At 40.0% G+C, this 60,973-nt stretch overlaps 2 protein-coding genes across 4 annotated transcripts; one reads left to right on the forward strand and one right to left on the reverse strand.

The window, feature by feature from the left end:
- Window positions 49,397–52,761, forward strand: LOC109235465. Of its 2 annotated transcripts, none has more exons than XM_019401582.1 (7): window positions 49,397–49,700; window positions 49,833–49,913; window positions 50,042–50,218; window positions 50,747–50,917; window positions 51,151–51,363; window positions 51,445–51,533; window positions 51,852–52,761. In XM_019401582.1, exons 1-7 carry the CDS (start codon window positions 49,613–49,615, stop codon window positions 52,506–52,508), a joined length of 1,476 nt encoding a protein of 491 aa, XP_019257127.1. In that variant the 5' UTR covers window positions 49,397–49,612; the 3' UTR covers window positions 52,509–52,761. The 2 variants fall into 2 exon arrangements, with proteins under 2 accessions (XP_019257127.1, XP_019257128.1); XM_019401583.1 differs by having other exon boundaries at window positions 51,858–52,761.
- Window positions 55,664–57,998, reverse strand: LOC109236195. Of its 2 annotated transcripts, none has more exons than XM_019402399.1 (4): window positions 57,100–57,998; window positions 56,808–57,005; window positions 56,448–56,545; window positions 55,664–56,368 (listed from the first exon to the last, which is right to left on the reverse strand). In XM_019402399.1, the coding sequence occupies exons 1-4, from the start codon at window positions 57,116–57,118 to the stop codon at window positions 55,868–55,870; spliced, it is 816 nt and encodes a 271-aa protein (XP_019257944.1). In that variant the 5' UTR covers window positions 57,119–57,998; the 3' UTR covers window positions 55,664–55,867. The 2 variants fall into 2 exon arrangements, with proteins under 2 accessions (XP_019257944.1, XP_019257945.1); XM_019402400.1 differs by having other exon boundaries at window positions 55,664–56,372.

Consider the following 60,973-nt stretch of genomic DNA (forward strand, 5'->3'; position numbering starts at 1 on the left):
AGCAACGAAACAACCAATTCAACTGGGCACGAGATTAATATAATCAAACAATAACCAATTGACAAACAAAGCTACGGATAAACATCAAATAGCATGACCAAGAAATAGCTTAAGGGAATATAATCTCTATCTTCTTAAAAAAAAATAAAAAATCTAAAGCCTAAGACAAGAGAGAAAGGGTTTTCACACAGCACAACAAATCAAGAATAATAACATTTTTCAACAAAGATATGATAATGTGAAGACATTGAAAAATAAGTCCTTGAACTATAGATCTCAAACTGCTACTAAGAACCAAAAGAGTGAATCGAAGGATTCATGTTCACAGATCATTTAATTTACAGTTCAATATATAAGGTAGAAAATATCAGGGGAGAAGGGGAGGGCCAGTATTCCCGAGGTTAGAATTTTACTTCAGTTATAATGATGTAATACATACCCCAAGAAGTGTATCCAATATACGATTGAAGCAACAGATGAGATAAAATAATGGACCTTCAAAATGCTTTCTTCATTAAACTGATCCTTCAGCAAACTTTTACAGCATCAGTTATTTGACGCGAACAAAGATCGAAATCAACGCCGGAAACCTCACGCACAAACTCGACGGCACTGTTCACTCAATTTTTAGACTGAAATTCGCCGCGTCCCTTCTACTCGCGTTCTCTTCACTGTTGTTACCCTCCATTTGTGCCTATGTGCGTGTGTTTGCTGTGAGGCTAGTTTTTGAAAACCAACTGTGACATACAAGAAACGTAAAGAGAAAATGAAACCAAGAAACATTCCCTTTCACAAATCCATTTGGTTTCATGATGCGGCTGCTTCAATTTTTGGAATTGCTCCAAAATCTGATCTATTTTAGTGCCTTAGCTCCCCTTTTATGTGAGTGATTAGGGCAAAGGGTAATGGGTATTTGGGTAGGGAGATTGGGCTTTGAGTGAGTTATTGGATTTGGGCAAATTTGGGTATAGGCTTTGGGCTCAGCATTAATTTTGGCCCAATTTCACAAGACAAACCTTTCTTTTCCAATTCTTTCTTTTATTTTCTAATTTTTCTTTTTCTTTTAATTAATAACCTACAAATTAAAATCCAGAAATTATCCAAAATGTGAAATTAAACTAATTAGCTAATTACTAAAAGAGAAAAAATCAATAAAAGGAAAAAATGTAAAAAATGAGGCATTTTGTGATTTTTGATTTTTATAAAACAAATAATTACTGGTTAATCCTAAAAATATAAAACTAGATCCTAAATGCAATGCGCGACATTTTTGGTATTTATTTTTTCATGATTTAAATAAAATTAAACATGCAAGAAAAAATGCAACCTGTTAATAAAATCTATAAAAATTCCTAAAATGACAAATAATTAACAAAAATCTATTTTTCTTGGATTTTATAGGAGTATTTCGTATAGGGCAAAAATCACGTGCTTACAGCCGGTGCATTGCATAACCCAAATGACATCCTTGAATATGAGAAAGTACCATAAGGACATGTGAAAGTGGTCTTCTCTTGGTCCTTGGGAGCAATTAGAAATTGATTGTAGCTGGAGTATCCATCAAGGAAGCAATAAAAAGGACGTCCAACAAACCTATCCAGCATTTGATCAAGAAATGGAAGCGGGAAATGATCTTTCCGAGTGACTTTGTTGAGCTTCCAATAGTCCAGGCACACTCTCCACCCGGTGATGGTTCTTGTGGGGGATCAATTCATTCTTGTCATTTGTTACCACAGTCATGCCCCTTTCTTTGGGACATACTGCACTGGAGAGGTCCACGAGCTATCGGAAATGGGGTAGATAACCCCGGCATCCAACCACTTGATTACCTCCTTCTTCACCACCTCTTACATTGCTTCATTTAGCCTCCTTTGATGTTCAATGGAGGGTTTGGCACCCTCCTCCAAAATAGTCTTGTGCATGCAAAAGGACCGATTGCTCTTTTACTCCTTTGTAGCACCTCCAATGTGGACTCTACCGGCATGTTAGTCAAAGAAGAGGAAAGAATAACCAGTAAAGCTGAAGAAGGGCCAAGGAATTCACACCTGAGATGTGGAGGCAATGGCTTTAACTCTAATGTGGGAGGCTCCTCGATTGAGGTCTTTGTTGGAGTAGCCTTCCGGTTCTTAAGATCCAAGGATAGCTTGCGAGGTTCATAAGTGTACGACCACATTCCTTGCAATGCATTCACACATTCCACATAGCTATCATTCTCCTCATCATCATCAAGATTGAGCAACACGACTTCCAATTTGTCCTCAACATTCATTGTGGCATGCATTCATTGTGGCACTAACATCATCAACAATCACATCTGTCACCAAATCCACGAACAAACAAACTTTATTACTATTCGGTTGCCTCATAGATTTGCACACATGGAAGACCACCTTTTCGTCACCCACCCGGAAAGTGAGTTCACCGGCTTCCACATCAACAAGAGGCTTCCCCATAGCAAGGAAAGGTCTACCAAAATGATAGGCACCTCATAGTCTACTTCACAATCATGAATCACAAAGTCAGTCGGGAGGTGAACTTGTCAACACAAACCAACACACCATCAATAATACCCAATGGCCTCTTCATTGTACGATCTGCCATTTGTAACCTCATGGATATGGGTCTCGGTTGCCCAATTCCCAAAGTTTTGAACATCGGGTAGGGCAACAAGTTGATACTTGCTCCGAGATCACATAAAGCTTTGGCAAAATCGACGCTCCCAATAGTGAAAGGGATTGTGAAAGCACCCGGATCTTCCAACTTAGGAGTCATTGAGTGCACAATTGCACTCACTTGATGTGTCATCTTAATTGTCTCACAGTTCATCGATCTCTTCTTGGTTACCAAGTCCTTCATGAATTTTTCATATCCCGGCAGTTGTTCCAACGCTTCAACCAACTGCACATTTATGGACAAACTCTTCATCATATCAATAAACTTTTTGAATTGGTTCTCACTGTTTTTCTTTGCAAACCTTTGAGGGTATGGAGGAGGAGGCCTTGGCATTGGTGCCTTAGCCTTTGGCACTACTGATTCCGGCATATCGATCACGTGTTCCCTAGACGGGTTCACTTCTTCTTGTGTCTCCTCCACATTTTCATCAATATCAATTCTGACTTCGTCATTAGCTTGAACCACATTACTTGGGGTCTCATCTTCTTGCACCAACACATCATCATCCATAATTCTTCCTTGATTTGAGGTGGTTGCCTCCCCACCTTTTCCACTTCTTGTAGTCACGACCATAGCATATCCCGAGTTATTCCCACCCTTCGGTTTTACCACCATATCACTAGGTAGTGCCCCCTTAGGACGGGTGTTCAACGCTTGCGAAATTTGGCCCAATTGAACTTCCAAATTGCGAATAGACGTGCTGTGAGAGGCTAATTGATCATCGGAGTCAGCGTTCTTCTCCATCATTTGTTTAAACATGTTCTTTATTCGGCTCATTTCATTGTTAGAAGAGCTCGGGTCTTGAGAAGGATAGGGAGGTGGATTGCTTGGTTGTTGGAACAACGGGGGCCTTTGAAAACCCGACCCCCGGTTGTTGTTGTTATTCCACCCTCCTTGGTTATTGCCTCCCCAATTGCTTTGATTGTTGCCACCCCAATTACCTTGGTTACCTTGATTATTCCAATTTCCTTGATTATTGTTGCCACCACTCCAATTGCCTTGGTGGCCTTGGTTGTTCCAATTTCCTTGATTTTCTTGTGACCGCCATTGTTGTTGATTTTGTCCTTGAGCATTATTTCTTTGGCCTTGATAATTATAGACATATTAAACTTCTTCTCCTTGCTCATTGAATGAATTACCTTGATCATAACCACTATCATCTTACATGAATTGTTCCGGACGGCTTTGCATTTGTTGACCTTGTTGTCGTCTCTTGTTTATCATCATATTCACACCTTCCATCGCATTCACTTGTTTCGGCCCTTGAACTTGTTGAAGCTGAGCTTTGGCCAATTGGTACATTGTAGTTGTCAACTCGGCAATAGCTTGCCCATAATCATGTAGTTCCTTGTGTAGGTGAATGACATTTGGGTCACCTTGCGGATTGGCTCTACTTTGCCATGCCGATGAGGTATCCGTCATCTTATCAAGAATTTCACAAGCTTCAGCATAAGGCGTTTTTATGAAGTTCACACCGGTGAGTTGATTTACCACACATTGATTCGTTGTGTTAATCCCCCTGTAGAAGGTTTGTTGGATCATGGCCTCAGTCATATCATTGTTCGGGCACTCTTTAACCATGGTACGATATCTTTCCCAAATCTCGTGCAATGGCTCATTGGGTTCTTGGTTGAAAGCAAGAATCTCATCCCGAAGTGTCGCCATATGTCCCGGAGAGAAGAATTTGGAAATCAATTTCTCTTCCAACTCATCCCATGTATGGATGGAATGATTGGGCAATCTCTCTAACCAGTCCAATGCCTTTCCCCATAGAGAAAAGGGAAATAGCCTCAACCTCAGCACATCCTCGGAGACATTTGTTTGCTTGCTCCCCTAACAAGTAGCAAAGAACCTTTTGAGATGCTTGTAAGCATTTTGACTCGGAGCCCGGTGAAGAATCCCCGTTGCTCAAGTAGTGTAAGCATTACATTGATGATTTTGAAGTTGCCCTCCCCAATACGGGGCGGGATTATAGCACTTGCATAACCCTTGTTCGGTAACTGTAAGTGAGCTGCTGCTCTTGGTAGAGGTGGGGGAGGGACGGGAATATTATCTTGAGGCAGGCCGCCTCGTCTATTTGCTTGAGGTTCAAGAGGAACCTTATCCACTTGGTCATCATCCACGTCCCCTCCCCCTCCCCCAATTGGCAAATTCCCAATTGGCTCGTTGTTGAGAGCCATTTTCGTACCTAAAAGCAATTCAAAAAAAAAGTTAGTGACTTGGAAGGAAAAGAAGACAAATCACACAAAATCTATATATAACTAAATCCGTTTAACTCCCCGGCAACGGCGCCAAAAATTAATGTCTCCCAAACTCACACCACAATTATAGGTAGTGAGGCGGTCGAAACAATAATAAAAACCCAGCGCAAGTCGGGGTCGAATCCACAGGGAGTTAGAATTGGGATTAGGTATATATTTAGTGTAACTGTATGATGTGCCTCAAATTACACTTTCACATTTTTGATAGTTGTTTCTATTTCTACTTTAAGCTATTGATTGCAATTATAAAACTAGAAGACAATATTTTTGGTTTTGGTTGTTTTTCAAATGATAAATTATCTAGGGTCGTGACTTCCACCTTGGTGGTTACCTAATGGGTTGTAAACTATAGGTCAAGTTTGTTTAGTCGGGTTTGTAATATAGCAATCACACGCAATTACCCACTCTATACCTCTCGATAGTTTGAGTGATTTTGCCCAATTGGGCTTTCTCAAGTCCAAATGGGTATTGCACAAAACAAGTGATATATGCTCAAGTCGGATCTTACTGTCTCTAGATTTGACCCTTTAATTGGGGCTATCAATTCCTTGGGTTCACCCCAATTTCTGGTTAGCCGAGTTTTCCTAGACTTAGTCTCTCTTTCTCAAGTAGAGACTAAGTCAATAAGGCATAAATCAATGTTTGCAACCATTAGTTCTTGAATTCAAGCAAGAACTAGGCTAAATATCACTAACCCAATCACAAACAAGCCCTAAGTCAAACACCCATTAAGTACCCACACTAGGGTTGGGCCACAACGCTGGCTAAAAATTTAGCTACTCATGGAAAATGCAGAAATTAAAGAAGAAATTAAGATAGAATGCATAATTTCTATCTTAATTATGAATTAAAAATGATCAAGGAACTAGACCAGCCATCGTGATTGCGCCTATCATGGAACTAAGCCACCCGTCACATTCCCAAAATAGTTCAACATTCCATTAAAATTTAAATAACAACCTTTTTCATACTGACATCTTCATAAAAAGTATAAAGTCAAAAGACCAAAAATGCAGAAATAAAAGCCCGACCACGGGTGTCACTAAGTCATGAGCAAATACTACAACGGGTTCGAAATGTAACAAGACTAAAATAGTCTGGAAATCAACTACTAATAACTATAGGGAGATAGGAGGGAGAAGAACAATGCTGCGATCGCCATGCAGCTACCTTGCCAACTCCGTAATATCCGCGACGGATGAAGATCAACGCTCGCTAGCACGTCCAGCAACCCCTGGATCTGCACACAAGGTGCAGGGAGTAATGTGAGTACGCCAACTCAGTAAGTAATAAAGGTAAATAGACACTGAGCAGTAAGAAACACATAGAAACCACGTCATAAAAACTCAGTAAGCACAACATGCTTTCAAATCAGTATATGAGTCAAATCATCTCATTAAAATCCAGTTTTTAGTAAAAATCATTTGAAAATGCTTTTCAACAGTTTCAACAGAAGTTAAATGCAATTTAGAGTAAAAGTGATGAAAATCGTAACAGCCCCTCGAGCGAAACATAGTTCGTAAACATCCCCTCAGGCAACATGAATCATAAACCGCCCCTCGGGCATAACATCACTCAGAATCAGCCGCTTGGGCAAACCTCACAATCACTCATAAACAGCCCCTCGGGCACAACATGAATCAAGAACAGCCCCTCGTGCATAACACCATATCACTCACTCAGGGTACCGGCGCCCACTAGGGGTGTACAGACTTCGGAAGGGCTCCTACATCCCAAGCGCTATAACAAGCCACCTCGTGGCATAATAAATCAGGCCCTCGGCCTCTCATAATCACAATCAGTAACAACATGCTGGCACGCGCAGCCCGGTCCCATAATATCCTCACAACACAGGCCCTCAGCCTCACGTAGTCAGAAACCTCTCAAGCCACTCGGGCTATCAGTAAAACAGGGTGCTCAGCCCAAAATATCATTTTATGCATCCAAACGTAGTGATAAAGACTGAGTTATGAAATGAGTAAAACATAGCATGACTGAGCACAGACCTTAAGTCAAAACAGTGAGGAAATAAAAATAAAAGGCCCCTAAGGGTCAAAATAGCTCTGCATGAGGCCCAAATATGGCATTCAGCCCAAATCATAGAAATCCTTTCTAAAACACATAAGTATCACATAGTTTTCAGTCAAATACGCAACTTAATAGTCGCTACGAGACAGACCGAGTCACAATCCCCAACGGTGCACGCCCACACGCTCGTCATCTAGCATGTGCGTCACCTCAAAATGGTGAAAAGATGTGAAATCCGGGGCTTCATACCCTCATGACAAGATTTACAATCATTACTTACCTTGAACCGGTCAAATACCTACTTCGCAACGCTCTTGCCTCTGGAATCGGCCTCCAAACTTCCCGAGTCTGACCAAAAGCAATATATGCAATCAATATAGGTCAATGAACCAATTCCATACGAAAAATTATCAAATTATGCCAAAATCCCGAAATTCACCCAAACCCGGGACCCCCGGGCCCACGTCTCGGAATCCGACAAAAATCACAAAACTAGAAACTCCTTTCACTCACGAGTCTATACATACCAAAATCATCAAAAACCAACCTCAAATGGTCCCTCAAATCTTCAAATTAAACTCTCCAATTCCAAGCCCTAATTCCTTCAATTTCATCCCAAATTCCCACTAATTTCATGATTAAACAATGGGAAAATCATCATAAACACAAGTAATAAAGCCCAAGTAACTTACCCCACTGATAAACCTCGATTCCTCTTGAAAATCACTGCCCAAAGCTCAAAACTTGGCCAACAATGGTGAAGAATGGGCAAATATTCGCGAAGGAACCTTTATATACATTTTGCCTAGCAATTTCCGCATCTGCTGTCCTTCTATCGCACCTGCGCAACCGTTTATGCGGTCACATCAACCGCACCTGCGGTTTTCACTTAAACGCCCAGGACCGCATCTGCGCCCCAGGCACCGCACCTGCGGTCCCACAGATGCGTCTAACACACCGCATCTGCGGTTTCTCCTCTTGGCCCTCTAGATCCGCATCTGTGGCTTCCCCACCGCATCTGCGGCCTCGCACCTGCGGTCCCCAATCTGAAGGTGCGGAAATAACAGAAGCAGCAGCTTCAGCTGCACAAACTAATTCCCAACCTTCCGTTAACCATCCGAATTCATCCCGAGGCCCTCGGGACCTCTACCAAAAATACCAACAAGCCATATACCACCATTCAAACTTATTCAAACCTTCGAAACACTCCAAACAACATCAAAACACCAAATCACCCTCGGATTCATGCCTAAGAACATCTAAACTTCCGAATTCCGCAAACGACGCCGGAACCTATTAAATCACCTCCGAATGACCTAAAATTTTGCACACACGTCACAAATGACACTACGGACCTACTCCAATTTCCGGAATTTCATTCCGACCCCGATATCAAAATTTCCACTGCCGACCGAGAAACGCTAAATTTCCAGTTTTGCCAATTCAAGGCTAAATCTACTACGGACCTCCAAATCACATTCTGGACGCGCTCCCAAGTCCAAAATCCCCTAACGGAGCTAACCGAACCATCAGAATTCACATCCGAGATCATCTACACATAAGTCAACATCCGATTGACTTTTCCAACTAAAGCCTACTCAAGAGAGACTAAGTGTCTCAATTCACTCCAAAACCACTCCGAACCTGAACACCAACACGATATGATGAAATACACCTTAAGAACACACAATGAAGCAGAAATGAGGGAAACGAGGTTGCAACTCACGAAACAACCGGCCGGGTCATTACATCCTCCCCCTCTTAAACAAACGTTCGTCCTCGAACGAGTCTAGAAACATACCTGAAGCCTCAAACAGGTGCGGATATCTGCTCCGCATCTCCCGCTCAGTCTCCCAAGTAGCCACCTCCACGGGCTGACCTCTCCACTGCACTTTTACAAAAGCTATATCCTTTGATCTCAACTTTCAGACCTGCCGCTCCAAAATAGCCACTGGCTCCACGTCATAAGTCAAATCACCGTCTAACTGAACTGTGCTGAAATCCAACACATGAGACAGATCGCCAATATACTTCCGGAGCATAGAAACATGAAATACCGGATGCATTCTCGACAAGCTAGGTGGCAAAGCAAGCTCATAAGCCACCTCCCCAATCCTCCGAAGCACCTCAAAAGGCCCAATGAACCGAGGACTCAATTTGCCCTTCTTCCCAAATCTCATAACACCCTTCATGGGTGAAACCTTCAGTAGAACCTTCTCCCCAACCATGTAAGACACATCACGAACCTTTCTATCAGCATAACTCTTTTATCTCGACTGGGTTGTACGAAGCCGCTCCTGAATTACTTTCACCTTGTCCAAAGCATCATGAACCAAGTCTATACCCAAAAGCCTAGCCTCGCCCGGGTCGAACCAACCTACTGGAGATTTACACCGTCTCCCATATAAAGCCTCATATGGAGCCATATGAATACTCGAGTGATAACTGTTGTTATATGTAAACTCCGCGAGCGGTAGAAACTAGTCCCATGAACCCCCAAAATCAATGACACAAGCGCGCAACATGTCTTCCAATATCTGAATAGTGCACTCGGACTGCCCGTCCGTCTGAGGGTGAAAAGCTGTGCTCAACTCAACGTGAGTACCCAACTCTCGCTGCACGGCCCTCCAAAACTGCAATGTAAACTGAGCCTCTATCTAAAATGATGGAAACCGGGACACCAAGCAGGCGAACAATCTCTCGGATATGAATCTCAGCTAATCACTCTGAAGAATAGGTAGTACACATAGGAATGAAGTGCGCGGACTTGGTCAGCCGATCCACAATCACCCAAATAGCGTCGAACATCCTCAAAGTCCGTGGGAGTCCAACTACAAAATCCATGGTGATCCGCTCCCACTTCCTCTCTGGAATATCCATCAGCTGAAGAAAGCCACCCGGTCTCTGATACTCATATTTCACCTACTGGCAATTGAGACACCAAGCTATAAACACCCACTATATCATTCTTCATTCTCCTCCACCAATAGTGATGTCTCAAATCCTGGTACATCTTTGCGGCACCCGGATGGATGGAATACCGCGAGCTATGGGCCTCCTCCAGAATCAACTCCCGAAGCCCATCTACATTGGGCACACATATCCGGCCATGCATTCTCAATACCCCCTCATCACCAACGGTCACATCTCTGGCATCGCTGTGCTAAACGCTGTCCTTGAGGACAAGCAAATGAGGATCATCATACTGGCGCTCTCTGATACGATCAAACAAGGAAGACTGAGAAACCACACAAGCTAAGATCCGGCTGGGCTCCGAAATATCCAACCTCACAAACCGATTGGCCAAGGCCTGAACATCAACTGCAAGAGGTCTCTCCCCAACAGGAATATATGCCAAACTGTCCATACTCACCGCCTTCCTACTCAAGGCATCGACCACTACATTGGCCTTTCCCGGATGGTACAAGATAGTAATATCATAGTCCTTTAGCAGCTCTAACCATCTCCGCTGCCTCAAGTTGAGATCCTTCTGCTTGAACATTGTTGGACGCTATGATGATCGGTAAACACCTCACAAGACACACCATAGAGATAATGCCTCCAAATCTTCAACGGGTGGACAATGGCAGCCAACTTCAAATCATGAACAGGTTAGTTCTTCTCATGGGGCTTCAATTGACGAGAAGCATAAACAATCACTCTACCCTCCTTGATCAACACACACCCGGTGCCGACCTGAGAAGCATCACAATATACTGTATAAGAACCTAAAGCTGATTGCAAAACTAACACTGGAGATGTGGTCAAGGCAGTCTTGAGCTTCTGAAAGCTCGCCTCACACTCATCCGACCACCTGAAAGGAGCACCCTTTTGAGTCAATTTGGTCAAGGGTGATCCAATAGATGAAAATCCCTGAACGAACCGATGGTAATAACCCGCCAAACCAAGAAAGCTACAAATTTCTATGGCTGAGGACGGTCTAGGCCAACTCTGAACCACCTCTATCTTCTTCGGATCAACCTGAATACCCTCACTGGACACCACGTGCCCCAAGAATGCAACTGAACCGAGCCAAAACTCACACTTGGAGAACTTTGCATAAAGCTTCTCCTCCCTCAACCGCTGCAACACAACTCTCAAATGCTCAGCGTGCTCCTCCTAACTATGCGAGTACACCAGAACATCATCAATGAATACAATAACAAACGAGTCAAGATAAGGCCGAAACACGCTGTTCATCAAATGCATGAACGCTGCTGGGGCATTGGTCGGCCCAAAAGACATCACAAGGAACTCATAATGACCATATCGGGTCCTGAAAGCTGTCTTAAGAATGTCCGAGTCCCTGATCTTCAACTGGTGATACCTTGACCTGAGATCAATCTTGGAGAACACTCTCGCTCCCTAAAGCTGGTCAAATAAATCATCAATACGAGGCAAAGGATACTTGTTCTTAATTGTGACTTTGTTCAACTGCTTGTAAGCAATGCACATCCTCATCGTGCCATCCTTCTTTTTCACAAATAGAACAGGCGATACACTAGGCCGAATAAACCCCTTATCAAGGAGTTCCTGGTGCTGCTCTTTCAACTCTGTCGGTGCCATACGATACGGTGGAATAGAAACGGGCTGAGTGCCCGACACCAAATCAATACCGAAGTTAATATTCTTGTCCGGCGGCATGCCCGGCAGGTCTACAGGAAACACATCCGGAAAATACCTCACTATCGGAACTGAATCAATGGAAGGAGTCTCTGAACTAACGTCCCTCACAAAAGCCAAATAAGAAAGACAACCCTTCCCAACCATCCATTGGGCTTTCAAGAATGAAATCACCCTACTGGGAACATAATCCGTCGAACCTCGCCACTCAATCCGTGGCACCCCCGGCATAGCCAACATCACTGTCTTAGCATGACAGTCCAAAATAGCACGACACTGAGATAACCAAATCCATGCCCAATATCACATCGAAATCAACCATACTAAGCAACAAAAGGTCAACTCGGGTCTCCAAGCCCCCAATATCACCACACACGACCGATATACGCGGTATACAATAACAGTATCGCCTAGTGGAGTAGATATACAAATGGATGAAACAAGAGACTCGCGGGGCGTATCCAAATAATGAGCAAAATATGATGATAATATGAATAAGTGGAACCAAGATCAAAATAATACAGAGGCATCTCTGTGGCAAACTGAGACAATACCTGTGATCACAGCATCTGAAGCAATATCATCTGGTTAGGCTGGAAGTGCATAGAAACGGGCCTAACCATCACTTGATCGACCTCCCCCTCTGGGCCACCCTTAGCTGGCTGTCCTCTACCCCTAACTGATTGGGTGGGTGGTGAAGTAACTGGTGCTGAAGCCGATGGATAACTCCTCTGTTGTGGCAGACCCCCATGACGACGAGGACACTGCCTCCACATGTGCCCCAACTCTCCACACTCATAACAACCCCCTGGTGTTGGTGACGGGGACTGAAAGGAACCCCTAGCACCGGGATGACTAGTAGAAGAACCTGGCATGAAAGAGCTTTGAACTGATCGAGCACGGGACAAACTCAGGGCTGGGAGGGCACTAAGTGATGAATGGCCCGGATGAGAACTGTGAGAACCATGGCCCGATGAAGCCCCTCGGTGAACTGGGCGAGCTGACTAAGCATGTCTGAATGGACGGCCACTGTCGTGCTAAAAAGTAGTAAATGAGACCCCACTGGCCTCCAGAATACCCGTTGTACGTAGAATCCTCTGACACTTGTCCAAGAAACCCTGGGCATCCTCGCCCTCTGTACCACTGAAAGTCGGAGGCTGAAGTCTACCAAACCTTTCCAATCTGCGCTGATCATCATCAGGCATGACTGGTACCACATAATCCTGAGCAGGTGCAACCGGCTGGGCTGGTGGTGCCTCCGGTGTCTGCAGTCCCTGAACAACCTGCTCAGGTGTACGAGCGGCGGGAGTCTGAGTGCCTCCCCCGGCTTGAGAAGTAGCTGTTGTAGTATAAACAGCGACCGCCTGAGCAAGACTGGTGCACACGGTCAAGATCTGAGCCAAGGTCTCCTGAAGACCTGGAATAACAATAGGCACGGCCGGTGCCTGAGCTGGTCTTGCTGGAGCGTCCACAACTGGGACCTGATCATGAACTGGGGCGGCTGGTGGATCTGCAGGTGCTGCCTTAGCTGTTGTGCGGGCTACACCCTTGCCTCTACCACGGCCTCGACCGCGACCTCGCCCTCTAGTGGCCCCCAACTGGTGGTACTGGTGGTCGTCCATCCTGACCGCTAGCAAGTGTCCTCACCATCTGTGAGAGAATAGAATAACAGAAGTTTAGTTACCAGAATCAACAGATTCGCACGACAAGAATTCAAGAATTGTGAAGTTTTCCTAAAGGTTCTGCAACCTCTCAAAGATAAGTACACACGTCTCCGCACCAATCCGCAAGACTCTACTAAACCTGCTTATGACCCGTGAGACCTATGTAACCTAGGCTCTGATACCAACTTGTCACGACCCCAAAACCAACCCGGTCGTGATGGCGTCTATCATGGAACTAGGTCAGCCGTCACATTCCCAAAACAGTTCAACATTTCATTAAAATTTAAATAACAACCTTTTTCATGCTGAAATCTTCATAAAAAGTAAAAAGTCAAAAGACCAAAAATACGAAAATAAAAGCCCGACCTCGGGCTTCACTAAGTCATGAGCAAATACTACAATGGGTTCGAAATGTAACAACACTAAAATAGTCTAGAAATCAACTACTAATAACTATAGGGAGATAGGAGGGAGAAGAACAAGGCTGCGATCTCCATGCAGCTACCTTGCCAACTCTGAAATATTCGCGGCGGATTAAGATCAACGCTCGCTAGCATGTCCAGCAACCCCTGGATCTGCACACAAGGTGTAGGGAGTAATGTGAGTATGCCAACTCAGTAAGTAATAAAGCTAAATAGAGACTGAGCAGTAAGAAACACATCGAAACCATGTCATAAAAACTTAGTAAGCACAACATGCTGTCAAATCAGTATATGAGTCAAATCATCTCGTTAAAATCCAGTTTTTAGTAAAAATTGTTTGAAAATGCTTTTCAATAGAAGTTAAAGGCAATTTAGAGTAAAAGTGATGAAAATCATAACAGCCCCTCGGGCGAAACATAGTTCGTAAACAGCCCCTCGGGCAACATGAATCATAAACCGCCCCTCGTGAATAATATCACTCAGAATCAGCCCCTCAGGCAAACCTCACAGTCACTCGTATACAGCCCCTCGGGCACAACAAGAATCAAGAACAGCCCCTCGGGCATAACATCATATCACTCACTCAAGGGTACCCGTGCTCACTGATGGCGTGCAGACTCCGGAGGGGCTCCTACAGCCCAAGCGCTATAACAAGCCACCTTGTGGCATAATAAATCAGGCCCTCGGCCTCTAATAATCACAATAAGTAACAACATGTTGCGACACGCAGCCCGATCCCATAATATCCTCACAATACAAGCCCTCAGCCTCACTCAGTCAGAAACCTCTCAAGCCACTCAGGCTATCAGTAAAACAGGGTGCTTAGCTCAAAATATCATTTTATGCATCAAAACGTAGTGATAAAGACTGAGTTATAAAATCAGTAAAACATAGCATGACTGGGTACAGATCTTAAGTCAAAATACTAAGGAAATAATAATAAAAGGCCCCTAAGGGTCCAACAGCTTGGCACGAGGCCCAAATATGGCATTCAGCCCAAATCAGAAAAATTCTTTCTAAAACACATAAGTATCACATAGTTTTCAGTCAAATACGGAACTTAATAGTCGCTACGGGACGGACCGAATCAAAATCCCCAATGGTGCACGTCTACACGCTCGTCATCTAGCATGTGCGTCACCTCAAAATGGTGAAAAGATGTGAAATCCGGGGCTTCATACCCTCAGGACAAGATTTACAATCATTACTTACCTCAAACCGGTCAAATCCCTACTCCACAACGCCCTTGCCTCTGGAATCGGCCTCCAAACGTCCCGAGTCTGACCCAAAGCAATACAATGCAATCAATATAGGCCAATGAACCAATTCCATACGAAAAATTATCAAATTATACCAAAATCCCGAAATTCACCCAAACACGACCCCCCGGGTCCACGTCTCGGAATCCGACAAAAACCACAAAACTAGAAACTCCTTTCACTCATGAGTCTATATATACCAAAATCATCATAAACCGACCTCAAATAGTTCCTCAAATCCCCAAATTAAACTCTCCAATTCCAAGTCCTAATCCCTTCAATTTCATCCCTAATTCCCACTAATTTCATGATTAAACAATGGAAAAATCATCATAAGCAGAAGTAATAAAGCTCAAGTAACTTAACCCACTGATAAACCTCAATTCCTCTTGAAAATCAATGCCCAAAGCTCAAAACCCGGCCAACAATGGTGAAGAATGGGCAAATATTCGCGAAGGAACCTTTATATACATTCTGCCCAGCAATTTCCGCATATGCGGTCCTTCTATCGCACCTGCGCAACCGTTTCTGCGGTCCCATCAACCCCACCTGCGGTTTTCACTTAAACGCCCAGGACCGCATCTGCGCCCCAGGCACCGCACCTGCGGTCCCGCAGATGCGTCCAACACACCGCATCTGTGATTTCTCCTCTTGGCTCTCAAGATCTACATCTGCGGCTTCCCCACCGCATCTCCAGCCTCGCACCTGCGGTCCCCAATCCGCAGGTGCAGAAATAATAGAAGCAGCAGCTTCAGCTGCACAAACTAATTTCCAACTCTTCCGTTAACCATCCGAATTCATTTCGAGGCCCCCGGGACCTCAACAAAAAATACCAACAAGCCATATACCACCATTCGAACTTATTCAAACCTTCGAAACACTCCAAACAATATCAAATCACCCTCGGATTCATACCTAAGAACATCTAAACTTCGAAATTCCTCAAACGATACCGGAACCTATCAAATCACCTCTGAATGACCTGAAATTTTGCACACACGTCACAAATAACACTACGGACCTACTCCAATTTCCAGAATTTCATTCTGACCCCGATATCAAAATTTTCAATACCGACCGAGAAATGCCAAATTTCCAATTTCGGCAATTCAAGCCTAAATCTACTACGGACCTCCAAATCACATTCCGAACGTGTTCCCAAGTCCAAAATCTCCTAACGGAGCTAACCGAACTATCAGAATTCACATCCGAGATCATCTACACATAAGTCAACATCCGGTTGACTTTTCCAACGTAAGCCTACTCATGAGAGACTAAGTGTCTCAATCCACTCCAAAACCACTCCGAACCCGAACCAACCAACACGATACGATGAAATACAGCTGAAGAACACATACAGAAGCAGAAATGGGGGAAACGGGACTGCAACTCATGAAACGACCTGCCGGGTCGTTACAACGCTAGAGCTCAAAACTACCGGTCGGGTCGTTACATATATGATATGATCCCATTATGAAAACGCAAATACCATCATCTAGAAGATTTTTTGAGGCTATAAATCGACCTACTAAGTCGACATACTTTATGCTCTTCGCCTTTTTTCACGAAACCTAGAGGTTGTTTCATGTATATTTCCTCTTTTACTTCTCCATTAAGAAATGCGGGTTTCACGTTCATTTGATTCAATTCAAGATCCAAATTAGCTATTGACAAAATTAGCTTTATTGAAGTAAACCTCATAACATGTGAAAAAGTTTCCTCATAATGGATTCATTCCTGTTGTGTATACCCCTTAGCTGCTAAGCGGGCTTTATATCTTTCGATACTACAAATCAGCCTTACATTTGATTTTAAGAACCCACTTGTTCCAAATTGCTTTACCGTATATACGTAGATCAACCAATTCCCGCACTTGATTTGATTTCATTGAATTCATGTCATACTCCATTCTTTTTACATTTATCTTTAGCGGGGCATGTAAGAGCCTCATTTATATTTCGTTGCTCTTCTTCGTCTTGTGGAGTAACCATAAATACTTTTCCTTTGATCGCAAATCGACGACGGGGAATATGTTGATGACTTGTTCGTCGAGGTTGAGATTGATAAATTGATTTATCAATTGGTAAGTTACTCCCAGTTGGACCAGGAATATCAAATTCACTCAATTCAGATGTATTAGTAGTAATGGGAACAGATCCATTATCACTAGAGTGACTCTCATCCAAAATCATTTGAGTGTTTACAGCGGAAGCAATCTGGTCTCCTTAGGAAGATCATTCTCTAAAAATATAACATCACGTGATTCAATTTCAGTCACCTTTCCACTATCTTGTTCACCTATGAACACATAATCCTTAGATTGTTCAGAGTATCGTATAAAGATACACTTTCTTCCCCTTGGACCTAATTTTCCATAGTAAGAAAAAGGATTATGAATAAAGGCAGCACAACCCCAAGGCTTTAAAATGCTCAAATCAGGTTTTTGATCAGTCCATAACTCATATAGCGTAGATGTTACTGACTTAGAAGGGACACGATTAAGTACAAATGCAGTGGTGAGCAATGCATCACCCCAATAGGCGACATGCAATTTTGCTTGTGCCATCATTGACCTAACCATTTCTAATAAGGTTCTATTTCGTCGTTCCGCAACACTATTTTGTTGTGGAGTATAGGGAATGGTCAATTGCCTTTGAATTCTCTTTTCATCACAATAATTTGCAGGATCAAACACATAGTTTGCAGGATCATCATATTTGTTTCACTAGTCAAACAGTTCAATCACATGTTAATATATGAACTAAACTATAATCACAGTCTATGATCGACCTTGATATACAGGTTTGTTCCAAATGTTTCATAGAAGAAATCTTTACAAGATCTTTACAGGAACTCTTTATAATTTGAGAGAGAAGAAGGAGAAATAACTTTCTGATGATTAAGAAGGGAGAAAAAACTATTGAGGAGTTCTATGAAAGGAACTATTTTTATGGAACAAAACCGACGCAACGGATAGGAAGAGTCCTATCGATGTGTCTCTTCTCATATTACTTAATATCAAATATATAACTAATTATATATATATATATATATATATATATATATATATATATATATATATATATATATAAAACTAACGCAATGGTGGGTCAACTCTCATTCATCTTCTGTAACTTCCATACATAATGATTAAATTGTGTGACCAGTACACTCTATGGGAGCTTCACTGCTATACATCAGTTAGAAATATATAGCTTCTCGATTTAATGGAACTTGGAGTAGATAATAGTATGCAGTACCCTAGTATCATTTATGACATTTATATCTCACAATCTCTTTTGTCTTAATTTGAGTTCATCATTATGTTATTGTCCAAAGAACAAACATAACATATCGATCCATGAATACAATTGATGTGATAAAACCGATGCAACGGATAGGAAGAGTAATACCGTTGTGCCTCTTCTCGTATTGCTTTATATCAAATATATAACTAATTATATATTTTCTTATATTCATGTTATATATTCTGACATGGATACGGGTTGACCCACATGAGTGACCCGAACCTAATTTCCTTCGGTAATAAATCTAAATATAGAGAGTACATAAAGTACTCTCCTTATTTATGTAGTAGTATTTAATTTTTTGTGTGTAGAAGTTAAGTTTGGTTGTATATCATACTAATAGTACTAAAAAACGCTAGAATAGCTGTTAAAATAGTACTAGTTTGTCAAAAACACCATGGTATCAAAATTAAAAGTTAAATTACATTGAATAGAATAGTTTTGTTATAAATAGAATTTTATTTATGGTGAATGTCTATATTTAGAGATATTCTAGGGTTTATTACTTGGTGGCTAAGTTACCCTCCCCCTATAAATAGAGGGGTCATATTCCATTGTAAATCATCCCAAATCAATAAGAATTCTCTCTCCCTACTTTTCTTTGCAATACTCTTCTTCTTCTTTCATTATTTCATAATACGTTATCAGCACGAGACTCTAACCAATTGAGTAGAAGCTTTGGGATTGAGCATAATCATTGTCAATTGTTCCATGAACTTCCTTCATGATTAAATTCTGGATTTAAGGTAAGTATTTTACCGTATTTTTCTCTTATATTCTATACTTTGATTTTAAATACAAGCAAAGAAAATAAATTTTGATTATAACTCTAATGGAGTTTGTAAGAAACTACAACCACTCGAAGTGGTAAAATTTCTATGCCATGATTAAAGTCATGTATGATCGTGAGCACAAGAAGTGAAAACCCGTCCCATTGAATTTGCTCCATTCTCATTCCCTTAAGAGAATGTGATAGCAGTATGTGATAAGTCTGAAAGAAGACAAAATTATTGCTATGAATGTATCAATGGATGTGGACGTGGCAATAGACGAAATTATAATCGTCATCATTGTGGTAATGAGAACAATAAGGATTCTCTAAATAATTCTTCACTTTATGAAAGTATTATTTGTCATCGATTTGACATGAGATTTTATAAAACACATATAGATGATTATGGTTCATTCATGATGTGAATTTGACAACATCTGGTTTACAAATACATATTCATTCTTGGAAGAATATGAACGTGCTAGTGGTAATGAATATACCACACTCACCTCTAGAAGGAGGTTTGAGATGATATAAGAAAATAATATCATTATTATGGCATGAGTGGTCATTGGTCACGTACCTATTGTACGCCAAAATATTTTGGTAATGTGATTATTAAAGAATAACATTAATGCAAGAAACATATCTTGCATATAATTTTGACCATAACCATAATGGTATAATTTTCTCTTTAAAAGAGATATTCACCATATGGATGTTGATGAATATGTGGTAGTACAAAATTAATTGAGAACTCTGCAAGAGCCAATTATACTATTTTGGAGAAACACAATTGATTACCAACAAGGTATTGTGTTGTAGTAAGTCTCAAAGAAACTTATTCAGTTTCTAAAGTATTCGCGAAAGCGGTTGGTCATACTAAGACTATAAATAAAGGAAAGATTTAATATCTTCTATTACCACTACTTATAGCGGGGTAATATGTATGTGAAAAGTTACCCGCTTTATTCTCCAGTTTGTACTACACAAATAAAACAATACCATACTAAAGTGGATGTTTATTGATATAAAAACCCATATCATAATAAACTTGAAGTTTATTGATAATTGCACACGTCATGGTGTAAATCTGAAGTTTATCGATATTGATAAATTATTCAGTTGGCATAATGGTTTAGCCATGTTAATTCAAGTATGATGTGCAAAATAAAAGAGAATTCACATGGGTAAATTTAAAGAACTAGAAAGTTCTTTACGAATTCTCTTACATTGCTTGTTCTCATTAATTAATAGACCAATTAAAATTGGGATTGAATCCCATGAATGCTGGAAATATCAAAGGTGAATATGGGCCCATTCACCTGCCATGTATACCACATAAGATGCATCTATGAGATGGTTACATGTGTGATTATTAATAACCCACAACATGGTGATTGCGAGGTAACTTGCTCAATAATTTAATTTCGAGCATAATTTCCAGATTTTCTATTCAAGATAGTTCATCTTGATAAGTTGGTTTACATCACAGTTGGTTTAGCAAAATAATTTATTGAGTGCCTCCACTTAATAGCTAAACTATTGCTTATGAGAACAAAGTTATCTATATCAGTTTGATATAGGTTATATACGAAAGTATATTACATTCTCCCCTCACAAGTGGTTCAGGGTCAGGAACCAAATAATTACATCTTATTATTATTGATGTGCGGTGTATATTTTGATTAACACCATAACGCACAAAGATGAGTTCTCAAAGTTGAGGAAACAAGTTAGTTTTTCTAACATGAGGGGGAGACATGATAAACAGTTGAGAAAAAGTTACGTGGAATGAATTATCATTTGTACATCTAGATCCTCGAATAAGATAATATGAACTTGAAGTTCATAAAAGGATAATTCATGTGCAATATATTGCAAAGCATGCCAGACGCATTTGCTGACCCAAAGAAAGTAACTATATTCTCATTGAATGCTCCTATTAAGTCCTAGAAGGACAAAGTCTATAGTACGCTTAAAGCATATAGACAAATCGGTTTCAAATAAACTTCTTGATAAAGAAGATGAGCAAATGATCAAAATGATCATAATAAAGGAGGCAAGTGATCTAGAAGATCACATGACATAACACTTCATAAAATCTCAAGAGAGATTCAGGTACCTGAATATATGAATGAAGAGATCTCTATGTTATGTCTTTATGAAAAAGGAGGTTGGAACCAATATAAAATGTTCGTCGACGACATCTATGATACCGCTAAATATATATGAGGATCTTAAGTCTGGAGAAACAATTTCGAATAGAATTGGTTTCATATGAAAGGCATGTAGTTTTGAACATGCATGTATCAAACACTTGAAAGTATAAAGTCAATAGTATGTGCAATCAGTTTTCGATATCTTATATGTCTAGCATGACATGAAAACTTGATATGCATCTAAAGTCTATTATATGGCTTATATGACTTAACTAAAACAATCCTGAAGGATTTAAATTGCTTAAAGCATATAGAATTCATGGTCATGAAGTACTACATCCTCAATGCAATTTGTGCACAACTGTATCTTGCTATAACTATATGCATGATAATATGATAGCAAGAGTTTTCACCTCTATGTGAAGATATTGAACTGACGATTCCAACAAGATCATATGAAGACAATTCATCTCTATCAAGAATGATGATTTCAAGGTGCAATATATTCATTCAAGTTAATATGGCTGATTTGTTTATCAAATATCTACCAACGATCTTTTGAAGATGGTGCACAAGATTGGAATGCAAATGCTTAAGGATGTGGATTGATGCTCTCATGAGGGGAGTTAATGCGCGTTGCACTCTTTTTCCCTTACAAGGTTTTGTCCCACTGGGTTTTCCTTGCAAGGTTTTTAACGAGGCAACCAAAAGGCGTATTATTAGATATGTGTACTCTTTTTCCTTCTCTATAATTTTTTTCCCACTGAGTTTTATTTTAGTTAAGGTTTTAACGAGACACATTATCTGTTGAATAGACATTCAAGGGGGAGTGTTATAAATAGAATTTTATTTATGGTGAATGTCTATATTTAGAGAGATTCTAGGGTTTATTACTTGGTGGCTAAGTCACCCCCCCCCCCTATAAATAGAGGGATCCTATTCCATTGTAAATCATCCCAAATCAATAAGAATTCTCTCTCCCTACTTTTCTTTGCAATACTCTTCATTCTTTCATTATTTCATAATAAGTTTCAACTATTCTTAAATCTTAAACGTTCTAAAGTAAAAGAGTTGCAATTTAATTAGGAGCGAGTGAGTGAAATAAACTAAATAGGCTTCATGCTGAAGTAGCACTGTTTCCTTTATTTTCCTTGTTAACGACGGATTTTGAGGAATCACTTACAAGTTCAAAGAGCTGAAGTATTTAATGAAGCCAAAATATATCTGAAAAAGGTTGCAATATTTAAGGCAAAAGTCTAATAATTGAAGAAAAAAAAAGAAATGAAAAGAAAATAATTAGTTTATTAGCTAAAGTTAGTAGACTTTTCTAAAAGATTGGGATAAATAATTGATATGACATCAGAATGTCACATGATGAAGATGCATACAAAAGAAATAACGCAAATAGATTTGAAAACGATGTGAATGGGCATTGGGCACACTAACCACTATAAAATGGCAATTGGCCTCTCCGATTCACTCACCAATTAAAGTAGGAAAAATGTCCAAATTTACCACTTTAATTTCGGATATTATTTATATTTAATCGTCATTATACACTTATACTATCGGTCAAATTTATCCCTACTGTTATACTATTCGGCCAAATTTATCCCTATCATCAGTAAACTTTTAAAAATTACCTTACAATCCGTTAGGTAATCCAAAATCTTTCAAATCCCTTTTATTTAAGTCAGTTATTCTTCTTCTTGATCAACTTTTTTGAAAAATTGCTGTTAATGTGAATGCTAAAGGTACTAAACTATACGAATTATATGGATATCTTGAATTACCATTGAACTCACTTCTCTTCTTGTGATAATGGTTTTGGAATTGGTTTAAAAATTTTATAATATTCAACCCTATACATACCGCAAAATTCTGTGGGTTTATTTGTTATGTATTATATGTGGTTGCTCATCATGTATGTACATCTATATTTGAATATATTTTATAATTGTCTAGTTAGTATAGAGTTCGATCGACTAACTTAAGAGTGCACAATGCATAGGCATTTGATTAATGCAAAGTTGAATTCAAATGCAAAATCTCAAAGGAACTTCAACTTTCTTTCACTAGTACTTGCAAAGTGTTCTTACCTTTGGTGCAATGAATTCACTAAACTTGGGGTGTTGTAAATACTTTTGAAATTTAGACAAGCTACCTAATTTAGATTCTTCAATTTACTATTCTTTATTTACTAACCGATGCATTATTTTAATATTTCTTTCTCTTACTTTTTTTTTCAATTAAGAAAGCATGTAAATGCCAACTATTTTAAAAATAGTGGATCAAGAAAAAGAATAAGTGACTTAACTAAAATAATTTGGGAGATTCTGGATCACCAGATGGACTAAGGGGTAATTTTTAAAAGTTTGTTGATGGTAGGGGTAAATTTGACCGGATAGTATAACGGTAGGAGTAAATTTGACCGAATAATATAATGGAGATTAGATGTAAACAACATTCAAAAATAGAGGGGTAAATTGACCTTTTCCCATTAAAGAAAGAGTTTAAAGGTAGTCCTCACAAAAAAACCTCTCTCAATTCAAATAGTAGTATCACTAATTCAATATGCTACTATCTAATTTTACCTATCATATACCAAATATAAGACCAATGCTTATTATTTAGTGCATTTCTTGATTGTCTTTGCGTCGCATAAATATGATCTACATTTTGAGCGTTTGTTTCTGTGGAAATTCTTTCGATGGAAACTCCATATTTGCTTAATATTAGTCTTATTTAACTTCTTGCTTGGTAATGGTTTTATTGTAGCCCACACATTTGACTAATAAGATATGATTTTTTGATGAATTTACATCCCGTCCTCTATAAATTATGTTTAAGAAGATTCACAACAAAATGTTTAAGTGATTTTCTTATGTTATTATGTAATAAGTAACAAGTAATTATGCCCAGTGGCGGATCCACCCTTCAATGTGGGGTGGCATGACACCCATTAAGTTAGCAAATCTTTTAAATACATAGCGCTATAAGTTTCTTAAACAAGGTTAGATATTTAATTTTTCCATTCGCAATTTCAAACTAGACAAAGGTGTCATTGTTGAGAAGATGTTTGAAGAGCGCAAAACACAACACAAAATTTAATGCTCGCTGGCCAAAGATAGTATAGTAAAATTATCGAAAACAAATCCCCAAACTTATAAAGAAAAAGGCAAGGGCAAACCACTAAGAGAGTAAAGCAGAAACTTGAAATAAGGGTTTCATAAAAGTTGGACAAAAAAAAACATTATAATATCATAATACCATGGTTAAAACTAAGTATGAACTTAGTTTTAACCTGGTTGTCTTTACAAAAAGCCCCGAAACGGACTAGGGCAAAACCTTTCAAAACATCATCCCAAAATAAGACTAGGGGTAAACCACCAAGTATTCCATCAACAAAAAAAAAGCAGCAAACTTTTCAATCAAACTTTCACTATGGAGCAGGTTCTGAACCAGTATTGGATTTAAACATTGTTCAAGTAATTTGTGGCTTAAGTGCTATTCAAGATGATTAACACTTTCATTTTACGATTATGAACTAAACTTGACTATTAAACTAAAGCAATTGACAATTGATCATAAAAAACTAGAATTGAGCAACACATAAATATCAGTGGGAGAAATAAGGGTCGTGACAGGATAGGTGCAAGATAGCTATTCGGGATCTCACTCTAGTTCAATTCACTCTTATATTCTAATGATTCTCATACATTCACTCGATGATTAGTTCAAACGTGTAGCCAAGACTCCTCTCGGTAAAATCTTAATTCTACAAGGTGAACTAAAATTAAAACACTATAAAAATATGCAAGAACGCGTTAATGGATTAGTCTTTAGGAAATCATCTCTCGAATATTCTCCTAACTTGATTTAATCAACAATTCAACAAGCTCTTTCGATTACCTAAAAGAATCACTGAATCAAACAAACAAAATAATGCATAGATAATCACCAAAATATTCATCTTTCGATTAAATAAACTGGTGAATAAAGTTGCAATCAATTCAAAGCTCCATAAACGACTTCATGCAAAGAACTAGAGTTAAAATCCACAAATATCAATCAAAATACCATATCCGTCAAACCTTAGGGTAAAGTACTCCATAATTATGGAGAAAGTTATCACAAATAAAGTTGAATAATAAGAAAACATGAATTCAATCCAAACTCAGGTGTTGAGTTGAGGAAAGAATGATGAATCCTTGTACTTTGAGTCTCCAATGCTCTTCCGATCTTCCGTAGGTCCAAAGTCCTTCAAAAAATGTGTTTTGATGTATTTATACCATGTAGGAGCAGGCCCGGACAAAACTACCCTTTCCAAGCCGAAACAGAAAAACACTCTACGAATTTTGTACAGGCACGGTGCAAGGCGTGCTGGCCCACGCGGCACGACAGTGGACATTTTCAGAGGCTTATTTCTGACAGAGTTGGCAATTTTGCATAGCTGTGCCGCGCCTAGCGGTGCCCCTGCCCCATACGGTGTGTTGTGTATTTTCCTCAGAGTAACTTGTTTCCTTCACTTTTTGTTTTTCAGACTTGGTCCTAGATCCCCCAAACCGATCCCAACTATTTATACCAGTACGAGTGGGCCCGGACGAAACTATCCTTTTCCAAGATAAAACAGGAAAAACACCCTACGCATTTTGTACAGGCACGGCGCAGGGCGTTTCCCCACGCGGCGCTAGTTGATACTTTTAGAGGCTTGTTTCTGACATAGTTGGCAATTTTTCAAAACCGTGCGCCATGCGGCGTAGTTGTGTATTTTCCTCAGAGTAAGTTATTTCCTTCACTTTTTGATAACCAGACTTGGTTCGCGACCCCCCAACGCGATCCCAACTCAATTTCTTGGGCTTTTACTTAGACTTCAAAGCTCCAACTTGTTCAACTTAGCTCCAAATTATCATAATAGCTCAGAATCATTTCCTGCAAGACATAAAATACGTAATAAGCTCAAATCACTATCATTTAAGCTCAAACACACGTAAAGTGCAGTAATTAGAGTATAAACTATGACTAAAATACGGGTTTCTAGCCTACCATCAATATCCCACACTTAAACTATTGCTCGTCCTCGAGCAATCAAAGTATACTTCACATAAAGACGGTCTTTTCATCAAACAACTTCCCTAACTCATCATGCCAAGAATATTTAAAGCAGACTAAGCACTAATAATTGGGGATTTTAACCTATTATTTGCTCTTTCTCACTTGCATTTTGGGCCTAAGATACGTGAAGGTATTCCCGAAAACTAATGCAATATGCTTGTTTGTAGGGATTGTTCACAATGAGCCAAAGTAGCTATGATCAACTCACAAAGGAGTCAAAAATTGAACGACGACCAAGACTGGACCAAGAGCTATGGAATGCGGACCGCGACAGAAAAGTGCGGCCGCGTAAGTATCAACGCGGACGTGGTCATTAATTCGCGGACGGCGAAATGGAAAATCAGAGAGGTGGTTTTTGGGCACAGACATGGACGCGGACCGCGTCAGAAAGTGGCAGCCGCGAAAGTACCACCGCGGCCGCGATTGGAATTCTGCGGACCGCAGTTGCTAAGGTTCAGAGAGCTCACAAGTTATGCAAAAATACTATAAGCGGTCCGCATCAAAATTACACGGCCGCGGAAGGCTCTCACGCGGACGCAGTGAAAATTATGCGGTCCGCGAAACAAGGTTCAACCCAGTCCCAAATGTGAAGAAACGCGGACCGCGATCAAAATTACGCGGCCGCGAAAGCAAGAGTTCGGCCGCGATCAGAATTACGCGGCCGCGAAACCTCCATAGGGGTATTTTTGTCCGAAAATTTCAGCGTAGTATAAAATAGATATTTTTGACATTTTTAGGTTAGGCTTTGTTTTTGCTGAGCACGTGAGACGGCCAGATTTACTGTTTTGGGCAATTTTGTATTCAGCTTTTAACATTAGCTTTTCATATTGTAATCTAGTATTATGGATTTTATCTTTATTTCATCTTTGATTCTGCTATTTCCATGAGTAGCTAAACCCATAGCTAGGGTTGTGACCCAACCCTAGTGTGGGTATTTGACGGGTCTTGAATTTTAGGGCTTGAATGTGTATGGGTTAGTAGTATTTAGCCTAGTTCTTGCTAGAACTGTGGAATTAGTGATTGCAAATACTGATTCATGCCTTTATGACTTAGTGTCTACTTGAGAAAGAGGGACTAAGTCTAGGAAATCTAGGTTAACAAGGAATTGGGGTGAGCTCAAGAAATTGATAGCCCCAATTAAAGAGTTAAACCTAGAGATAGTAATACTCGACTTGAACTAACATCACTTGCATTGCATGAATACCCATTTGTACTTGAGAAAGCCAAATCGGACAAAATCACTCAAACTATCGAGAGGTATAGAGTGAGTACCCGGGTGTGATAGTTATACTATGACCCCAATTAATTACATGACTGCCCTAGGTTCTTGCTACCTGTTAGATATCCACCTAGGCGGAAGTCACTACCCTAGTCCCTTTAAACCCTTGAAAATCAACATAAAAAACATTGTACTTAGTTTTAGCTATTGCATACTATAGAATAGAAGTAGAAGTACAAAATAAATCAACCATGTATGGAAGTGTAATTAAGAGCAAAACCCACATCTAGACTCGGATATAAATATAACTCCAAACAAATTAACTCCATGTGGATTCGATCCCGTATCTATTGGGTAAAACTGCATCGACCATCCTCACTACTCAATAGTAGTGCAGGCTTGGACACGATCAATTTTTGGCGCCGTTACCGGGGAGTTAAACGGTTTTAGATGTATATCTGAGCATTTGTGTGTTTTGTTTTTCTTCCTTCCGTTTTTCTAATTTGTGTGTGAATTGCTTTTAGGTACCAAATGGCTCTTAACAATGAAGCTCTCGGAAATTTGCCATTGAGGGAGGAGGTAGATGATGATCATGGGGATGAGATTCACCCAAACCTCAAGCACAAAGGAGAGGTCGACCGCCTCATGATAGTATTCTAAACCCTCCCCTAGATCCTCCAAGGGCAACACACCGGGTGTTGCCCAATGAAGGCTATGCAAGTGCAATAATCCCGCCCCGAATTAGGGCGGGAAACTTTCAAATAACCAATGTCATGCTTACACTCTTGGAACAGAGGGGTATCTTCACCGACGCTTCATACCAAAATGCCTACAAGCATCTCAAAGGTTTTGTTGATACGTGTTGGGGGAGAAAGCAAACGAATGTCTCCGAGGACGCATTAAGATTAAGGCTTTTCCCATTTTCTCTAAGGGGGAAGGCTTTGGATTGGCTTGAAAGGTTTCCCAACGATTCCATCACCACTTGGGATGAGTTGGCCGAGAAATTCATAGCAAAGTTCTTCTCGCCGGGACATATGGGGACGCGAAGAGATGAGATCCTTGCTTTTAAACAAGAGCCAAATGAACCGCTTCATGAGATTTGGGAAAGGTATCGGACGATAGTTAAAGAATGTCCTAACAATGACATGACTGAAGCCATGATCCAACAAACATTCTACCGTGGCATCAACACTACCAACCAATGTGTAGTTAACCAACTCGCCGGGGGAAACTTCATGAACACGCCATATACTGAGGCGTGTGAAATACTTGATGAGATGGCGGATACTTCTTCGGCGTGGCAAAGTCGAGCTAATGTGCCACAAGGTGATCCCAATGTCATTCACCTAGACAAGGAGCTCCATGACCACGGGCAAGCAATAGCTGAGTTAACTACTACAATGAACCAATTGGCCAAAGCTCAGTTGCAACAAGTTCAAGGGCCAAAACAAGTGAATGCCAAGGAAGGGGTGAATATGATGGTCAACAAGAGGAGGCAACGAGGTCAACAAGTTCAAGGCAATCCGGATCAATTTGAGCAAAGTGGTAGTGGTTACAATCAAGATGATGTGTATGATGATCAAAGTGAAGAGGTTCAATATGTGAACAACTACCAAGGTCAACGGGGCAATGCTCCGAATCAACAATAGTGGAGATCCCAAGGAAATTGGGGAATCAAAATCAGCAAGGAAATTGGAATAGTGGCAACAACAACAACCAAAGCAATTGGGGGAACAACAACAATAAAAACTGGGGAAGGTTAAAGGCAATTTGTGTCGCATACTTTGTTTTCGTCTCCTATACCAATAGAGATTCCACAAGTGAGGACAGACTTTGTCAAGAGGACCAAGGGGCCTGATTTTAGCAACACAACCAACATGAACCACACTATATTCACTAAAAGTAGAGGTCGCAACCAATTGGCAAATGGGCTTTCCGTTAATGGAAAACCTTGACTGTCCATCGTGAATCATCATTCCCGTATCAGTGTTAATCCTTAAGACGCTGCACCTATTGCTTTCTTCAATAAAGAAGATCCACAAATTATACCAAGTCAGTGATGATTGAAACATAGACTAAAAGAATAGNTCCCAATGTCATTCACCTAGACAAGGAGCTCCATGACCACGGGCAAGCAATAGCTGAGTTAACTACTACAATGAACCAATTGGCCAAAGCTCAGTTGCAACAAGTTCAAGGGCCAAAACAAGTGAATGCCAAGGAAGGGGTGAATATGATGGTCAACAAGAGGAGGCAACGAGGTCAACAAGTTCAAGGCAATCCGGATCAATTTGAGCAAAGTGGTAGTGGTTACAATCAAGATGATGTGTATGATGATCAAAGTGAAGAGGTTCAATATGTGAACAACTACCAAGGTCAACGGGGCAATGCTCCGAATCAACAATAGTGGAGATCCCAAGGAAATTGGGGAATCAAAATCAGCAAGGAAATTGGAATAGTGGCAACAACAACAACCAAAGCAATTGGGGGAACAACAACAATAAAAACTGGGGTAACCAAGGAAACCAAGGCAATTGGGGTGGCAATAATAACAACAATTGGGGAGGCAATAACAACCGAGGGGGTTGGAATAACAATAATCAAGAGAATCGGGGGCCGCGCTTTCAAAGGCCTTCGATGTATCAACAACCAAACAACCCGCCTCCATATCCATCACAAAATCCTAGCTCTTCCAACAATGAGATGGGATGGATTGAGACAATGTTTGAGCAAATGATGAAGAAAAATGCCGACTCCAATGCCCAATTTGCATCCCACAATACTTCTATCCGCAACTTGGAGGTCCAACTTGGCCAAATTTCTCAAGCTTTGAATACTCGCCCTAAGGGGGCACTACCAAGTAACACGGTAGTAAACCCGAAGGGTGGGAACAATACCGGCCATGCTATAGCCGTGACTACAAGAAGTGGTAGAGGTGGAGTTGCTAATACCTCTAATCCAAGAAAGGTTGTGAGTGATGATGTGTTGATGCAAGATGATGATGAGACAAGCAGTGATGTGCAAGTGAGTGATGAGAATGTGAATGAAGAAGTGAGGATAGACATTGATGACAACGTGGAGGAGACACAAAATGATGTGAACCCGTCTAGGGAACACGTGATAGACATACCAGAAACGGTAGTGCCCAAAGCCAAGGCTCTTTTGCCAAGGCCTCCTCCAACCATATCCTTAAAGACTTGCNTCCTAGCTACAGGAAAGGCCTTAGTTGATGTGGAAGCAAAGGGAGCTCACCTTCCGGGTGGGCGATGAAATAGTTGTGTTCCATGTTTGCAAGTCAATGAGGCAGCCTAATAGCAATGAAGTATGTTCGTTTGTGGATCGTGTGACCGAGGTGATCGTTGAAGACACAAGTATTGTGATTAATGTGGAAGACCCTTTGGAAGCTGTGTTGTTGAATCATGATGTGAATGAGGATGAAGGCTTGGTGGAATATGTCAATGCTTTGCAAGGAATGGGTTCATATACATATGAGCCCCGGAAATTTTCCTTGGATCTTGATAACCGGAAGACTCCACCAACAAAGCCCTCAATCGAGGAGCCTCCCAGGAGTTGAAGCCTTTGCCTTCACACCTCAGGTATGAGTTCTTAGGCCCTTGTTCCACTTTACCTGTTATTCTTGCCTCGTGCTTAACTAACGTGCAGGTAGATGCCATCCTTGTGGTGCTCCAAAGGAGGAAGAAGGCAATAGGTACATTGGCGGACATTCAGGGTATAAGCCCCGCCTTTTGCATGCATAAAATCATGTTGGAGGAAGATGCCAAACCCTCCGTGGAACATCAAAGAAGGATGAATGAGGCCATGCAAGAGGTTGTAAAGAAAGAGGTCATCAAGTGGTTAGATGCTGGGGTTGTCTACCCCATTTCTGATAGTTCATGGACTTCACCGGTACAATGTGTCCCAAAGAAGGGGGGCATGACTGTGATTACAAATGACAACAATGAGTTGATCCTAACTAGAACTGTCACCGGTTGGAGGGTGTGCATGAATTATAGAAAGCTTAATAAAAGTGACTCGGAAGGACCATTTTTCGCTTCCATTTCTTAATTAAATATTGGATAGGTTAGCCGGACGTGCTTATTATTGCTTCTTGGATGGGTATTCCGGGTATAATCAGATTCTTATTGCACCTGAAGACTAAGAGAAGACCACCTTCACTTGTCCATGGCACATTTGCATTCTCAAGGATGTCGTTTGGTCTGTGTAATGCACCGGCTACTTTTAGCGGTGTATGATGGCAATATTCACGAATATAGTGGAGGACTTCCTCGAGGTTTTCATGGATGATTTCTCTATTGTGGGGGATTCTTTTGATGAGTGTTTGGGTAATCTTGATAAAGTCTTGGCACGTTGTGAAGAGACTAACTTGGTGCTTAATTGGGAGAAGTGTCACTTTATGGTTGAGGAAAGCATTGTCCTCGGCCATAAGATCTGCAAGAATGGTATTGATGTGGATAAAGCAAAAATTAAAGTGATAGAAAAACTCCCTCCTCCTACTTCCGTCAAAGGAGTGAGGAGCTTTTTAGGGCATGCGGGGTTTTACCGTCGGTTCATCAAGGATTTCTTAAAGGTGGTGAATCCCTTGTGCAAGTTGCTGGAAAAAGATGCAAAATTTGTGTTCAATGATGACTACATGAAAGCTTTTGAGCTACTCAAGTATAGGTTGACTACCACTCCCATCATTACCGCACCAAATTGGAGCTTACCATGTGAGCTCATGTGTGGTGCTAGCGATGTGGCGGTAGGAGAGGTATTGGGGCAACGCATCAACAAGATATTCCATCCTATCTACTATGCTAGTAAGACCATGAACGACGCCCAAGTCAACTATACGGTGACCGAGAAAGAACTCTTAGCCATTGTCTTTGCTATGGAAAAGTTACGCCCATACCTCATGGGTACCAAAGTGATTGTTCACATTGATCACGTGTCGCTTCGCTATTTGATGAGTAAGAAGGACTCAAAGGCTAGATTGATGAAGTGGGTACTTCTTATACAATATTTTGATCTTGAAATCATAAACCGACAAGGGAGTGAGAATCAAGTGGCGGACCACTTGTCCCGTTTGGAAGAGGAAGGGAGGCCCTATGATGGCCATGAGATCAATGATTCATTTCCGGATGAACAACTCTTTTCCATGTCTTTGACCGGGATGCCTTGGTTTGCCGATGTGGCTAACTATCTTGTGAGTGGAATTATCTCGAATGAGTTCTCTTCAAACCAAAGGAAGAAGCTCAAATGGGACTGCTTGGATTATTATTGGGATGAGCCATATCTTTTCAAAATTTGCACCGGTGGTGTTATCCGAAGATGTGTTCCAGAAGAAGAGAAATTGGGTATTCTTGAGGCTTGTCATTCCTCACCTTATGGTGGTCACCGTGGTGGGGCAAGAACTGCTACGAAGGTCCTAAGCTGTGGATTCTATTGGCCTACCTTGTACAAAGATGCTAGCAAGCTTGTTAAGCGATGTGATGAGTGCCAAAGAGCTGGTAGGATTTCCAAGAAGAATGAGATGTTGCTCACCACCATCCTTGAGATTGATATTTTTGATGTATGGGGCATCGACTTTATGGGTCCATTTGTGAGTTCATGTGGGAACACCTATATTCTTGTTGATGTGGATTACGTCTCCAAATGGGTTGAAGTTGTGGATTTGCCAAACAATGAAGCACAGAGTGTGGTGGCTTTCTTGAAGAAAAACATATTCACAAGGTTCGGCACCCCAAGGGCCATTATCAGTGATGGGGGTTCTCAGTTTTGTAACAAAGCCTTTGACACTTTACTCTCCAATTATGGTGTCACTTACAAGGTGTCAACTCCCTATCACCCCCAGGCAAGTGGACAGGTTGAGGTCTCCAACAGGCAGATCAAGAGTATTCTTTCCAAGACTGTCAATGCAAACCGGACTGATTGGTCAAGGAAACTTGACGATGCTTTATGGGCCTAAAGAACAACTTACAAGACTCCAATTGGTATGTCTCCGTATCGGTTGGTATTTAGGAAAGCATGTCACCTCCCGGTGGAATTAGAGCATAAGGCCATGTGGGCATTGAAGAAGTTGAACCTATAGTGGGATGTAGCTGCAAATCTTTGGGTGGAGCAATTGAATGAACTTGATGAGTTCCGGTTCCATGCTTACTCCAGTTCGTCCTTGTATAAGGACAAGATGAAGTACCTACATGACAGGTATATCCGGAACAAAGAATTCAAAGAAGGTGACCTTGTTCTCTTATTCAACTCTCGGTTACGGATGTTTCCGGGAAAGCTAAAGTCAAAATGAAGCGGTCCCTTTGAAGTGGTGCATGTTACTCCTTTGGGTGCTCTATATTTGAAAACAAGAATGGTGAGATCTTTAGAGTCAATGGGCACCGAGTGAAACACTACCTTGGTAAGATTGATGATAGCCACATGGTGGCCTTGATCCATTTCAAGTGAATGATGGCAACATACGTCGTGCCGCGACATTAAATCAAGCGCTTCTTGGGAGGCAACCCATGTGTTTTTCTTTCTTTTGATTTTCTTCTTAGATTCGGCATTATATTGGACTAACTGGTTGTGAAGTGTGTGTAGGAATTGGTTGTGCAATGCAGCATATTGACAAAGAAAAAATTTGGCTAAGTGTTGGAAGTTCGCGGACCGCGCCCAAAATTTCGCGGTCCGCGTGAGCATTTCGCGGCCGCACCTTTTTGTTCGCAGACGCGTAATTGGAAAGAGCAAAATGCCAACTCTCTGAAGTTGGTCTGTGAAATATCCTTTAGAGTTCGCGGCCGCGTCCATATTTTGGCGGTCCGCGGTGTATTCCGCGGCCGCGTCCAATATTTTACGGACTGCGCCCTGGTGCTTGAAGCTGCACTACATAAGGTAAGAAAGCGCGGACCGCGATAGAATTTCGCGGCCACGCTCAGGTAAGGCGGTGGGTTCCACATCTGCTAAGTATAAATATGGGGTCCTTAATCCGTTTACACTTTTCGAACCCTAAAGTTTCACCACATAAAAGTACTTTTCATCTTCTCTGCCTCTTAATCTTATCTCTTTCTAATAAAGAGTTCTTTTCCTACTAAAATTTCACAACTGGTATGTTCAAATCCTTGAATTGATTTTATCTGTTTATTTTCTTTTCTATTTGTTTTAATTTTTCGTTTTAGTTTTTAATTAGAGTTAAATACATCCCTTAATCTAAAATTACTGCTTAAATATATGTGGGTAATGTTTACATACCTAATGAGGAAAAGGGTTAGTAACTTTGAATGCTAATTGAACGGACTTTTGCACACTTAGTGAAAACCCTAGGTTAATGTGTTCATCAGTACCAGTTGCATTTGAATTTCGCGATCGCGGTCAATTTTTCGCGGTCCGCGGTAGGGTATGCGGCCGCGTTTTGTTTTTTGCGATCCGCGATACCCTACCTTGTCATTACTGCATATTGATATAAGTTCGCGACCGCGGTCATTTTTATGCGGTCCGCGGTTGGTCCTTCGCGACCGCGTTTAAGTTCTCGCGGTCCGCGCCTTTGAACTTCAGAGACTCTGTTAATTGCTTTTACGGTCGTGTCTACTTTTTTGCGGTCCGCAGTTCGTCCTTCGCGGCCGCGTTCATTATTTCGCGGTCTGCGTTCAACTTAAGATCAGAGAGTTAGTATTCTGAACCTAACCTCTTCGCGGCCGCGGTTACTTTTTCGCGGTCCGCAATGTGCCTTCGGCGGCCGCGTTCACTTTTTCGTGGTCCGCGGTGCCTTCTTGTAAGAATCAGTATCTGCATTTCAGCTGCATTGTTTTAACATAAGTTGGAAGCTTTATTCTGACTGTATTTCATTGCTTGTTTGCTGCAGATCCATGGTCCGTTCCAGAGGTAGAGGTGATACATCTAAATGGAGGACAGAACCCTCCTGGGGCAGGGGTAAAGGAAAGACCAAGATACCCCTAGCAGTGCAAAAGTCGATTGGAAAGTTAAGAGCCTCCATCAAAGCTGCGGATAGAGCATCGGGCCATTCTGACACCTGTGAATATGTCCTTCCCGAGAAGCTTCAAAGGAGACTCTGTGCCAACACACTTCCCCACAAATTTCTCGGAGAGACTCCAGTTACTAGATGAACCTACCTCCTCTTCTGAGTCGTCTAATGGCTCGGAGGAAGGTAGTGAGGCTTCGGCACCATCTTCACCACCTGCTACAACTTTGGCTTCACCAGCTACCCCTATTACTGTTGATGATGATGATGAGGTCCCAGATGACGGGAGAGGGGGTGACACCAATATTGGGGAATTGGCCAGATCTAGAAAAGCCGAGGTCTGGGCTGATCGATTTGTGAGCAGAATAGCTTATCAGAAGTTCCGAGAATGGTGGCCCCAAAGGTCGCTCACCCTTGAGAGACAGTTCATAGATAGAGGCCTCATTCCCCACAATCCAAATGTCAAGAGGTAGTTTGAAGAGAGAATAGGGTGGAAGTTCCTCACCAGCAAAAGTTCCGGATGCTAATGAATACCTTGTCAAAGAGTTCTATGCAAATGTTGCCCACATCAAAAAGAACACCACTGTGACAAAGGTCCGGAATTTGAAGATCCGGTTTGATGGTCACACATTGAAGGAATATGCCGGTTTTGAGGGTGTGGAAGCCATGAAATACTTGGAGAAGCTGGCACTTGATGAAGCAGCCCGTCCATGGTTGGCGGAGATATTAGCCCCAGGGACAACACCGGCATGGCTCACAGCTGGAGTCCCAATATACAGAAACACCCTCAGCTTTGAAGCCAAGGAGTTGTCCACCTTTGTGTGCAGCCGGCTGGATCCATGTCAGCATGATAGTGTCCTCCCACTCACCTGGGTAGTCTTGATAGCCTCCATCATGGCGGGGTATTCTATCAATGTGGGGAACCTCATCTATCACATCACAAAGGCGGTTGGAAAGGAAGAAAGGTCCTACCCCTGCCCCAACTTTCTCACCATGTATTTTGAGGACCAAAGAGTTGAGAAGAAGCATTATGATACAAAGGCAAAGCCTAAGAAGCCTTTAAACTGGTATAGCTTCCAAGGACCGGACAACCCTAAAGCAAAGGGTAAAGTCACTCTCTCCACTGGCCAGTCTGAAGAGCCAAGAGTAGTGTGGCCACCAGGTCAGGGCCTTCCACAGCAGGGGGACCTTCAGCTGCCATACCTCCTCCTTCATCTGGGCCATCTATCACAGCGCCATTGTCTGTGCCCTCATCTTCCACTTACCCTCAGACTGTACTGCGGATTTCTCAAACATTATCCAGCATCAACAAATGGATGTAGGCAGCTACATCAAAGTTATCTGTCTTATCCAGTGCAGTAGCAGCACAGCTTCAAGTTCCTTCATCATTGGAGGATTCATTGAAGAAGCTTCTGACCAACCAGATGAAGCTCTTGGACAACCAGAAGAAGATCCTGGACACTTTGGATATACATGGTAAAGTTATCAAGGATCTAGGCAAGCAGGTGAAGAAGATGAAGAAGACACATGCCTCAAAGAAATCAGTAGAGTTTCTGACAGAAGAAGTAAAGAAGTTTGCATCTGCTGGAGACAATCCATTGGACTTGCTCATGGAGGGGCAAGCACAGGCAGCATAGGCAGTAGAGCATGAGGCACCAGCAGATGGCCAGTCTGAGGAGCCGGTTGCCACTACACATAATGCTGAGGAGATAATCCAGATGCTCCGCAACCCCGTGGTCCCCCAGTCATAGGATTTGGAGATTCAGTAAGAGGACCCGGAGGGAGCTGCTGATCTTATACAGTCCGAGGACCCCATTCATGTGCCTGACCCGATGCAGACCACATTCTTTGATTTCTAACCCTTTCCCTAATCTTATTTTGCTATTAGCATTGAGGACAATGCTATTTTTTATTTGGGGGGGGGGGGGGCTATTTTGATTTGGTGATGATTAGATAACATTGGTATGTAATAACTATGAGACTATTTTTCTTTATCTTTACTTCTCTTTATTTTACTTTTGGTATGTATATATTCGTTACTTTCACATTTGGTATGTATGTAATTTTACCATTTGATGTGTATATTCATCCTCATTTATGTATATATTTGCTTTACTTCAAGTTTGTATATATTCAACTTGATTCTCGTAGTTTACTTCATAACTTCTTTCGTAATTTTACTTCATATCTTCTTATTTCCCTTAGTAGTTTCTTTTTAAGTTGTTAGCTTCTTTTTGAGTTTTTATGTTGACAATAAGCCTTTAGTTTTCTTAATGCCACGGTTCTTTCCAAAGGTGGATGTTGTGTGAATTGGGTGGCTCTTCCCGATGATGGATGCCGTGACAACCTTCTTAAGGGATTGAGTCCATTTTCTTTATATTTTTGTGTAAATAGTATTAATGAATAAAAGTGTCTCAGGCAAGCTTCACTTGGGCCTAACACATTTACCTTTGACCTTATGGTTAGAAACAAGTTGATTGGCAAAGAATAGTTCTAGTTGTGACCTTTAGACTCTTGTGTTGACTAAACAATCATCGAGTGGCTTCTTGGAGCCATTTGTGATGCTCAATCTTAGCTAGGGTTGTTGTGGGCCCTCGACTCTGTTCTCTTTAATAATCCAATAGCTTGTGAGGTGGGGTATTGACTTGCAAGTCCAAGTTCCGTGCCAACAAGTCTAGAACTTGCCCTGAATGTTTGTCTAGGCGAAATTCTAAGTGTAGCTCGACTTGAGAAATGATTATAGGCTCTCCTTGATCAAATTTCAAACTTGAAAGCTTTTTTAGCCTACCAATATGATATCCCTAGTCAACCCCTTCGAGCTGAAGCCCTTTTTCTTTCAATAACCACGATACAAGCCTTTATCTGTTCTATAATGACCCTCTCTTGGCACCTGATCTTTCTTTAGGTTTCACAATTGGAAAAAGCATAAGTTTGGGAGAGAGACGAGAAATGGGAAAGTGATAAAAGGTACAAAATAAAGAAAAGGGAAAGCAAAAGAAAAGAAAGAAAAGCCAAAAAGAAGTATGTCAAAAAAGAAAGTGAATAAGATAGAAAAGTGAAGGGATTCAAAGAAAGCAATGGTGAAAGGCATGGAATGATTTGTAAAGGAAAAAAAATGATCGTCATGAGCAAGAAAGAGTGATAGCGTGTCTCTCTAGTTCCCCCAAGGAAGAAGAAAATGACTCAAAGAGTCAAGAAAGTGTGAGCCGAAATGAGAAAATAGAGTGCTTAAGGAAAGATGAAACCATCATATGCCAATAAGTCCTACCTTGAACCAAAAGCCTTCATTACATTCCTGCAAAATCCCTATATGATTTCGAGTTGAGTGAGCTTACATTAGTGGTGATTTACATAAGGGGCTTATGGCACTTCTCCACAATCCTTGTTTTGAGTGCTACAATCTAAAGTGAGATTTGCTTATGCAGAGTATGGGAGGAAGAGTTTGGGTTCCACAATGACCTATGTAGTAGAGCGAGCTTCCTTGGTGAGTTAAGTCAACTCTTGATGCTCTTGTGTCGCACTAGAACTATGGTACTCAAAAGGTTGTTTGTTGTTGATAATTCATTTGTGTTAAGGGTAATTGTTAGTCCCAATTGATGCATGTTTGATTCACATTAGGGCAGCTGAAATATCCTTCTATTTTGTTTTAGTGGAGGTGGGAATTACCTTATTTGCTTGAGGACAAGCAAACGTTTAAGTTTGGGGGAGTTGATAAGTTTGGGGGAGTTGCCACAGAAAACGCACCATAGGCTTGCCCATAGTGTAATACTTTACTATTTGAGTTCATTCAATCATGGATCAAGTAGGACTTTAATTGGTTGTGATGTAAGCTGCGGGACAGGTAGGATACATTTGCATAATAGTGACTACACCTCCTTAAGCAATTTAGTACATAAACACTAACATGTCAACCCCACACTTATGTTGAACCAAACCTCAACTTTCACATATAATAGCATCAAGCTCCCAATATCTTTAAGCACGAACAAGATGAGAACTACCACTAGCAAGGAACCAAATTTTCCCCCTAATACATACACAAACTATATCTTTTTTTCTTTCAAAAGTTCTAATTTGTTTTTCAAGCAACTTTATCTTTTTTCCTTTCCATTCCTTACATGTGGCTTTCATAAATTTTGAAACAGTGCACCTTTCTCCGTTTTTCTCAGTTCCACTCAAAATCTAACCATACCTCCACTTAGATTTTAACAAGCTCCTAAATATTTCAAGAGCTCATGAGAGGTAAAAGGTTCAAACAAATGGTCAATTCAACAAATGGATCAGGCTTGTAGTGTGGTTGCCAAAGAAATAGAATTACATGTTCAATGGGGATAACAAAGATACACATTAATTAGGTGGGTCACAGGCATATAATTGGCTCAACAAAGAAATGCCTATATTATTTTTTAGACTGAAAAAGACTGCTATTTCCCTTTGCAAACACACGAGGTAAGTTCTATCCATCAACTGACTTGTACAGAATATCATAAAACCTCACACACACCATGGCACATAACTCACTTAGGATCGGATCTATCCCGACTCTCTAGTCAAAGAAGTTAAGCAAAATCGAGATCAACAAATGAAGGCACTATGCAAGAGTCAAGAGCTGAGCCTAGGCGTCACAACTAAGGCCCCCACTCCTCTCAGGGCACAACAAAGTCAAGAAAAGTCATCTCCATTTAACATCATAGCACAAGACTTCTCTATTCCTAATAAAAGAAAAACTAACTACATCCGGTTCAAGCAAAACTCTTTAAAAAGAACCGTGACACAAAGAAAAATTAAGGAGGAACTGTTACACTACCTGAGAAAATAAAACAAAAATGAAAGACAAAGATAATTTTTTCTACTTTAATCCCCCAAGAAGACAATCGAGGAAATCCATCGTCGGAAAAAGTCAAAAAAAATTCAAACAAACACATATATACACATTTATATCCCCCACCCCACACTTTAAATTGTGGCATATCCCCATGACACACAAACAAAAAGCAAGAGGTAAAGGAAAACCCCCCTGAATCATCTAGTCTGGATCTGAATCGAAGGCGGGATCCACTTTGCATGCCCGACCCAGTGCACACATCCATGGTGAAAGTTTTTTTCTGCCTACTCTGGGTACACCCTACATTTATCATGCTTACCCTCTCCAGCTCACTCTTTTAGGGCCCTTACCTTGAATTCAGAGCGTGCAGTCAACTAGTCTCTAGGTGCTCCAGTTGCTTCCTCCACCTTGAAAACCACCATTTCTTCCCCCACTCTGAGCATCAGCTGCCTTTCCTGAATGTCCAGAATAGCTCTGCCAGTAGCCAAGAATGGTCTCCTTAAAATCAGAGGGACCTCCCTATTTTCTTCCATATTCACCACAATGAAGTCCACATGGAACACAAATTTAATCCAAACTAGCACATCTTCCATATTCTTTCAGGTATGATTATGGTTTGATCTGCTAGCTGCAAAGACACAAGTATCGATCTGATTTTTCCAATCCGTCCCTCCAATTTCCTAAAAATAGACAAAGGCATATGATTAATAGAAGCACCTGAATCACACAAAGTTTTTTCAAATTTAGTACTTCCTAAAGAACAGGGTATAGTAAAACTCCCTGTATCTCCACACTTTTGAGGGAGCTTATTTTGCAGGATGGTAGTACAATGCTCTGTGAGCTTGACAACCGATGTCTCTTCCAATTTCTGCTTATTGGACAATATCTACTTCAGGAACTTAGCATAGGCTGGCATCTGTGAAAGCACCTCTGTGAAAGTTATATTCACATGGACCTGCTTGAGCACTTCTATAAAATGCCCGAATTGTTTGTCCAACTTCTCTCTTCTTTGCTTCTAGGGGAAAGGTAGAGAAGACATGTATTTTCTCTCCTCGGTCTCCTCATTAATTGAATTCCCATCCTTCTTCTTCTTCTTCTGAGCTCTAGTTTTCCTCTTCTTCTTCAGACCATCATCTACCCTCACTTCACCTTCTTGATTATTGCTATTTTTCTGCTCCTCCACAATCTCTACATGTCCTTCAATCAACTCATTTTTTTGTTTTGCAATGAGGTCTTTCAATATGTGCCCACTTCTCAAAGACTCCGTATTTATTATTTCTTTTGGGTTTCTTTCAAATTCAGCAGGGACAGTTCCTGGAACCCTCTCAGACAATAGATTCGCAAGTTTCTCCACATGTCTCTCCAAGTTCCGAATGGTTGTGCCATGAGTTTCAAGTCTCTCATTTATCTTAATGATAAATTCATTCATTAGATCTTCCGTGCTAGACTGATTGGACTATTTAGGCTGGAGTTATTCTATTGCCATGCATTCGCACTACCACTGGATGAACTCCACAAAAATTCGGGGTGCCTCTTGCCCATGGAATTGAAATTATTACTGCTCTGGTAGTTGCCTCTCAAAGTTTCCCACAATATTTACCACTTCATCGGTAGTCGATGCCCGACATTCATGCGTTGGATGACCCATTCCACAAAATTCACAAATTGATGATGGCTTGATCTGGACCTTTGCTAAGGTTAATTTTCTTATCTCTCTGGCCATGGTGTCTAGCTGGGCTTACACTGATGTGTTAGAGTCTACCTGGTGAACCACAGCTGATTTCCTTCTATCATTACTCTCAGTCTCAGCAGGCTATTGGTTAGCATCTTTAGAGAGCTCATCAACAATCGCAACAATCTCCTCGGGAGTTTTCTTCTTTAAAGGACCGCCCACTGCAGTACTCAAATTTCGTCGTGAGAAAGGTGTCAGTCCATCCCAAAAACCCTGGAGTTGCATCCACAATTCGATTCTATTATGCTGACACCTTCTCACTATTTTCTTGAATCTTTTCGAAGCTTCGAAGGCCGTTTCAGTATCTTTCTGGCAGAAGTTGTGGATTTCCCTTCTGAATTTTACTATTTTTGCAGCTGAGAAGTACTTGTCAAGAAACTTTTTCGTCATATCTTTCCGTGTCCTGATTGACCTAGTTGGTAAGCTTCGAAGTCAGTACTTCGCGTCCTTTCAGTGAAAAGGGGAATGCCATTAAGTATACTGCATCTTTCGACACTCCATTGTATTAAAAGATGTTCATGATTTCCTCAAAGTCCATCAAGTGCGTGTTAGGATCTTCATTCACTTTCCCTCTAAAAAGCATAGTTGTTTGGAATGGTTTGAAGCAAGCCTTACTTCAACTCAAAATTATTTGTTGCTACGGCTGGAGGTCTGACACTTGACAGTCCCTGATTGTAGACTGGTCCAGCATAATCACCTAATGCTCTTCTAGGCCGGGGAGCCATATCATCGAATTGGTCTTCAACCAGGGTTCGATTTAGATTGAATCTTCGACCCCCATCATCTTCGATAGTCTCATCAGCATCTCTAAGGACTGCTTCAGCTGCTATCCATGCAATTTGTTCTCTCTGTTGTGCTGCCTCTCTTGCAGCTAAGTCTATTCCATCATCACCATTCTTGGCCATGTGTTCTTGGGTTGAAGATTGCCCCAAAAAACTTCCGGTGAGTTCTTTCTCTTTCTTCAACTGTCTTAGACGCTTTTCCACCTCTGTATCGTATGGAATGAATTCTTTTGAAGAAGAATGAGTCATACAACGGAGAAGTTAAACATGTTACCTGCACACAAAAGAGAAAAACCGTAAAGACTAAAATAAAATTGGTTCCTGAATTAGCACCAAAAATTAATTTTGAACACTGTTGATTGCCAATCCCAACAACGGCGCCAAAATTTGACGAGCGCAGAACACAACACAAAATTTAGTGCTTGCTAGCCAAAGATAGTATAGTAAATTTATGGCTTAAATGCTATTCATGATGATTAACACTTTGATTGGAATGATTATGAATTAAACTTAACTATTCAACTAAAGCAATTGACAATTGATCACAAAAAAACTAAAATTGAGCAACACAGAAATATCACTGGGAGAAATAGGTCGTGGCAGAATATGTGCAAGATGGCTATTTGGGATCCAACTCTAGTTCAATTCACTCAAATGTTATAATTATTATCACGAATTCACTCGATGATTAGTTCAAACGTGTAGCCAAGACTCCTTTATCGATTAAATCTTAACTCTACGAGGTGAACTAATATAAGGCACTGTGAAAATATGCGAGAACACGTTAATGGATTAGTCTTTAGGAAAATGTCTCTCGAATATTCTCCTAACTTGATTTAGTCAACAATTCAACAAGCTCTTTCGATTACTTAAAAGAATCACTGAATTAAACCAAATAAAATAATGCAAAGATAATCACCGAAATATTCCTCTTTCGATTAAGTAAACTGGTGAATAAAGTTGCAATCAATTAAATATTCCATAAGCGAATTCATGTAAAGAACTAGAGTTAAAATCCATAAATAAAAAAAATCAGAACACCATATCCATCAAACCCTAAGGTAAACTACTCCATAATTAGGAGAAAGTCATTTCAAATAAAGTTGAATAATAAGAAAACATGAATTCAATCCAAACTCGAGTATTAAGTCTAGGAAAGAATAATGAATCCTTGTGCTTTGAGTCTCCAATATTCTTCTGATCTTCCGTAAGTCCAAAGTCCTTCAAAAAATGTGTTTTCAGTGTATTTATACGATGTGGAGCGGGCCCAGACGAAACTACACTTTCCAAGTCGAAACAGGAAAAACACTCTGCGAATTTTGTACAGGCACGGCGTTGGGCGCACTGCCCCATGCGGCGCGCCAATGGACATTTTCAGAGGCTTGTTTCTGACAGAGTTGGCAATTTTGCACAGCCGCGCCGCCCCCAGTCGTTCCCCTTGCGGCGTGGCTGTGTATTTTCCTCAGAGTAACTTGTTTCCTTCACTTTTTGATATGTAGACTTGGTCCTCGATTCTCAAACGCAATCCCGACTCATTTTTTGGGCTTTTACTCAAGCTTCAAAGCTCCAACTTGTTCGATTTACTCCCTCCGGTTCACAATAAGTGTCCAATTTGCTTTTAGCACGCCCATTAAGAAAATACTAAATTCTATACAAAAATACCTACTATGACTAAACTACCCTTACTTAAACATTTAATGTGAGGAATAAGAAAACTTTTTAGGGATATGTACATAGGGGTTATTTTGTAAAAACAAATTGAATTCTTTCTTGATTACATAACTGGACACTTATTTTGAACCAAAATGAAAAAGCAAATTGGACACTTATTGTGAACCGGAGGGAGTAGCTCCAAATTATCTTAATAGTTCGGAATCATTTCACGCAAGGCATAAAATAGGTAATAAGCGCAAATCACTATCATTTAAGCTCAAACACCCGTAAAGTGCAGTAATTAGAGTGTGATCTACGACTAAAATATGGATTTCTAGCCTACCATCAACGTTTTGCAAGTTTTTCTTGTGTATAAGGCTAATGTTCGAAGATAAATACTTCTCTGCACATCAATTCAATAAATACATGACATGTGTATTCATAATCATGGTTAACACTAAATCATATTTAATATATATTCTCACATTAATAAGTCAGTTAACCATGATAAATTAGTATGATTTGGTGTAAACGCCGAGTGTAATAAATAAAAGTATTGCTCTTAATCTCAAATATGTGAGTTTCCTTTTTTCAAAACTGAAAAACTAGGATCTCGATGATGTTATTCTTCTTGTGCATTTTTAATAGAGAGGGTGTAATTCTCTAAATAAAATAAATTACTATTAATTTTATATTGTAAAAATTTATTTTAATATATAAGAAAGGATATCATTTGCCTACTGGAAATGCTTTTTTTATTTGTATTTTTATTAATAGAGATGTGATTTCTTGTTGAAAATATTGATTTCGTTTATTTCTTGATGTAAAAGAAGTACTTTTCATATTTACAAATCAAAAACATATTAAATTGACCTTAATAAATTCGGAAGAGACTGAACAGAACCGGATATATGTTTTTTAACAAATTTTATAGTCAAAATAAGGAGTCCATTTTTCAGAAGGTCACTGAACTAACGAAAATTATTTATGAAAGTTACTTTATTTTATTTTGTAATTGAAAAGTCATTATACTTTGTACATTGTAATTCGAAAGTCACTCAACACTTTTAGAAATATTATTTTTTATATTTTTTCCAACCCAACCATTTAAAAAATCAAACATACCTATTTAAACTATGACTCAACCCGCTCCATGACACTATGTTTGATATGACATGTTGAATCTGCATGTGCCTACATAAGTTGGCAAAGGCCAGTTATGAAATGAATAACAAACGAAAATAGCACTACACAAGTACTCAATTATATTACAACATTGAAAAAGAAGAGGAAAAAAAAGAAGAGAAAAAGAGGCTATAATATAGCCTTAGCAAGTTGTATGCCTGTTCTAGAATAACTACTTTTATAGATACAATCAATGTTTAGATTGACAAAATTGGACCACGCATTTCCCAACAGCCCCACGAATCTTGCCCTTATCGTCAATAGCTAGCTATATAGTTGTGTAACAATTGAAAAATAAAACAAATTTGGAATTTCATGAAATTGTCGAATAAGATGTTAGCCCTTTTATCACAGGTTAATGTATAATTACGAATAATTCAAATGACTATAAATTGTTCAAACATTTCATAAGCTGCACTAGCTAAATTATTTACACGAATTAAACCTATATTCTTATGTGCATTGTCCCAAATTAACAATTTTTTCTTTTTTATGTTTATGACATTCAATGATCACTAAATTGGCATATTCCTTTGCCTCTCTCTAAGCATATTTAATAGTGGTCTATTCTGAGTAAACTTAGAAATTTTGATTCATTTAATAATCTTCAACTACATATCTAAAAACAAAAATGCCTGACATAGTCATAATATTTTATTTAAGAGTGTGGTGTAATTGGACGGTGTCCCGGTAGCGTACATTAGGGCGATTAAGGACATGTATGAGGGAGCGAAGACCCGAGTGAGGACCGCGGAAGCTCGGTGCCATGGTGTATGCTATTTGCTTATGACATAGTCCTAATTGACGAGACGCGAGGCGAAGTTAATGCTAAATTGGAAGTTTGGAGACAAACGCTGGAGTCTAAAGGTTTCAAGTTGAGTACATCAAAAATTGAGTACTTGGAGTGCAAGTTCAGTGAGGGGATACATGAAGAAGAAGTGGAAGTGAGGATTGGTACTCAGGTCATCCCTAAAAGAGATAGTTTCAAATATTTTGGGTCTATTATTCAAGGCAACGGAGAGATTGACGAGGATGTTACTCATCGCATCGGAGTGGGGTAGATGAGATGGAGGCTCACCTCGGGGGTTTTGTGTGATAAGAATGTGCCACATGGACTTAAGAGCAAGTTCTATAAAGTGGTGGTTAGACCGACTATGTTGTATGGAGCTGAGTGTTGGCCCGTCAAGAAGTCTCATGTCCAAAAGATGAAAGTAGCTGAAATGAGGATGTTGAGATGGATGTGTGGGCATACTATGAAAGACAAGATTAGGAATGAAGTTATTACGGATAAGGTAGGAGTGGCATCTGTAGAGGATAAGTTACGGGAATCGAGGCTCAGATGGTTCGGGCATGTGAAGAGGAGAGACATAGATGCTCCGCTGAGGAGGTGTGAGAGGTTGTCCATGGCGGGTCTGGGGTATTCGGGAGAGGTAATTAGGCAGGACATGTCATTGCTTCAATTTTCTGAGGACATGACCCACGATCGGAAGGTGTGGAGGTCGAGGATTAGGGTTGTAAGTTGACAGATAATAGTGTGTTCCTCCTGGCTATTCAGTAGTACTAGGACTATTTTTGTAATTTCCTATTTATGGTTCTTTATTGTGCATGTTGTAGCATTCACGCCCGTTACTATGTTACATTGTTGCTAATATTCTTTACTACTTGGTTGCTTTATCTTCATTATTCCTTGAGTCGAGGGTCTATCGGAAACAACCTCTCTATCTCTATGAGGTAGGGAAAGGTCTGCGTACACATTACCCTCCCCAGACCTTATTTATGGGATTAAACTGGATTTGTTGTTATTGTTGTTGGTTTAATTCGACGAAGTGGGTTGAAAATTATAAGATATTAGGTTCAAATTTTAGCGGAGGCAAAAAATACTAGGCGATTTCTTCTCATTAATCAAAGTTTAAGGGATAGAGTTACTTGTATCGGTGGAACGTAGTAATTACCTCGTGGAATTAACTGATGTATGCACAAACTCTCATGCACGTCATTTGTATCAACCAAATTCAAGCAACAAGAAAAAATCATCTTAGTGATTAAATTGACGTAATTCAAATTGCATAGTTAAGCATTTACAATAACACCAATAAAAACCTAGTGGGGTTTGAGAAGGGTAAGATGTACGCAATTTTATCCCTATCTTGAGAGGATAGGGAGGTTGTTTTCAATAGACCCTCAATTAAAGAAAAGATGAAAGAAGTTGTGGTAACAAGTTAGTAACAACACAAAATATTTAAAAAACCAAGCCAAGATAGCAATTAAACGATAGGTAGTAATAACAATTTAAGAATAACACGATATCATGCTAACACTAATGTTATCGAACTAAGAAAAGACAAAGGAAAATGTTCCACTACCTTATTAAGCATAGGGGCGGTCCGATGAAATTTGTGGCCTAAAGCCAAATTTTATGAGGGGTCTTAACTTTTTTTTTAAATTATTATTATTATGTTTGAAGTCTATTTTTCTATTTCTTTTAGATGCAAAGTTATTAAAAAAATTATAATCAATTTCTTCCATTAAGTCTTTCTCAATTGACAATATAGAGCCCGTTTGGATTGACTTATTTAAGTGTTTTTAAGCCAAAATTGCTTTAAGTTATTTTGTAGTGTTTGGATACAGTAAAAAAATATTTTTGATCACTTGTTTTTAAGCTAAAATGACAAAAATAAGCCAAAAGCTAAAATTCTTAACTTATGGCTTAAACATCACTTAAAGCAAGCCCATCCAAACGGGCTTATATCTAATCCATTTAACCTAACTTGAGACATTTTTTATCCTAGTTATGATTTTATCAATTTTAATTTTGAAAAACTTCTTTCCGCTAAAGTAACGGTAACGTGAGTTATTGACATTATTCTATAAGCAATATAGGCATTTGAAAAAGAATTAAATCTTTTTATTTGATTGAGTATATCAATTAAACAGTTATCTTCTAATTATACTTTTTTTCTTAACACTTTTAATTTAGAAAATAAATCTAAACCACCAATATCAGTTTGATTATTATGCTTTAAGGAACATTCAAGATAGGCAATATTTTTCTAAATTTCCATCATCTAGTGATCTCAGTATTTTTAACGCTAAATAGAAAACTAAAAATATTTTCATATGTTTCGAATTGTTCAAATATATTTTGAATTATGTATAAAAAGTAATCAACTCTGAAAGACCCTTCGAGAGATTTTGAGATTTTATTATCAACATTCTCATCAAATTGTTTCTTTCTATATATCACACGTTTCTTACGAAATTCGGGTTCGACATTTATTTCAAATGCAATTTCCTTGACAGAAATCATAACAGCCGCAAATCTTTCTTCTCTATATTTGTTAAGAGAAAATCAAAAAAATTCACTTCACTGAACTTCTTTTTTAACTTATATATAGTTTATTAGGTGTAACAAAAAATGGAACCCTACAAATATAGGATCTAAAGCAGTTGTTTTAATTGCTTTAGGAAAGGACCGCCCTCATTAACCATTTACCACCCCTTATTAATTATTTGAATTTAAAAAAATCAATTGCCTGACCTTGGTATTTGTAGTAAAAAACAAGATATATGATGAAAGATTAGGAACACATAGATTGTACAAATATGATCTCATAGATTCATCAAATATGATTCTCTCTTTGCTCCTCCTTTCTTCCAATGGTCATTTGTGGAGCCCACCCCTTTCTTTTTTGCTTTTGCCCACCACCCCACCCCCCACCCCCACCCCTGTCTCTCTCATCTTTTTATTTTCATTCACAGCTTTCCCCTCACTCACACTCTCTCAAAAACCCCAACACTTTTTCTGCTAAAAGATCAAAAAAAACCACAAAGCCACTTCTTTTCTAACACCCTTTTATTCACTGAGCTCATTTCTTGAACTAGGGTTTCTTTATTCTTGCTTCATATACCCCCACAATGCAGTAGTTTCACTACCACCATTTTCTTGCATTTTTTTCACTAACAAAAATGGTTAAAAAAAATTCAGCTTTGATTCTCACACTTCTGCTTCTTTTTACTGTTTTCTGTTCAGTTTCAGCTACTTCTTCACCTTCAAGTAAGTGTATATACACATTCTTGAATTTTACTGCATGTGTTTCTAGAAGCTTCTGCCATTCTTGATCTGTTTTTTTGTACAATCCTTTTAGTTCTTGTTTTAATGATGTTATTTACTGTTTTGTGTAAGCAGAAATTGTGAATGTGTTTGTTTCAAATGCTGTTACAAAGCTGATGAAATGGGTTTGGTCAATCAAATCCAGTACTAAAACTGGTATGTATAATGGATCTCTTTGATGTTATTTTTTTCTTTTTTACAACCCCATTTTGATTTTTCTTTTTAATTTTAAATTTTTGGAGGTTAAAAAAACCATTTCTGGTGAATAATGGTGTTTTTTGCAGTGATATCTGGGCGTCCAATGATGAAATTTGAGAGTGGGTATAATGTGGAGACAGTGTTTGATGGAAGCAAACTTGGGATTGAGCCTTATTCTGTAGAGATTATGTCTAGTGGAGAGCTCCTCATTTTGGATTCTGCTAATAGTAATCTTTACAAGATTTCTTCCTCTTTGTCTCAGTGTAAGTCTTTCTTCTTTTTTATTTTGGGTGTTTTTAACTATTCTAGGTAATTAGTGGCTTCAATCTTGAGTACTTTTTCTTTTTCTGGGTGTAACTTTTGGTTTTAGGTTTTTGTTGCCTGTATAAAAAAGAATTATGACGATAGCGTTTGAGCCCAATGTAGACTAGGTTTTCTCATTTGGGCAGTGTCAGAATTTTAACAAGGTTTGACATGAGTGTAAAAGAAGCATGATCTGAGCTAGACATTATACTGAGTTTTAGCTCATAGAGTTTGCACATTTTGGCTACATGTGCCTGGTGCTTTGTGTTGTGTTCTTGTTAATAACAGTAATCCTTGTGGCTTTCACTTTGTGAGTAGTCCACCGACTGTTTGTTCCCTCAATACTTTGTACTTATAATTTTGTTAAAGATGTGCAGTACTGAAAATTTGTGTTCTCCGGAGTACCTTATCTTTTGCTTTTCAAGTTGGCTTTTAGAAGATGCTTGATTCTTACCATTTGATTCTTCATGTTTGCTGCAAATTGACAGACACCAGACCTAGATTGGTGGCTGGATCAGCTGATGGATACTCTGGACATATTGATGGAAAATTACGGGACGCAAGGATGAATCATCCTAAGGGTCTTACTGTTGATGACAGAGGGAACATCTATATAGCAGATACTGATAACATGGCAATTAGGAAGATAAGTGATGCAGGTAATTTACTAAACTATGACCCTGATCGTGATAGAGTAGCACTGCTTGGCTTGTTTGTGGTCATGTACTAGTCTTTTAAAATCTCCAAATTTCTGATCATCTGACTTTTGATTAAATAGGGTGATTTCTGAAATCTCCCTTTAGTATCTTAGTTTTAAGAGTAAAATGTGAGGACTAATGTCTGCAAAGTTAGAATGCTCTTTAAATTTATGCTATGAAATTTCCTTGACCAGGGATTACAACAATTGCCGGTGGTAAATGGAGCCGGGGAGGCGGGCATGTTGATGGACCAAGTGAAGATGCAAAATTCTCTAATGATTTTGATGTGGTCTATATGGGAAGCAGTTGTTCCCTGCTAGTCATAGACAGAGGAAATAAAGCAATTAGGGAGATTCAACTCCATTTTGAAGACTGTGCTTATCAGTATGGTAGTGGTTTTCCGCTAGGTTAGTAACTTTGCGTTGTTTTACTTTGTTCAAATCTATTGCAGTTGAACATGTTATGGAAGAAACGCAAATTTGCTACAGGAATAGCTGTGCTTTTAGCAGCTGGCTTCTTTGGTTACATGCTAGCGTTGCTGCAGCGAAGGCTTGGTACCATGGTATCTCCTGAAGAAGTGAGTATCAAGTTCTTTACTCTTATGATTAAAGTCACATTACTTTCTAAGCGTTGCAACGGGGACTTAAAGTATCAAGGATATAGAGGCCCTTCTTTTGCTTCTAGGCTTGCCAATTTCTATGTTGCTTGGTTACAATCACTGAACTGAACAAGTTTTAGAGGAAGAGTTGTAAGATATTCATACTGATATTGATAATTAGCAAGTTAAAAGTCTACAGAACAAGCTTTCTTATGACTCGAACTAAATGGTACCTCGTGTTACTTAACATCCCATACGTGATCTCATTTACTTTCTTTCACTTCTGTCTTCTTGAAGGATCAGAACACATCCATTTTCACCAATCAATATCAGAAGCCAGCTAAGTCATCATTTAGGCCTCCCCTAATTCCGTCTGAAGGCGATGAGGAGAAGCAAGACGAAAGCATGTTTGGATCTCTAGGGAAGCTAATTATGCGTACGGGAGCATCAGTTTCTGATGTTTTAGGAAATGTATTTCCTGTGCTGAAACGTACACCATTGAACCATCATCAATATCAACAGCAGCAGCAGTATCAGCAACACACATGGCCGGTACAGGACAGCTTTGTAATACCAAAAGAAGATGAGCCCCCATCCATTGAAACCAGAACACCCACCCCACGAAAGACTTATGCATTCATGTCCAAAGATTCTGAAAAAATGCAACAGCTGAAGCAAAGCCGTGCTTTTTATGGTGGATGGAGTGCTGATGTTCAACTACAGCAACAGCAAACTCAGAAGCAGCTACATCATCATCGATATCATTCATCTGGACCTCAAACATTCTACGAGCAAAGCTCAGAGAGCACGAAGGAAGTAGTTTTCGGAGCAGTTCAAGAACAAGGGCAGCGCAACACAGTGATAATAAAGCCTTTGGACCATGCAAATCCTGTTTATGATCGACAAAATGTTCGTTCTCGGTTCAACTCTGCTGGATATTCTCAAGGCTATTAATCAAGTTACATACAGAAACTTCAGGAGTTGCTAAAATTGCTTCTTGATGGCTTAGAAATGAGAAATATATCATGCACTAACAGCCATCAAAGTACAAATTTTGGAGAGAGGAAGCCCATTTTAGAATATAGCTTATAATGTTTATCTAGTATTCAATAGTGTTGTAGTGAATGCTGTGTAAGTGAGTTGAAAATTATTACTAGTACAAAAAAATAGTTCTATATATCTCATGATCTGATCAATTCCCTAGGAATTCCATTGCTTCTATTTGCTTTTTGAGTACCAATAATGTCAAGACAAGATCTATTTCCATTTCTTGTCCTTTGCACACCCCCTGAACTTTAATAGGGTCCAAGTAAAAGAAAAGACAAAATGGGGAGAGAAAAAAAACAACAAAGCCAGCCAAAAAGGAAGTTTTCTCCTTACAATTTGTTCTACCATAGGTAGCTAGAAAAAATGAAAGCACAAGTTGTATTACTTAAACAAAACCTGGTAGAACAATGTGGTATGGGCTGAGTATATAGGAAATATGCACTTGAAGCCATTAATGTTCTATATTGCAAGAATGTTTGTAGATCTTCCAAATAGTACGTTTTTAATTTATTTTTTTAATAATAAACTGTACTGCTGGTACAGTGTGAGAGAACCCACTCACATGGGCACGTGACCAACGGTAAACTACAGTTAGAATTAGAGAAAGACAAATGAACAAAGCATTCTTGTCAAATAGATACTATTATAATGCTCATAAAGTAGATATCATGGCAACAAAGACACTTCATTTTCTTAGAAACATTATAAAAAAAAAAATGAGTACCTTAACCTCTTCTGAAAACTTGATATCCAAATTAAACATTTTTAAAAAATTGTAAGCCTAATTATTTGGTCTTTTTTTCTCTATTTTAGTGGATTCCATTTTCCACACCCCACAAGGCCCAAGAATAAAAGAGATTACAACTTAATTTGAGAACTTGACATTGGACCACCCAAAACATTATCATTTGATTTAGTGCCATGGTTTATAGATCCCATACAACTTCCCACCCTGTCCCTTGCACCCCAACCTCCTCTAAAAGACAAGAATTTTTATTTTATTTTTAATAAACTTTGAGAATGACATGTTTTCTGTTAGACTTCCATGGTTTAGGATCTTTCTACAAGATCAAACTTTTCCATGCAAAGGAGTTACACTTTCAAGAGAGAAATTTGTAATGTAAAAACTACATCCATTGACCGTTATGTTAAAGTAATGTATGTGTTACGTGTGACATGATAATTAATCGCAATTAGAGATGACAACGGGACGGATTGAGGGCAGGACAAGCCAAATCATAAAGGGTAGAATACAAAATTGATCGATCTGCCGAAACTAATGCATTCCCCAACCAAAAAAAATATTAAAATATGTATATTACATGTATATAATGCACATATATCCAAAAGAAAAAAAATTTGTCGGCTATTATTTTTGGGAGTGGCTAAAAATTATACATATCCTCAATCATAAACAGGATAGGGCATGGGAGCTCTTATGCAGAATAGGTTGAAACAATGTTTTGAAAATCAAAATTAGAGCAGGACAAAAGGCAGATTAAACAAAAAGAATTACAGCAAGTTTTACTTTATACTCGTCAGGTGCTATAATATCAATGGATAAAAGAAAAGGATAGAAAAGTTTTCGCCAATAAGATCTTTTTTTTGGACCATATATGTATATATATATATATATATATATCACTCTTGTTGGCTTGTTGCCATATCAGGTTATTTAGTTGGACCGTCCATTGGTTCTATTATACAAGATTTCAACTGGTCCCACACAATTTAATTCCTACTTACATCCCCAGCTATCCTGCTCTACCTTGAAGAGAAGTCCATCAAGATTATCAGTAAGTCCGTAATATTCTACTTGTTTATCTTTGCTGTACGTGTAATCAAATGTCGTGAAAAGAAAAGGGTTGCGGTTAATTAATAACTAGCTCTTGCTAATTCATGAAAAATCCTCACAATATAGATAATGTTAGGATGTGCTCGTCTAAAAACGTGACGAAAAATATGTTAGGACGTGCTCATCTAAAACACATGTTACGTCAAACACCGGACTGTGGCGAAAAATATGCTACAGGTTCCATCACGTTGCACCTGGACATGAGAGATGTCATGGGCGGCTTTCCAGCCATGCCCCATGACCCCTTGGGCGTGCCCCGTGGCGTCCTAGCAAGCCTCCCAATGCCTAGCGCCACGGACGGCCCCGTGGTCTTGGCCGCGCCAAGTGACAAGCGCGCAGGTGCCTCTGTCGCCCCACCGATACCCCTCGCCAGCGCCAAGCCGCAGGCAGAAGCCAACAGCGCCGTGCGCGTAGACAACGCCGCGCGTGCAGACCGTGATGCCAAAGACACTGCTGCTGACAACGGACCTGCTGCTACCTTATAGAAAACTAAGTCATTTTCATTGTAAATATAGAGTAGTTTTATTTCATGTACTTCCATTATGTTTCTCTAGCTTAGTCAAGTCTAGTCTTGTAGCTTTGGATTATTTTTTTTAAGTATTATTAGGGGGGATCAAGCAATCAAAACTTTCTAGCAAGTAAGCAATTCTCTGTACTGGTGTCTCTCCCCCTCGACACCGTGTTGCTTTTCTGTAATAGCTTTCATTAATGCAATCAAGCTTTCTTTCATTCTGAATTCTCATTTCTGTTCTCTCAATTGCTCTTGACATTGGTTTTCCCGTACGACACTGACAATCTCGTCTAGCGTACGGAGGGGACCTCAGTTGGCGGACAGCAACTGCACTGACATCAGTTGCCTAGCCTTACGTCGCCCTTCCTAGGAATCTCAGGAAGGCGCCGCGTAACAGAGAGCATGAGCTAGGGTTCACACATCATGGACGGATGTGAGAAAAGTAAAATCAACCCCAACTTATTTGGAATTGAGACGTGCAGTCAAACTTCTATATAACAACCTTATTTGTTCAGACATTGTTTGACGAGAAGTGATGTTAACATAAAAATAGGTTCCCAAAAAAACTTGGCTTTTATAGTGAATGATTGCTAAAAAGGATGTTATTATAGAGAAAGTCTGATTGTAATTGTTATGAAGCAGCGGAATACACTATATTTTCAGCTGTATAGACTAATAAAGAGGCAAAATCAAATGGAAACAAAAAGAAATAGTTTTTTCATACGAGGCATCACTTCATTGAAACAAGAAACACAGACCAGAAATATTAACTCAAAAGATAATTGAGTCATTTGCTTGTCCTACTATGTACATGAAAGTGGTAGCAGATAGACTGACTAACTTTCAGAACAGTTGCAAAAGTTAATAGCAATACATTAGTGCTACTACTACTAGACTTCACTAAGTTACTTTCTTTTTTCGGTTAACTAAGCTCGAAATGCTCTGTGAAACTTCAGGCCCTGAAGAATCAATCCCCTGCTCTGCAAACCCTTTTAGATTAGCTAGTATCATGCTATCTACAACAGAAATATCGGTACTTTTGCTCACCTCATCATCTTGATTAGTAGTCAGCTCGGAGTTAACTAAACTTCCATCAAAAGTTATCAAATCCTCCAAAATGTTAGCTGCCACCGGTGATTTTGCTGATTCTTTGCTTTCAGAGTCGTCAAAACTTAAGAGAGGAGCCAGTTGTTTACGAGAAGTCTGGCATACTACTACTTTAGGACTAAACATTAGGCGCAGATGGGAGAAAGTAAGTAACACGAGCTTCCTTAAAAGTGAATAGATCTTTGAGTCAACAACTACGCTTCTGATGCCGAAGCAGAACATCAGAACTTGTCTCTCCAGACTGATTAGGAAGTGCTTCCATGTCATGTTGCACTGAAGACGACTGCCGTGTTCCTGTCTAGAAAGTTCCATTAGAGAATATGTGAGTATTTGTCATCACAGGAACTCAAAATCGACCACTATTGATACTTACATTTGGGATAACATAAGGACGAATGACCAAACCGAGAATCAAGCAGACTAAGCAGGGAAGCCCCACGGTTAAGAACCATGTAGAAACTGCTTTTAGAGCTGGAAAATGTTACAAATGTTAAAGTATCTTATTTCAGGTAAAAGGAAAAATTGGCATTCAAAAGCACAATGTAGAAAGTGAGGAACGTCTAAGATATGACACTACAAAAGGTTAATGGAACATTCACAGTCATGTTGTGCACTAACCAATCCACAAGCTTTTAGACTGCAGAAACTGATGAGCAATTCCAACCTCAAAATCACAATAAGGGGACAAACGCAATGGAAAAATGAGCAATGTATGCTTGGTTGAATGTATTACCAGAATGAGAATCTCTTGAGCAATCCTCGGCCTTGAGCTGTATTTCGCGGACTAACTTAGAGCCATGGTCAGAGATCATTAAAGTGCATCTCTCAGGAACAAAAGAAAGTTCAAAATCATCTGAGAATGATGCATTTAATCCAGGTCCATCAGCACGGCCTGGTATTAGTGAATAACCTCCTGCTATTGTAGTAACACCTGATATCATCATTGATTAAGGAGTTCCATTTAGAATCCAACGTGATGATAATAATAAAACAAATATTACTGAAGCAGCTTAACCTATAGTTACCGTGTAATATCACCACCATTTGACAGTTACGCAAGTAACAAGCAAAATAAAACACAATTGATCATCTTCCCCTTAATAGAAAAAGATTGTTGAAGAAGAGAAACACCAGAGAGTCATAGTAAGAAGTTGCTAAATAGGACCCTTAAAGGCATGCTTCATAAGCCATAGTGTACAGCATATCTTCAACCAACTTGAGAAGCATAAATTGGGGTTGATAACACATTACACCACTGAAAGCTAACATGGATTAAAATTATAGTCGACAACTATTAGCCACATGCCCAACTTCTTTGTCCAAACAGTTACATTTACCCAGCCGAGTTGCTGTCCTGGGAGGCATCATCTCTTGACGCTTGAAATCAGCAATTCCAAGTGTATGCCTAGAAAGCTGTGTTAGAAGGTGAAAAGCCTGCTTTCCAACCAGAAAGTTTGCATTTCCTCTTACTCATCCATGAAGTTTGTTGTTCCAATTCAGAAGCAGTGCTATTCTTGACCTTCAACAAACACGAACTAACACCATCTGACAGCCATACCAATTTCTAGAGACATACACAAAATGTTCTAATGCCTTTTTTATCAACATCATCTTTTTTCATAAGCCTAGCATATGGGTTCCCCTCAAGTCTCTCCACCTTATCATGTCACTTGTTACCCAAGATACAAAGATCCTATTTAGTATGACATAAAATGTTTCCTGGCAGAAATGTTGTCATTGATGAAATCACAGTCTTATGTTGGGTTGAAGAACTCATTGAAGATGTTATCACCATGGAAAAAAACTTACACTGACCAGGAATGGATAGCTTAGTCATCCAACCATAAGGTTGAGGGTTCGAGTCCATCAAGGGAGCAGAGGAAGAAAGAGTCCCAGCAATAGGCTCCTGGATATAGGGGCTTTAGTGGTGGAGTTTAACATATCCCACAAGAAATATCTCCAATCAAATGGGGAAAACAACTTAGAGCTTTAGGTCATTTTTCACTTGCCCCTCTAAGAGCCTATTTTGGATAGGTTTAAAAGCTGGTCAAACTTAGAGAGTTTTTAGCTTATTAGGGTGTTTGGCAACCTTATAGCTCATTTGGCTTAGCTGAATTAAAGTAGCTTTTAAGCATCAGGTGCTGAAAAATACTTTTTAAGTGATGGTATTGGTTCTATAAACAAGCAGTTATATGTTGGGATAGAAGTGCTGAAACTGAAAATACGTTATTGATGTGTTCGGTAAAATATCCATAAATTTGTTAATACTATAAAAGAGCTAATTACTACAAGATTTTTAACTCTAATACGAAATAATTTATGTTTCAACGCACATTCAGTTATAAGATAAAATTTTAACAAAAATGAGTTATTTATTTGAAATGGGTTGAATTAGAAAGGTACTTGTTCTTAAATTTCAGTAATATTTGATATTGCTATCGACTTGGATCTAAGTTGTCCCATGCATAGAAATAGCAAAGCAGTCATTTTTGAACCCAACATAGCTATTAGCTACCCAAATTGCAAAAAGATATTATTTCAGGAATCAGATAGTTTGTCTTTTTTGGGTATCACCTTAAATATAATAATTGAGTTTTCTAGTACATTTTATTTAGTTTTAAAATATATAAGTTACCTTCCTGAGATTCCTTGGAAGGGCGACGTAAGGCTAGGCAACTGATGTCAGTGCAATTGCTGTCCGCCAACTGAGGTCCCCTCCGTACGCTAGACGAGATTGTCAGTGCCGTACGGGAAAACCAATGTCAAGAGCAATTGAGAGAACAGAAATGAGAATTCAGAATGAAAGAAAGCTTGATTGCATTAATCAAAAGCTATTACAGAAAAGCAACGCGGTGTCGAGGGGGAGAGACACCAGTACAGAGAATTGCTTGCTTGCTAGAAAGTTTTGATTGCTTGATCCCCCCTAATAATACTTAAAAAAAATAATCCAAAGCTACAAGACTAGACTTGACTAAGCTAGAGAAACATAATGGAAGTACATGAAATAAAACTACTCTATATTTACAATGAAAATGACTTAGTTTTCTATAAGGCAGCAGCAGGTCCGTTGTCAGCAGCAGTGTCTTTGGCATCACGGTCTGCGCGCACGGCGCTGTTGGCTTCTGCCTGCGGCTTGGCACTGGCGAGGGATATCGGTGGAGCGACAGAGGCACCTGCGCGCTTGTCACTTGGCGCGACCAAGACCACGGGGCCGTCCGTGGCGCTAGGCATTGGGAGGCTTGCTAGGACACCACGGGGCGCGCCCAAGGGGTCATGGGGCATGGCTGGAAAGCCGCCCATGACATTCTCCCCCACCTGAGTTGGCGACGTCCTCGACGCCTTACTTGAAAAATAATCTTCAATGAGGCTCTTGTAGGCTTTGAGGTTTGTTCCCCTCTCCCAAGTATTCTCTTCTGCATCACAGCCCTGCCATTTCACTAAAAACTCTCGGTGATCTTTCCTTGAGGCATGAATCACTTTGTCATCAAGGATAGCTTCAACACGCCTTTTCCCGGTTGAATTGGGACCTCGAATACTAGGTATTGTGAGCTGGCTCCTTGAAGGATCCTCCGTGTCTTCCCGAAAAGGTTTCAGGAGACTGACATGGAAGACAGGATGAATTTTCCACCAAGCTGGGGTATCCACCCGGTATGCAACCTTCCCAATGCGCCTTTCAATGGACAAGGGTCCAATGTATTTTTGCAATAGGCGAGGGTCATGGACCCCTGCAAATAAGTACCGCTTTGGAATTTTGACCATCACTTTGTCTCCTACTTGATATTCAACAAAGCGACGATTCTGATCAGCATGCCTCTTCATCCGCTTTTGGGCTTTGATAAGGTAGCTCCGCACTATCTCCAAATTCCGCCTCCACTCTTTTGAGAAGCTGGCAGCTCGAGGAGATTTAGCCATGTTTGGTGCATTCACAGTGTGTGGGAGTAGCGGTTGCTGTCCGGTAACAATTTCAAAAGCGCTTTTGTTGGTAATAGAGCTCTTTTGTGAATTGAAACACAGTTGAGCAGCATCCAGAAGCTTCACCCAATTCTTCTGCGATCCGGTTACAAAGTGGCGGAGATATTCCTCCAACATACCATTGAACCGCTCCGTCTGGCCATCAGATTGCGGATGAAAACTTGAGCTGTGACTCAATTTTGACCCAAGGCACTTGAAGAGTTGGGTCCAAAAGTTGCTAGTGAAGCGTGAGTCGCGGTCACTAACAATGTCTTTGGGCAGGCCCCAATATTTGACGACATGAGAGAAGAAGAGTCGAGCTGTATCTTCTGCTGATATATATTGTGGGGCTGCAATAAAGGTGGCATACTTGGAAAACCGGTCCACCACAACCAAGATGGTTGTGAGATCTCCGACCTTGGGCAATCCGGTGATGAAATCCAGGGAAACGCTTTCCCAAGGTCTCTTTGGTACAGCGAGTGGTTCCATGAGTCCCGCTTGTGTCAAGCGGTCCGACTTGTCCTTCTGGCATACTAGACAAGTCTTCACATACTGAGCGACATCATCGGCCATTTGAGGCCAATAATAGGCACGACGAAGTAACGCCATGGTGCGTTCTTCACCGGGATGGCCGGCCCACAGAGTATCATGACATTCCGCTAGAAGAGTCCTCCGCAAATCTCCTCCTTTAGGAACATAAAGTCGGTTCCCTTTTACTTTCAGAAAACCATCTTCCATGTAGAACTGGCGAGTCTTGCCCTGTCCTACCAAATCAACCAAATACTGAGCAGCAGGATCCTTGATGAGTAGATCCCATATTTGGTCCTTGATGGATGTGGCTACTTCGCTCCCCCTTAGGGTGGCGAGTAGGCACACCGATGCTAGATCAGCTCTCCGACTGAGCGCATCAGCAACATGATTGGTCTTTCCACTGCGATACTCCAAGTT

The sequence above is a fragment of the Nicotiana attenuata genome, chromosome 12 (genome assembly GCF_001879085.1).
Source record: "Nicotiana attenuata strain UT chromosome 12, NIATTr2, whole genome shotgun sequence".
Taxonomy (NCBI): Eukaryota; Viridiplantae; Streptophyta; class Magnoliopsida; order Solanales; family Solanaceae; genus Nicotiana; species Nicotiana attenuata.

Excerpts from the sequence above, each read along its gene's own strand:
- LOC109235465 (XM_019401582.1), top strand. The coding sequence starts at position 49,613 with ATGGTTAAAAAAAATTCAGCTTTGATTCTCACACTTCTGCTTCTTTTT. Across the intron at positions 50,918-51,150 it reads TAGGAAGATAAGTGATGCAG|GGATTACAACAATTGCCGGT; the intron begins GTAATTTACTAA and ends TTCCTTGACCAG. Across the intron at positions 51,364-51,444 it reads TGGTAGTGGTTTTCCGCTAG|GAATAGCTGTGCTTTTAGCA; the intron begins GTTAGTAACTTT and ends AATTTGCTACAG.
- LOC109236195 (XM_019402399.1), bottom strand. Across the intron at positions 56,546-56,807 it reads CTCAAGAGATTCTCATTCTG|CTCTAAAAGCAGTTTCTACA; the intron begins GTAATACATTCA and ends AACATTTTCCAG. Across the intron at positions 56,369-56,447 it reads GTCCTTATGTTATCCCAAAT|GAACACGGCAGTCGTCTTCA; the intron begins GTAAGTATCAAT and ends CTTTCTAGACAG.